This window comes from Triticum aestivum, chromosome 1B (genome assembly GCF_018294505.1).
Source record: "Triticum aestivum cultivar Chinese Spring chromosome 1B, IWGSC CS RefSeq v2.1, whole genome shotgun sequence".
Lineage (NCBI taxonomy): Eukaryota > Viridiplantae > Streptophyta > Magnoliopsida > Poales > Poaceae > Triticum > Triticum aestivum.
The window spans coordinates 259,072,740-259,144,828 of record NC_057795.1 but is presented as its reverse complement, the minus strand read 5'-3'; the positions used below and the strand labels follow the sequence as shown (position 1 = coordinate 259,144,828).

At 46.9% G+C, this 72,089-nt stretch overlaps 1 protein-coding gene and 1 long non-coding RNA gene across 2 annotated transcripts; one reads left to right on the top strand and one right to left on the bottom strand.

The window, feature by feature from the left end:
- Positions 1 to 13,050: 13,050 nt before the first annotated feature.
- Positions 13,051 to 18,832, bottom strand: LOC123118443 (uncharacterized). The gene is made up of 7 exons (XR_006457989.1): positions 17,740 to 18,832; positions 17,339 to 17,489; positions 17,218 to 17,266; positions 16,215 to 16,336; positions 14,229 to 14,329; positions 13,486 to 13,647; positions 13,051 to 13,374 (listed from the first exon to the last, which is right to left on the bottom strand). It is a non-coding gene; the product is annotated as an uncharacterized lncRNA (long non-coding RNA).
- Positions 18,833 to 18,872: 40 nt separating this feature from the next.
- On the top strand, positions 18,873 to 65,935 carry LOC123118427 (uncharacterized). The gene is made up of 6 exons (XM_044538607.1): positions 18,873 to 19,431; positions 19,727 to 19,779; positions 21,369 to 21,406; positions 57,104 to 57,422; positions 57,551 to 57,855; positions 64,880 to 65,935. The coding sequence occupies exons 1-6, from the start codon at positions 19,089 to 19,091 to the stop codon at positions 65,478 to 65,480; spliced, it is 1,659 nt and encodes a 552-aa protein (XP_044394542.1). The 5' UTR covers positions 18,873 to 19,088; the 3' UTR covers positions 65,481 to 65,935.
- Positions 65,936 to 72,089: the final 6,154 nt, after the last annotated feature.

The window sequence follows — 72,089 nt, the reverse complement described above, 5'->3', positions numbered from 1 at the left end:
GGAAAGTGATGTGGAGACGGGTTGACCTGGAAGGTGCCCGTGAGATAATTACGAGGCGTGGCCGGGCATTCTTAGCCCTTGCCGCAAGTCCTCGAGACGGGGCAACGGGGTCACCTCTTTCGTGAGTCTCTGCTTGTTACCGCGCGTTCCTAATCCACTACGATTTGGATATTTGATCCGAGGGGCCTCTGGCCTGATAGCACTAACCATCACGTGGGCATAGTATGGGCGTTCTGCGTCGTATACATCAGCCGAAGCTTAATAGACGTCAGCGACTGAGTGGCGCGCGCCGGGTTGGACTGCGCAAGCGCCTGCCTTGTTGAAGGAGGTAGCTAGGTCTGCTCACCGGCCGCGTACGCAACGTGCAGGAGTTTCCGGGGAGATGGCCCATGACCCCTGGGGGCATAGGTTTAGTCCGGCGTGCTGACCTCTCTATTAAGTCTAGGTCGGGTTGCGGCGTATTGTTTGGCCGAGGCCGGGCATGACCCAGGAAAGTGTGTCCGGCCGGAGTCAATCGAGCGTGGTGGGTAAGTTGGTGCACCCCTGCAGGGAAGAACTAATCTATGCATAGCCTGTCCTACGGTAACGGACACTTGGAGTTGTATCCCGATCGATACAACTAGAACTGGATACTTGTGATGAGAACTGGATGGTGATGAGGATTTGATTGTGATGATAACTGGATAGTATGGCTCTGGGATTGCTTTCTCGCAGGGAGTCGAGAAAGGATCTCTGGCCGAGGTTGATAACACTACTACCGCTTTACTTTATGCTACTCTACTCCCTCTTGTTTGCTGCAAGATGGTGGTTTCCAGAAGATGCTAGTCTTCGATAGGACTAGACCTTCTCTCTATTCTGGCATTTCTGCAGCCCAGTCCACATATACAGCCTTCCTTTGATAATGTTGCATATGTAGTGTAGATCCTTGCTTGCGAGTACTTTGGATGAGTACTCACGGTTGCTTTGCTCCCCCTTTTCCCCCTTCTTTCTTCTTTCTGGTTGTTGCAACCAGATGGTGGAGTCCAGGAGCCAGATGCCACCTTTGACGACTGCTGCTACCCCGAGGGTGCCTACTACCACGTGACGGACGCCGACGACCAAGAGTAGTTAGGAGGCTCCCAGGCAGGAGGCCTTGCCTTTTCGATCGTAGATGCTTTTGTGCTAGCCTTCTTAAGGCAAACTTGTTTAACTCATGTCTGTACTCAGATATTGTTGCTTCCGCTGACTCGTTTGTATTCAAGCTGATGTATTCGAGCCCTCGAGGCCCCTGGCTTGTAATATAAAGCTTGTATTATTTTAATTTGTGTCTAGAGTTGTGTTGTGATATCTTCCCGTGAGTCCTTGATCTTGATCGTACACATTTGCGTGTATGATTAGTGTACGATTGAATCGAGGGCGTCACAAGTTGGTATCAGAGCCGACTGCCTGTAGGTAGCCCCCTTTCCAACTCCTTGGCCGAAGTCGAGTCTAGTCACTACAAAACTTTTACTAACATGGCTGTGTGTCTTACGGGCCCACGTCGCCATTTGGGTGGTATTAGGATCTTTTATTCCTCGTCTATACTCTGGGACTCTAATCTCTCGTCTATTCGGGTTAAACATTTTACTGACTCTGACATTAGGTTCTCGTACCCACTTCCTCCCGGAGAGCCCCGACATTACCGATGATCGCTTGCTTCGCCAGAAGATTCTGCAGATATTCCTCGAGGTTTCTCGAGACCCTGTGCCCACTGCCTTGCAGTTCCTGACCACAGATAATCCCCGTAAATAACATCCTTGCCGCTTGTACCTTCATACCCAGTTGCCCCTATTATTACAAGATGTACTCTCCGTTGTTTCGAGAATCCTTTATGCCTTCTGCTTTGCGGCTTCTTTTTGCACTACGGATGATTCACTGAACCCGTTTATCCCCAGTTGTTCATGTGTTTCACAAATTCTTTGGAATACTATTCGATCTACCGATAATCCTTAGTAGCCTATTGCTCCTGTTCTTCCTTATCGTCTTACATTATGGTTAATTCCATATGTCTAGCAATATTCTTTAAAATTCTTTGTGATTGTCATTCTATTCCTATGGATTCAACGTGTGAGCGAATACTCGCAATCATCAATTAATCCTTGGAAATTTCCTTTCCGGCTCCGACATCGCTCCGGATATGAGCTGGTTCTTTCCCAATCAAGGTTTGGTCGGGTGCACCTCTAAGTCTATTCAACTTACTCATCTTTTGATCAGAGCCTCTGCTTCTGATCCTTCGTCTTGAAATCATAATTCCTTTGTACCCAAGCATCGAATCATTCAGACGTTTCTATAAGCCAATGCCTTTGCATCCCCTTCTTCATCTGATTGATTACCGATAATCACATCAACTCTGTCGAGAATCGCCAGATCCATTGCTGGGTTGTTATCCGACTGTGTCCTTCACATCCAAATTCTTGTGAGTTTTTCCATGATACATAATATCTTCGGTATATTGTATCATCTGCTTTGACTTCGATACTCTGCTTTCGAACTTGTATCTTTTGCTTGGTTGATGGTTGTATAGATTCAAAAAAATAATGCCCCGATGGGTTGAACTTATGCCTTCCGTAATCCGAGGAACCCGAGAGTTCTCACGAGTCTTACTCTTCTGGTACTTCGCCAGATAAATCCTCTGCACTACATTTTCTTTGAAAAACGAGGAGTGAATGAAAGGTTATGCATTGAAGAAGTGGGAGTCGACCTTGAACTCTTGTGTTCATGCCCATGGACCCGATGTAGAACTTATCGTGGAAGCTACTCGTAAAAATGATTACCCCTTGTTATAAGTTCATCTTGTATCGGTGGTTTGATCATTCTTAACCGTGGTTCCGACCATAGTTTCTTCTTAATTCCATTTCCCGGACAAGTTAAAATACTTGTCTCCTGCAAGTCATTTCACCTGTCCAACCTCTAATTTGATCTACCTTCAAGTATTGCCTCATGTTATGTCGAGAATAACAAAGAACTATGTTCCTTCCTATGAGTCTTCTTCTAGTATTGCTACTCATCGATTTCAAATTTCCCTCTGGTTCTGAGTTGTTAGTCACTCGAGAACACCGATAAGTGAATCGCTTCTGCACTCCGATTCAATAACTCGAAGTAATTTTCATTGCTTACGAGTTTAATAATCCTTCAAGTCATTCCTAGCCTGACCGGCAATATCATTAGCATGCTAAATTTTAACTGTGCTACCTGGTCCTTCTTCCTGGAGCACAATTTTCGACGATGAGCTAAGCCTACGTCGATTTTCCTCATCATATCGTTTCGCCTCAAGGATGATTCGAGTTGATTTCGAATCCTTGGTTCTAGTAGCCTTTCACTTCATCCTTCCTTTTCTGCTCGATGACATCTTCATAGAGTCTCTCGACAAAATTTGTCGTGATCACCGTCAACACTTTGTTTTCTTCAGAGATGACAATTGAATTCATGGTGAGAAATACCATCCGTGACCTTCGATGATTTGAGTTATCATTGACAACCCCCCTTGTCTTCTTTCCAACACATGTTTGATCACGCCTTGGTTAAACCTTGGACTCCTTGCTATTCCTGCAATTGTTCCTTGTGTATTTCTTGTGATCTTCAACTCCAACCCTTACTTGTAACACCATGTTAATACTACCTCGAAGCATGACCGAGGTATTCCGAATATCAACAGGAACATTGGAAGCACATTGTCAAATGTTTCTTGATCTATTATCCAAACACCGTTGTATGGGTAATATCATGATTCTTCCTTCGCCCCCTTTATCTAAATGCTTTTGAACTTGCTGTCTTATCATGGATATCATGCTCTGCTTGTCCTTGGGAAGGATATACCCCGGAAATATGCGTTTAAACACATTTTCCTTTCCTTTGTCTTGTTTAACCTTCTTGTGATCTATATGATATAAGCAGAAATAATTCTCTGCTTATAGAACACCCCGATGTACAACCTTGTCAGTGAGACCCTGTTACTAATGTTGCTGACATTCCGGTAACCACCGATGGACGAGAACTTTGCCTATTGGTCCGCCTCGTCTTAACGAGCAGGAAAATGGTTCTCTTCGTCCCTCGCCCTTGGTACCAACGTGGTTGCCAACATAACTGACAGGCTATCCCCTGACATGCCTTGCTACCATGACCGTGCAATATGTCAACGCCCTTCCTACTTTAGAACCACAAGGTGGGCCCATAACCCACAGTTCCACAGGATCGAAACCTGACTCTCCTGTACAACCTTCATTCCGAAATATTCTTGGCACCCGGCTTCGTATGTAATACACGAGCTAACCTCCTCACCATGTTTCATTTCGGTATCAGAGGCAGCATTATTCTTCTTTGCTCTGAACCTCTTCATCACCTATTTTAGGCATCAACTGGATGCCTACCTGGTTAAAACTTGTTGAATCTCCGTGTAGCACTCTCGATACGTCCTGGTGCTTCTAAAATCTCCTTCCTTGAGATAACTACCGGATGTTGATCCTTTCAGACATTCGTCCTTATAGCTTCCCCCTTACTCCACCTCTTAAAATCTCGGGACGAGATTTCTTGTAGTGGAGGAGATTTGTAACACCCCTAGTGTCATGCTACAGTAACCCTCTGTGATTAAGCCTAATCTTTTGGCTAAAGAATGCTTAATCACATCTGTTCAATATCTCTTTTCAACTCCCATCTGAATTCAAATTCAAATCATAAGTGAAACTTGAAGTTGCACAAAAGTTGCTGGAAAAATGTTCATCATTTAGCAAATATTCCAATGCAATTTGATGTAATTAAAAACAACATCACTCCTATGCTAAAATGGACACTAACATTTATAACAGTCCATTCCAGCAATTTAAAATGCAAATTCATTTATGAAAATTCCAAATGGATCTAAACCTCTCCCAAAAATAATTGTGGCAGTGCCTAAAAATGCACTGGACTTTTATGATCCAGTTTCACATTTTTCCTGAACCATTAAGGTCCCCAGATAAACTTTTTCCTCCTCTGGTAATTAAAGAAAAGAAAAAGAGAAGTAGAGGGAGAGAGAGAAAGCCCTGCACCACTTGGGCTTCGGCCCACCCGAGCCAACTGGCCCAGCAGGCCGACCGACCCCCCCCCCCACCGGTCGCTCCCTCCCCTTCCTGTTCCTCTGCTCCGTGTCGCTACAGGGGCAAGGTCGACCCCGACCACCTCGCCGGCCTCACCGGGAGAGGATAAGGGCGACGCCTCAGGCTCCCCTCATCTCCCCTCACCCACTCACTCTCCCTGGACGCCCCCTCTCCCCTCTCTCCCTCTGGCCTCGCCCCCTTCTCCAGATCCACCTCGCCCCGACGCACTGTCGCCGCCGCGTTGCTGCGCCACCGCGTCCACCGGGCCCTCCTCGCCGCCCCGATGTGTCCACGAGCCCCGCAGCCGTCTGCTGCTTCGTCTGCACCAACAACCTCAAGGCGGGAGCCACCCCAGCGCCGGATCCGTCTTCCTCCTGGACCGCCGTCGCCGCCGCTTTCGACTCCGGCCACGGCCACTGCGCTCCTGTTACTCGCCGGGCCTTCGTGCGCCCACCCAGTGAGCTCCTCCCCCTCTCCCTTCCCTCACGTAGGCCGCCTCCCTCTCTAGCTCGCTCGCCGCAACCGCCGTAGCTCACCGTCGCCCTGCTCCATCACCGTCGTGGCCACCGCTGCCGTGGCCCCCGTCCGAGCCCTCCATCGTGCTCCTGGTGTTCCCAGGAGCCCGGCCAGCCCTTCCTCTCGCCCTCTCGTGCCCCCTAGCCCATTCCCGACGTGACTCCGAACGCCTCCGCCGCCCGTGCTCGCCGCCGATGGTTATTCCGGCCGTCCCCGGGCGAGCCACCACCACCACCCGACACGGCGTCGTGTGCGCGTTCGAACGGTGCTAACCGCACGCGAAACGGCCGCCCCTAGCGCGTTTCCGACGAGGCCCGAGCGGCTCCGCCGCGTTCTAACGTCGCCGGCGGCGAGACGCCGGCCGCCGCCGACGTGGCTGGGCGGGCCCGACCCCTGGCTCACTGCCAGTGGGCCTTAGGGGCCACGTTGACTGGGTTGACCCAGTCAACACGCTGACATGGCGGTACAGTGCCACTGACGAACCGGCCCCACCGCTTAAATAATAACTAAAATGATTTTTATAATTAAAAGTAATTAGTTTAACTAATTAGCCACTAACATGTGGGGCCCATCCGCTAATTAACCTCAGTTTAGTTTAAAATAAGCTCTGTTAAGTAACAGAGGCTGACAGGTGGGTCCCCCGTGTCAGTTTTGACCAGTCAACCGGACTGTTGAATGCTGACGTCACTCCTACGTCACGCTGACATCATATTCCTTTTCTGTTTTTTTAATAGTTTCTGAAAATGCTTTAATCTTTGAAAATGCATAGAAAATAAACCGTAACTCGGATGAAAATGTTTTCTATATGAAAGTTGCTCAGAAAAATCCAACGAATCCGAAAATGCGGTCCGTTCAGCTGTCACATGCCTCTAGCATGCTGAACATGGAACTTTCCCCTCCGGTCATCTGTGTGACACGGGTCCGGAACCGGGAATACATTCCCGGTTGAATTCCCCCTTCACCTATATCGTGTAGCCATGCGTTAGGTCACACCCAGCACAACATATTGCCATGTTACGCTTTGTGATGCTATGTTTGCTTTGTATTTACTGTTTCTTCCCCCTCTTCTCTCCGGTAGACCCCGAGGCCGCTGATGCCCCGGTGATCGACTACGTCGTCGACGACGACCCCTCCTTGCCAGAGCAACCAGGCAAGCCCCCCCTTTGATCATCCCGATATCGCCCATTCCATTCTCTCATGCTTGCATTAGATTTTGCTACTGTTATTGTTTGCTCCTATTCTGATGCATAGCCTGCTTTTGTATCTACTTATTGTACCTTACCTGCTTATCCTAATCTGCTTAGTATAGGTTGGTTAGTGATCCATCAGTGACCCCCACCTTGTCCTTGTTGCCCCTGCTTCATCATTGAAGACCCGATCAACGGGATTGAAGACCAGGCCCCGGCACCGCACATCACTTTCCCCTTAGTTGCTCGACACTGCTGGGTTACTATCGAGTGCCGAGGGTGAGACCTCTACAGCACTTCTGATGTTAACCTGTAGTGTAGCTATTCGGTCGTGGTCATCGAGGGTGATTTCCTCCTTAACCACTTCCGATACGGCTCTGTCGTGCAACCCCTCAAGTGTGAACCTCGAGGGTGATTCCTCTACGTTCACCTTGATGATTACATTGAGTGGAACCCACCGGGGGTGATTCCTTGGGTTTTCCTCTTGATGTTTGGACACACGGATACTTGGACTTTACAACTGTTACTTGGAAAGTGATGTGGAGACGGGTTGACCTGGAAGGTGCCCGTGAGATAATTACGAGGCGTGGCCGGGCATTCTTAGCCCTTGCCGCAAGTCCTCGAGACGGGGCAACGGGGTCACCTCTTTCGTGAGTCTCTGCTTGTTACCGCGCGTTCCTAATCCACTACGATTTGGATATTTGATCCGAGGGGCCTCTGGCCTGATAGCACTAACCATCACGTGGGCATAGTATGGGCGTTCTGCGTCGTATACATCAGCCGAAGCTTAATAGACGTCAGCGACTGAGCGGCGCGCGCCGGGTTGGACTGGTAAGCTCCTGCCTTTTTAGGGAGGTAGCTAGGTCTGCTCACCGGCCGCGTTCGCAACGTGCATGAGTTTCTGGGGAGATGGCCCATGACCCCTGGGGGCATAGGTTTAGTCCAGCGTGTTTGACCTCTCTATTAAGCCTAGGTCGGGTTGCGGCGTATTGTTTGGCTGAGGCCGGGCATGACCCAGGAAAGTGTGTCCGGCCGGAGTCAATCGAGCGTGGTGGGTAAGTTGGTGCACCCCTGCAGGGAAGAACTAATCTATGCATAGCCTGTCCTACGGTAACGGACACTTGGAGTTGTATCCCGATCAATACAACTAGAACTGGATACTTGTGATGAGAACTGGATGGTGATGAGGATTTGATTGTGATGATAACTGGATAGTATGGCTCTGGGATTGCTTTCTCGCAGGGAGTCGAGAAAGGATCTCTGGCCGAGGTTGATAACACTACTGCTACTTACTTTATGCTACTCTACTCCCTCCTGTTGCTGCAAGATGGTGGGTTCGAGAAGATGCTAGTCTTCGATAGGACTAGGCCTTCTCTCTATTCTGGCATTTCTGCAGCCCAGTCCACATATACAGCCTTCCTTTGATAATGTTGCATATGTAGTGTAGATCCTTGCTTGCGAGTACTTTGGATGAGTACTCACGGTTGCTTTGCTCCCCCTTTTCCCCCTTCTTTCTTCTTTCTGGTTGTTGCAACCAGATGGTGGAGTCCAGGAGCCAGATGCCACCTTTGACGACTGCTGCTACCCCGAGGGTGCCTACTACCACGTGACGGACGCCGACGACCAAGAGTAGTTAGGAGGCTCCCAGGCAGGAGGCCTTGCCTTTTCGATCGTAGATGCTTTTGTGCTAGCCTTCTTAAGGCAAACTTGTTTAACTCATGTCTGTACTCAGATATTGTTGCTTCCGCTGACTCGTTTGTATTCAAGCTGATGTATTCGAGCCCTCGAGGCCCCTGGCTTGTAATATAAAGCTTGTATTATTTTAATTTGTGCCTAGAGTTGTGTTGTGATATCTTCCCGTGAGTCCTTGATCTTGATCGTACACATTTGCGTGTATGATTAGTGTACGATTGAATCGAGGGCATCACACGCATCAAACAAGATCCAGATATAATGTTCATGCTCAACACTGGTACCAAATAACAATTATTTAGGTCTAAAACTAATCCCGATGGTAGATGTAGAGGTAGCGTGCCGACCACGATCACATCGACTTTGGAACCATTTCCCACGCGCATCGTCACCTCGTCCTTAGCCAATCTTCGCTTAATCCGTAGTCCCTGTTTCGAGTTGCAAATATTAGCAACAGAACCAGTATCAAATACCCAGGTACTACTACGAGTATTAGTAAGGTACACATCAATAACATGTATATCACATATACCTTTGTTCACTTTGCCATCCTTCTTATCCGCCAAATACTTGGGGCAGTTCCGCTTCCAGTGTCCAGTCTGCTTGCAGTAGAAGCACTCAGTCTCAGGCTTAGGTCCAGACTTGGGTTTCTTCTCTTGAGCAGCAACTTGTTTGCTGTTCTTCTTGAAGTTCCCCTTCTTCTTCCCTTTGCCCTTTTTCTTGAAACTGGTGGTCTTATTGACCATCAACACTTGATGCTCCTTCTTGATTTCTACCTCCGCAGCCTTTAGCATTGCGAAGAGCTCGAGAATAGTCTTGTCCATCCCTTGCATATTATAGTTCATCACGAAGCTCTTGTAGCTTGGTGGCAGTGATTGAAGAATTCTGTCAATGACACTATCATCAGGAAGATTAACTCCCAGTTGAATCAAGTGATTATTATACCCAGACATTTTGAGTATGTGTTCACTGACAGAACTATTCTCCTCCATCTTACAGCTATAGAAGTTATTGGAGACTACATATCTCTCAATCCGGGCATTTGCTTGAAATATTAACTTCAACTCCTGGAACATCTCATATGCTCCATGACGTTCAAAACGTCGTTGAAGACCCGGTTCCAAGCCGTAAAGCATGGCACACTGAACTATCGAGTAGTCATCAGCTTTGCTCTGCCAGACGTTCTTAACATTGTCAGTTGCATCTGCAGCAGGCCTGGAACCCAGCGGTGCTTCCAGGACGTAATTCTTCTGTGCAACAATGGGGATAATCCTCATGTTACGGACCCAGTCCGTGTAATTGCTACCATCATCTTTCAACTTAGCTTTCTCAAGGAACGCATTAAAATTCAACGGAACAACAGCACGAGCCATCTATTTACAACAAACATGGACAAGCAAAATACTATCAGGTACTAAGTTCATGATAAATTTAAGTTCAATTAATCATAGTACTTAAGAACTCCCACTTAGACAGACATCTCTCTAGTCATCTAAGTGATCACGTGATCCAAATCAACTAAACCATGTCCGATCATCACGTGAGATGGAGTAGTTTCAATGGTGAACATCTCTATGTTGATCATATCTACTATATGATTCACGTTCGACCTTTCGGTCTCCGTGTTCCGAGGCCATATCTGTATATGCTAGGCTCGTCAAGTATAACCTGAGTATTCCGCGTGTGCAACTGTTTTGCACCCGTTGTATTTGAACGTAGAGCCTATCACACCCGATCATCACGTGGTGTCTCAACATGAAGAACTTTCGCAACGGTGCATACTCAGGGAGAACACTTCTTGATAATTTAGTGAGAGATCATCTTAAAATGCTACCGTCAGTCAAAGCAAGATAAGATGCATAAAGGATAAACATCACATGCAATCAATATAAGTGATATGATATGGCCATCATCATCTTGTGCTTGTGATCTCCATCTCCGAAACACCGTCGTGATCACCATCGTCACCGGCGAGACACCTTGATCTCCATCGTAGCATCGTTGTCGTTACGCCATCTATTGCTTCTACGACTATCGCTACCGCTTAGTAATAAAGTAAAGCAATTACAGGGCGTTTGCATTTCATACAATAAAGCGACAACCATATGGCTCCTGCCAGTTGCCGATAACTTCGGTTAAAAAACATGATCATCTCATACAATAAAATATAGCATCACGTCTTGACCATATCACATCACAACATGCCGTGCAAAAACAAGTTAGACGTCCTCTACTTTGTTGTTGCAAATTTTACGTGGCTGCTATGGGCTGAGCAAGAACCGTTCTTACCTACGCATCAAAACCACAACGATAGTTCGTCAAGTTAGTGCTGTTTTAACCTTCACAAGGATCGGGCGTAGCCACACTCGGTTCAACTAAAGTGAGAGAGACAGACACCCGCCAGTCACATTTAAGCACGAGTGCTCGTAACGGTGAAACCAGTCTCGCGTAAGAGTACGCGTAATGTCGGTCCGGGCCGCTTCATCTTACAATACCACTGAACCAAAGTATGACATGCTGGTAAGCAGTATGACTTGTATCGCCCATAATTCACTTGTGTTCTACTCATGCATATGACATCTACGCATAAAACCAGGCTCGGATGCCACTGTTGGGGAACGTAGTAATTTCAAAAAAAATCCTACGCACACGCAAGATCATGGTGATGCATAGCAATGAGAGGGAAGAGTGTTGTCTACGTACCCTCGTAGACCGTAAGCCGAAGCGTTATGACAACGTGGTTGATGTAGTCGTACGTTTTCATGATCCGATCGATCCAAGCACCGAACGTACGGCACCTCCGAGTTCAGCACACGTTCAGCTCGATGACGATCCCCGGACTCCGATCTAGCAGGGTGTCGGGGATGAGTTCCGTCAGCATGATGGCGTGGTGACAATGATGATGTTCTACCGACGCAGGGCTTCGCCTAAGCACCGCAATGATATGCCCGAGGTGGAATATGATGGAGAGGGGCACCGCACACGGCTAAGAAACGATCACGAAGATCAACTTGTGTGTCTAGAGGTGCCCCCCTGCCCCCGTATATAAAGGAGGGAGGGGGAGGTGCGGCCGGCCCCCTAGGGGTGCGCCTGGAGGTGGGAGTAGGACTCCCTCCTCTTGCCTTGGTGGAGAAGGAAAGGGGGGAGGGGAAAGAGGAAAGGCCCCCCCTTCCTTGTCCTATCCGGACTAGGGGGGAGGGGGCGCGCGGCCTGCCCTGGCCGGCCCTCCTCTTCTCCCGGGGGGGGGGGGGTTCCGGTAACCCCCCGGTACTCCGGTAAAATCCCGATTTCACCCGGAACGTTTCCGATATCCAAGTATAGGCTTCCAATATATCAATCTTTATGTCTCGACCATTTAGAGACTCCTCGTCATATCCGTGATCACATCCTGGACTCCGAACAACCTTCGGTACATCAAAACTTATAAACTCATAATAAAACTGTCATCGTAACGCTAAGCGTGCGGACCCTACGTGTTCGAGAACTATGTAGACATGATCTAGAACTGTTTCCGGTCAATAACCAATAGCGGAACCTGGATGCTCATATTGGCTCCTACGTATTCTACGAAGATCTTTATCGGTCAAACTGCATAACAACATACGTTGTTCCCTTTGTCATCGGTATGTTTACTTGCCCGAGATTCGATCGTCGGTATCCAATACCTAGTTCAATATCGTTAGCGGCAAGTCTCTTTACTCGTTACGTAATGCATCATTCCGTAACTAACTCATTAGCTACATTGCTTGCAAGGCTTATAGTGATGTGCATTACCGAGAGGGCCCAGAGATACCTCTCCGACAATCGGAGTGACAAATCCTAATCTCGAAATACGCCAACTCAACATGTACCTTCGGAAACACATGTAGAACTCATTTATAATCACCCAGTTACATTGTGACGTTTGGTAGTACATAAAGTGTTCCTCTGGTAAACGGGAGTTGCATAATCTCATAGTTGTAGGAACTTTGTATAAGTCATGAAGAAAGCAATAGCAACATACTAAACGATCAAGTGCTAGGCTAACGGAATGGGTCATGTCAATCACATCATTCCCCTAATGATGTGATCCCGTTAATCAAATGACAACACATGTCTATGGTTAGGAAACATAACCATCTTTGATTAATGAGCTAGTCAAGTAGAGGCATACTAGTGACGTTATGTTTGTCTATGTATTCACACATGTATCATGTTTCCGGGTAATACAATTCTAGCATGAATAATAAACATTTATCATGATATGAGGAAATAAATAATAACTTTATTATTGCCTCTAGGGCATATTTCCTTCAGTGATGTCCTGGTTCAAGGGAGGAAAATAAGAAAAGAATGCCAACAAAAAAATGTGATCATGTGCATGAAAGATTCCCCATTTTGATGAACCTTTATTATTAGACTTCTACAGTTCTACTTACCTAAGTATATCTAATTACTGATAAACCCTAACTTAGGATTTAGGTAGGGTAAACATTACTAACAAGCAAAATCACTCAAGAGGTAGCTCGAAAAATTTGGTAACTTTTTCGTTTACAGAAAACCATCTAGCAGGCAACAAAGGAATCTAAATATAGTCCATGCTTCTTAAACCAAAAAATGGTATACATATGTACTTGCAAGATAACATGTTTGTTCCTATAAATTCAAACACCTAGGCCAAATACTTTGTAATCGGGTACCAAATGGTAACTACAATAAAGGAAATTATAGGAAAGAAGACAAACATACCCTGCAGCATTGGTACAAACGAGCGCCCTAAGCCGAGTAGGCGACAGCAAAGAGAAACAGGGCAACGGTGTGACGCACTCCCCTCCGTCGTCTCCCTACAACCTCCTCTCTTTTTTGCGGGAACAACAACCTCAACCTCCTATTTTGTCCCTCGTGAGCTTCTGCACACAAACACAAACACTGACATGCATGTCTAGCTGTAGAAAAGCGATCGCAGCACACACACACACACAGAGAGAGAGAGAGAGAGGGGGAGAGAGAGAGAGACTTACATCATAGTCTCTCATTCGAGGAATATACCATTACAAAGGAGCAAGCTTGCCAGCGTACGCAATGCAAGCTCTTCTCAAGTGGCAAGGAAGCTCCAACAGTTCCTTAGCTGAGGCCAAGCTAGTAGCAAATCTGGATAATATGTCTTCAAAATGCTGGGAGGCCTACAAAGTTTGAGTTCAATGGAATATGAGCCATCTCAGTACAACAAACCGGAACTGCAGCAAAAGTAGTTTCTTTTTTCTTATTATAAATTTCCACCTCTCTTAGCAAAAGTCATTTCTATTCGATGCACTTTCCTTCACAGGAAATAGTAACAGAGGAACTAATACAAATAAACTGTCAGCTTTCTAATTTCAGGTCTAAACAACTAAAGGCCCATCCTAAATATATCGTTATCTAACCACATGAGCAATTGCTAGGATATTTCAGACAACTTGAACTAAAATCATACCTACCCTACCATCACTACATGCTATCACTTCACCGGTTCATCTATTGGACACTAAACTATTCAAAGATCTAGCTTAAATATTGACACCCATTAGTATGCAGAACATATTTTCTTGCAAATAATCTTATCTCCCGTCTCTTAACAGATTTTCAACAACGGAGCTTTCTCCTGGCATATGCCTTGAGAAGTAAAAATAAACAAATAATTTTCTAAACACAAACACACTGAGATCAGAAAAAGAGAGCCATCATATACAATATCAATGTGCTTCAATATCACTGGAAAAAATACCTTCCATCGCTTGATTTGCCCAGCAGCGAAAGCCATTCAAGATACTGGATGTCTGAATCAACCAAATTGTAGCAATAATCCAGTCCAATGTGAGAATATACCTGCAGTTTTAGAGAAGAATGAAGTAGCCAAATATAAATGACAATCTCAAATGTATAGATAAATATTCCACCATAGTACCTATATGTAAGATGAAGTTACACAAAACCAGTACATTGCTCAGAGCACAGATAGTAGCAGGTAAAAAATGAAGCGGCTGCCATGGGCTTTCCCCATTTTGTCTATTCTCCACAAAGAAAAATATTAGTCTCAAGTATAGGTTTACGACTGCATTTTATCTCCGAAATAATGGGTTGTTTCACAACTCTAATGGTGTAGAGACAAAAATAGTGATTATGTGCATACCCCCGTAGGATATGTGTGTGATGTGTGTCTCACCATGTAGCTCCTCATGGTTCGGCATCGCTCCAACGACCGCTTCTCCTTCCTCTGTCTAATCGATGTCTACTTTCTGAGGAAGTGATGGCCATGCGTTGCCATGAGGAATTCATGGTGGTGTAAAGAGAAAAGAGAGATTGTTGTCATGTGCCGCCATGAGGATCCACGGCAGTGAGAAGCAAAATAGAGCAGTCTCACATCAAGAGAAAGAAGAGGCGGCAACCACGCGGCGGAGAAGCAACAACGCAGGAGAGGAGGCCATAGATTTCTGAGGGATATAGACAGCCATGGATTGCCTTTTTATCAGGTGGCAATAGATGACACATAATTCAGGAGATCAGGGGAAGGTGTTTCTGGCCCAAAGTTTCGTCAAAACACGTTTGCCATATGATTGCATACCAAACAGGAAATATAAGCCCACCTTAGTGTGTTCATTAGTACAACCTGTAAATCAATCCAAACTCTACATATTTCACCTCACTAATGCTTATGCCCTGAGGAGGCTCCATTTAATCCACGGTTCTAACAATGAGATATACTGAAAATAGACATGCAAGGATTCAACACTACAACGAGATCAGGCTATAAACAATCAGTATTTTAGGCTCGTTTTGTTTCTTGCACTGTAGGCGTGCATAGACTTTAACTACAGTTTCTTGCGACTTACACTCTAGGTGTGTATACGCTTTAACTACAATTTCTTGTGACCAAAAAATTAGGAATGCAAAGCATAAAAATATGGTGGATAAAATAGTAATTAAATGACTGGAGCTAGCAAGAAGGGTTGTGGAATATCTCTAACAGAAGATATTACTGATGTGAAAGTAGTTGTCTTTTGTAAGACCACCCGACAGTGTTCTGGCATGCATGTGCGACCTGAACATTTATGCCACTAAAGATTGGTTAATTGCATCTTCATTTATAATTTCTTGTTCAAAAGATAAGAGTGATTTCTTTTCATACAACTCTTGTATATTTATTTGAGTGGATGTCAATAATTTAGATAGTCACTATCTAGGAATAAGGCATCTCAAATCAATAGTAAAATGTAGTAGCATAACCAATTTCAAATGGTCTGATGGAGCAAAAACTTCAGCTATATGTCGAACTATTTTCTACCGTGTCACTGTAGTTTGAGAAAAAAATAGAATTACATTCCACTACCTGAAGCCGGACCTGCTGGATGATAAAATGATGAAAAAAATGCTCTTGATATAGAGAAAAATGGAAACAAAATACTGTAGATTGCACAGGCAGAACATGTTTCACATGGAAGGTAGAACTACATGACCAGGCCATGGGCAGAGCAGAGCATAAAGCATAGATAATCAATACCATATATTTAATGTATAAATAGAGAGGCCATCAGATGTATAATGCCTAAGCTGATCACAGAGATATGCAACTAAAGAAACAATAGTTACGGATAAGGAATTACTAAAAGTGAAGTAAAGAACATGAAAAGTAAAGCATTTTATTCTATAGTCAAGCCTAACTAAAGTAAAAAACATGTCATTATTTAGTGTTCTAGGATGATGAGAGACTTACACAACCACAGTTCTTCAGTACATAAATGCCATTTATCCTGCTGCCTTTTATGGTTGCCTCTTAGGCCCCATCTTGTTCTCACTCTATTGGTAGTTTTCCTAATTGTGCAATAACTGCCATCTCTGCATATCAAGAATCAAGTCAGAGCTATTGCAACTCAGGTCCAAGAAATGGATAACGAAAGTGAAGATTCTACTATCTTGTATGAGTAGCTTCAGTTTCTGATTCCGGGGTACATATGCCTTTGTTATTGTAATAAATTTAATATAAATATGCATATATCGTGTGCTCCAAATCCATGGCGCCACACTATAAAAAAATGGCACCAGAAAAGGGCTATCCTATATGGAATAAAGAAAAAATAATTACATATGTACCATGTTCGTACATACAACTCAAGAAAAACTCTGCGTAAATTAATTACCATGCTCAACATAACCTTCTTAAGCTTGATGGACAAATCCAAATTCATGTAGTTGCATTTTGCAGGACCCAGGTTGTTAGTTCAAATACAAGATAAAGTGGGAGGCCTCACAAATAAGTTATATATGAAGAGCAAGAGGCAGTGAAAACCACCGCGTAGAGAGCATTTAATCTATATATCCAGAAAAATGCATTTAATCTGTATAGCTTGCAGACCGAAAAGATAAACCGCAAACCAGCGGGATGTGCGGCAGGAGGACGACCACACATAATTCTTTTGGCATGAGAATTAACAACACCAATAACCATGGGACCTTATTTCTAGAAATGTATAGAACGCTACATCTCAGTAGCAACAATGCAATATATACTTCCATATCAGAGACCCAATTTGCTAATTCTAAATGAACGCACTTTTAAAGGATATAGTCTACATACAACAAAATGCATGATGCGGAATAATGTCATGAAAGCTCTTATTCATGCATAGGCAGCCAATTGAGCTATTCCCTTTCCACTCCGTAAAAGTACTAAACTTGGTGATAAACAAAGAGGATAGATGGATTAGCCAATTGGTAACCTTCTCATCTGTAGAAAAACTGTTCGTGCCGTTCAACAGCTCTAGCAACCTGTGATATGCCAATCAGGATACCTCACAAAATATTCTCATAATGCATTGATCAATATTTATGCAAACCAACCGCCGTCGTGTCATCTTCTCACATGCAGCCTGGGAGCAGGCCACAACCGTTGACGCAATAGGGCATGAGCGAGGAAAAAGAGGAGTCTGATTGGGAGGGCGTCGTGGAGCGTGGTCACTGTAGGTCAGCTTCCCTTGACGACCTCTTCTTGCTGGGCACGGTGTAGGAGAATCAAACACTAATTTCAGTCTATCAAAAATCAATCTTGTTCGAAACAGGGGAATAACATCTGTAGCTAACAAGATCAACCATCAATGATTTATTCTAACTAAACCCAACCAAATAATCAAACAAATAATTATGATCCCACCTCAGTTAGCAATACAAACAATACCCGACAATCTGAATCTCACCTCATCCAGTCACGACACAAGAAGAGGACGAATCTAGAAGAAATATACCTGCTCATTGTCGCCTGTGCCGCTGGGTTGCGATGGCAAAGAGGTTCACCTTGTTCTCGACTCTTCCTCAAGATCCTTCCTCTCTTCTTCACCTGATCTACAAACATCTTGCTAAAAAACATAAATCAAAAAATCAAAATCAAATTGTCAACGAACCTATGAAATAAAGAGGAAAAAACCGAGAGGAGCAAGATGGCAAGGCCAAAGACGTCCAATCTAGATGGTGGATGAGGGACGACGACCGACGAGCAGTGGTCGACAGTGATGGCCAGCTCCACTCTACTGCGACGCGAGGGCCGGCTTGTTGCACCTTCCCCACATCCGTCCTCCTCACGCACATCACCACAGCGACGCCAATGCTGCCTTGTTGCGCCTTTCCCATGTCCGTCCTCCTCACGCACAGCAACACCGGATCCGGTGGATGCCGTCATGGTGGAGCTTTCCACTGATAGAATGGCAAGGACGATCGTGTGTGAGGACGGCAACTCGGCGGGGAGAGCGGTAGCGGCCAGCTCGGCAGGGAGAGCGGTGGCGGCCGGCTGGGCGGCAGGAGAAGAATGACGAGGTGGGGAGGACAGGAGCACGGAGGGGAGGGGACGAAGGAGAGGGGCGTGAGATCGAGGGGGACTGGCAGCTAGGGTTCTGACCAATCGGTCGCCCTCCCCACTCCTATCCATCACTGGCCACCAACGATACACCACACAAGCAAAAATATGTGGAAACCCAGAACTGCCCTCGTCGGCCATCCAAATTCACATGCGGGGGCACGCCCCTGCGCACACAGAAACCCGCACCGGTCACACCTATGCTCCGCGGTCACTGACAGCCGAGGCCCACCTCACCTGGGACCCACATGTCATTGAGAGCTAGCGCGCTAGCACGGGTGTAAAAGGGCAGTCTGTGCCGGTCACGATCGGACGACCAGAACGAGTTCATCTGGAGATCGACGGATGGGATGCGTTCGGGAAGAGGATCGGACGGCCTAGAATCCAAATGCATGGGGAGGCTTCATTTTGGTCCGGACTCTAACAATGGGATGGGATGGGATGACTAGCCTTAGTTGCCCTTGTGCAGCCAGCCAACCAAACACGTCCTTGGTTTCGTGCAGCTCTTATCCCTGCTCCACTCCACGTTCTCCGCATAGGACGCCAATTCGCTCGACTATCTCTCCCTCGCCGCCGCCGAACCAAAATCCTTCCATCAGCCGCGGCCGAGCCAATCCTTCCCTCAGCCGCCCTCCATTCCATCCGCCACCGGCAGCGGCGGGGCTCCTCGCATCACATCTCCACGCGCTACGTTGGCGGCATTCTGCTAGGCCAACCATCCGCCGTGAAGAACACAGACATCTAATGGCGCCGCAGCTCCTGGGCTACTACTGGGTCTCCTCCTGGCCCCGGCTCCCGCAGGTTCCCCCGTGGCCCTGCGCATCCCACGCCCAGCGCCGGGTGATATGCTTTGGGCCGCCCCGCTGCCGCGCCGGCGCAGTCAGGGTGTTAGCGGAGGTGGACCCTGCGCTGGCCCTGGACCGCGGTGCGAAGGCGGTGGAAATCCAGTTTCCGACTGAGGAGGACGGTGTGGGGAATGAGGAAGACGGCGAGGCAGTGGACGAGAGGGAGATGATGAGGCGGATGCGGATATCGCAGGCGAACAAGGGGAATACGCCGTGGAACAAGGGCAGGAAGCACAGCCCAGGTAGGATTGTACCCTAGTTTAATCCTTCAGTGGTAACTTTTGTGGAAATATTTGATTAAAATGGAAGAAAAAGAGAGATTGGTACTGGTAGGTGGAAACTGTGTGATAGCAACGTGAGAACTCAACATGCCAACGGCCACCTTTTAGGAAATTCACGTAGATGTTCTGTTCCAGAAAAACATGGAATAACTGCAACGATGTAGGTTTAAATGGATCTAGTAAATGGCTGAGATAAGAGTTGCATCTTGATTTGAGGAGACGGTAATGCCTTATTAAATTTAACTTGCATGTGCAGAGACGCTCCAGCGGATTCGGGAGAGGACACGGCTTGCTATGCAGAACCCCAAGGTGAAGTCATGTAAGAATTGTTGTTGCTATTTATATGTTAATCCCTTGGTATTTGAGTAGTGTTACTTGAGCTAACTACTCCCTTCGTTCCTAAATATTTGTCTTTCTAAGGATTTCAACAAGTGACTACATACGGAGCAAAATGAGTGAATCTACACTCTAAAATATGTCTAAATACATTTGTATGTGGTAGTCCATTTAAAATGTCTAGAAAGACAAATATTTAGGAACGGAGGGAGTATTTCATAATGTAGGATTGTAGATAGCTAATTGAATACATTTAATTAATATCAATACTGCTACAATCTAAAATTGTTATCTTATATTGGATCGATTGAATGCCTGGGCACAATTGCATTTGGGTAACGCATGGTCTGTGGTCTCTACCTCTTAAGTTTGCATCATCTGAGGAGATCAACCATCTCTAACTAAACTGGACAATACAAGCACCCTTATGTCTTGGGGTGCTACAACGTTCTGGAGTTGCTTTATTTCATGGTGTAACAGATTGTCACCATACAGCTTCTATGTAGCTGTTTGTTTGGCAATGCAAAGGAAGGATAAAAAATTTCAGGACAGTGAGTTGGATAGATTATTGAAAAAATGTACGTTTTCGTATGCTTGGTTCCACATTTCTGGCTGTGGATACATACAAATGCAGACATCATAGCCTAGAAATCAGGCATGTTTGCAATTAAATGTTTATGCAACCACATTTTATGTTGAGACACTTTCTAATTTATTGAATCATATGCTGATCAGAAGTACTCCCTCCGTCCCATAATGTAAGACGTTTTTTGACACTATGCTAGTGTCAAAAAACATCTTACATTATGGGACGGAGGGAGTAGTTAACTTGGAATGTTCATACCATCATTTCTTTCTGCTTTCTACTGGGTATGTTTTGCAACCTTGCCAGGTAAAGCATGCTGAATAGTATCCATAAATGGTTCCAGGGCATCTAAATTTACTTATCACCAAAGAACTAGCCATGTACAGGAGTGCCTGGAAGCTTGCTATCCATGTGACAGAACCATGAGTTGGTCGCGAGATCTTATGGGTTTCACCTCTAGCCTACCCCAACTTGTTTGGGACTAAGGCTTTGCTGCTGCTGCTGCTGCTGCTGCTGCTGCTGCTGTTGTTATGTTTTGAAGTATGTATTAAGATGTAATTTTCCTGAATTCGTTTGCTATAGTTCTCTTTAAAATTGGGATCTTACATGAAATATGCAGTAATATGTCGATATGTTGCAGCAACACGGGTACTGCATGGCTGGTAATACAGATACTTCTACATATATAATGGGAAATAATAATTGTTATTATTATTGGTTTAATTACTTACAAACTATAATTGTGTGGTATTACAAACTAACCACACATGCCATAGCAGGCACAAATGTAACACTTGGTCCAACCGCAAAGGACCAGTGGGTGCACTAGTGTAAGGTACTAGGTGTGATCCCCATCGAAGCCTATATTTTTCTTGCATTATTTACTTGGCGCATTAATACTGTGTCAGTATGTTCAAGTTTTTGTCAGAAACAAGTTAATGCATTGTTTAGCTTGGCTAAAGAGATTGCTGTGCAGGTTAAGAAAAAGCTGATGAATCTCGGACATGCTCAGAGGTAGGCCCTTACTTATTCTTAAGATTTATGTAGTACATTGATAAAACATTAACTATTATCGACAAGGTATTTTTCTATTTTCTTGTGCAACCTCTTACTAAGGGCATCTCCAACAGAAGAAGCTTTTATGAGCACCTAAAAAAAAGGCAACCCGGTGCATGTTGCTCCCGCTTGCCCAGGGTCCGGGGAAGGGTCCGACCGCCTTGGGTCTATTGCACTGGGCTGCCCCCTTGTTTTTTTAGGTGCTCATATAAGCTTCTTCTGTTGGAGATGCCCTCAGTAAGACGTTGCACAAGAAAATAGAAAAATACCAAGATGAAGCACTCACTTAAGAGCCGCAGCCTCCAACGCACATAATAAATCCATGGGCACTTGGACCATTTAATTTGAACCAAAAGCCCACCTAAGTGTCGCCTCTAAATCAGGCACTCAACACCAACTATGTGACCGGGATTGGAGGCATTATCCTCCATAAGTATAACACCCTGCTGTGTGCTGTGCTTTGTAATGGTGGGTTTAGTCCCACATGGTTTACTTTAAGATGTATTAGAGTTGCTAATAATACCAGCTGGTTGACGCCCTTAGAGTTGCGAACCATACCAGCTGGTTGACGCCCTTAGAGTTGCGAACCATACCAGCTGGATTGACGCCCTTAGAGTTTCTAACCATACCAGCTGGATTGACACCCTTAAGAGTTGCGAACCTTACCAGCTGGATTGACGCCCTTAGAGTTGTGAACCATACCAACTGGATTGACGCCCTTAGAGTTGCGAACCATACCAGCTGGATTGACGCCCTTAGAGTTGCGAACCATACCAGCTGGATTGACGCTCTTAGAGCTGCGAACCATGCATGACTTGATGAAGTAATTGTTGTTGTTTTCCGGCACATTTAGAGAGACTCTTAAGATATATGATTGTGTTCATGGAAAATAATATTTTTGTAAGTAAATATCTCCTTTTGTGTCCTTGCTTGCATTGTAAAAGATGTGTTAGCAATTTTGGCCTTTTGGTGATATTTTTTTTTCTGTAAACATTTTTAATATGAGTATCAAAGCACTTCTACATCAACATGTTCTCTATATTTTATTGAATATGTTCTTAAATGCCGACCACACCTATTAAACTAAGGAACAATGTATCTATCAGTGGTGTGTGATGGAAGCCTACTAGATTTCTTCGCATATGTGTGCTTCCATTTCACCTCAATTATTGATAGCCGTCCGATAAAATTGTGTGACATCAGTGACGGTGCCATGGCCCAGGGTTGCCTTTGGCCACCAAAACTCGACCCATCAGGTTGGCACATGACCCCTAGGCCGGTATACGGCCCCGGACTCCAAATGTAGCTCTCCAGAGCTCGTTTTGTCAACTCATGAGTTTGGAAGTTGATAAGCAAGCATGATGACCTACACAATATAGACACAAATGAAAGAATGTGGGCGCGTGGTATATGTACACATCATCCATCATGATGTGTATGTGCATGTGGGAGTTAACACAAGATATGCAAGTAAATTTGATACGATACAAGAATACGTCATCCATGATGCAATGATACTTGTTATGCTCAACACATGGGGGACACAAGGTGTAACAAGTATATGATGCATCAATATTAATATGCATAGCATTCATATCAATGTAAGCATATTACGCACACAATTATGGAAGCATGCAAAGTAGAATGTAGAGCAACCTAACATGTATGAGGAAACTATGGGGGTGTCCTCATGGGCAATAGTATAAGCATGGTTGCAAGCAAGACAAAGACTTGAAGTAATACAAGGAGAAATTGAACATCTAAACAATGCATGTACAAAGCAAGTTGTTCATGGCATGGCATATGAAGGGAATTGCTCAAATGATGCAAAGGGAGCACGCCTATATCATCACAAGATATGCAAATACCATAGAGCAAAAGCTTGTCATCTATGCCATATTCACAACTCAAGTTGAATTTAATGGGGATGGCATAGTCACTACGATAAGATTGCAAAGATTTGAATTTCGAAATCTCATTCATAGCATATGACCAAGCAAGAGGGTTATCAAACATGATAGGATATATGAAGTTATGACAAGATATCCTATGTAGCATGGTATCACAACTACTCAACATAACATACTCATCATCACACACATCATAGACGGGTGACAAATCAAAGCATGTAGAAGGCCTAATAGCATGCGACATAGTAATAGGAGCGTCAGTATCATGCAAGCAATCCATATCCACTACGGGGACATGCACATCACCATCACCTATTTTGTTACCTTGGGAGTCCCACTCATGTGAAGTAGGTGTGGTGGAGAAGACCATCTTGTGGCCAACGTCGTCATCTTGATGGAACCATGTGCGGGGTGCATCTTCTTCCACCATGGCCATTGTCTTGTCCAAAGGAGGGCCGAAGTTGTTGAGGATCGAGGTGTTATCATCCATGAGACCTAGCACCAAAGGAGAGGACACAATAGAGGTAGAGGTTAAGTTGTTAGCATTGCAAATGGCCTACATGACCTATCAACTACCTCACTCAACTCTTGTGGTTCATTCTTTCCCTCAAGGTGGATGGACCGCACTCAAACTCACATATGATGGAGTCACTCAAGTGATGGTGGTGGTTGTGTCTCTCACATAGGAATTGGGGCATCGACATATGTGGGGCTAGTGGTGAACTCTCACTCTCAATATGCGAGCACATATCTCTCAAGTCGCACTATACGCCGCCATAGTTGAAGGGAAATTCCCATCCTCAAGCATCTCGTCACCGTTGCCAAGGATGAAGGTCCTAGAAGGTGGCACATCATCACTCGCCTCCATGATTGAAGGGAATATCCCATGCTCGACCATCTCACTATCGCCTCCAAAAGTGGAAGCTCGTTCCTCGCTCGCCACCAAGTCACTTGCCTCCAAAGTATGGTCCTCGAATGGGTCCGTAGTCATAGTTGCCGTTCTGCTGTCTTGAAAAAGGGTCATGATGACAAAGCGGGATGGCGGTGAAGTCGAACTTTGGAGCATCATCACGGAGCATTGTGGCGTCGGGCTTGGCCCTCTTAGTGGAACTATCCTAAGGGCATCTCCAGCTGTTGGAGCCCCCCAGGACAATCGCCGGACCAAAAATAGCACGTCCTGGGGGGCAAAGCGCTTCCGCCGGCGCCCCCAAGAACTCGTTTTCCCAGCCGTTGGTGTCCTCAGAAGAATCGCCGGGCAAAAAGTGATTGGGTGGGCCAGGAAAAAGAATGCGTGGGGGAGTAGGATGGGCCGTTGCTTCCGTCGGCGCCCCCAGGGCGGCGCTATTATGAGGTCTTGCCCTTTTTACAGTGCCGACGCAAAGAAAGTGGTCCTGGGGGTGGCAAGGGGGGGAGGGGGGGGGGGGGCGGCGGCTGGAGATGCTCTAATACTTGCCGTCTTGGAGCTTGGTCGTTGAAGTGTGCATGGGTCGAGTAGCCTTGGCCTTCTTGATTTCTCCTTCTGCCTTGAGAGCAACATTGTAAAGGTTGTCGATAGACTTGTAGTTATTGAGCGCGGTAGTTTTGGCAATCTCGTCATTCAATCCCGCTTTGAAGTCCCACTTCATCATTGGGGTCGTCCTCACCGACTCGTCGCAAGGCTTGCTGAGATAAGTACTCGTCGAGGGACTTGGATCTTGTGTGGTGTTCTCCAATTTGTGACGAAGATGTTTCGAGTATTTGGATGGCACAAACTCTCGCCCTATAACCTTCTTCATCTTGGACCAATCCGTGTGGTATGCCTTCGAAGGTAGGTGAAGCCGCTTAAAGCGTAGTAGTGGAAGTGTCTTGTGGCGCTCATCACTTGATCTTCGGAGGGGACTTGATGGAGCTTGAGGTAGTTGTCCATTCTTTGCTCCCACACGAGGTACTCTTCGAGGTCATGAGTCCCATAAAATAGTATCTCGTACTTGGTGTCGAAGTCGAGGTAGCTCGTGGGAGTAGTGGATTTCAGATTGGGAAGCTTCTCTTGTCCATAGTCTTGAGGTGCTTGTCGATGTCCTAGGATGCGTTTGGTTACCTGCATCGTTTTTTGCCCTTTGCATACTTGTCCCAGTTGGGCCTGGTTGAGCAAATGCAGGCAAAAAACCAACATCTGCATGTTGATTGGTTGCCTGCATCCCCTCTAGCCTGCATGGGCCGAAGCGGAAGGCATGCTTTTTGGTTGCCGACCTGTTTTAGTGGAAACACAAGTCCGGTTGTTTGGTTACATCTAAGACAATTGTGTGGTAGCCTCCTCGATGTGGTGAGGTTACCAGAGGCACACATTGGAAGGTAAGAACAAAACTATAGCAACCAGAACAAACGTAGGCACGCATCAAAGTCTTACCCGCGCATAGAAGTTTGACAAAGTTCTTAAACAAAACTGCAGCCCACATCAAAGTCTAAGCCACACATAGAAGTTTAACATAGTACTTAAACGAACGGGCAACATGAGCTCATTTAGGCGGTCACGGCGAAGGCGTCTGAAGCAGCACAAAGGTTGTGGAGGAGCAACTCCACCTTGCTGCTACAATGTGTACATCACAAGTGTTGAAGGAACAGCTTCAACGTGCTGCGCTAGATATCGCTCTAGAGGCGAATGTAGGCTGATAGGGCAGCAAGAGTTCAATCCAGAACTCCTAGGGCACAAGATCTATTCCAAGATCTTAGATAAGAACAAGTTCTATTATAGGTAGGGATACATAGTCTGCGTCCAAAGTAGAGGTGAGGACCTCTATTTATACGGCTTTGGGAAGCCTTCACATACTTCTACTTATAGCTGGAATACTCTAGAAAACATTATGTAAGTTTCACCATTCTACTCATAGCTACTCACAACTAGAAGACTCTAGAAAACAGTAGGTAGGATAGAAAAGAAAAGGAAAGAAATACTACACTAGAGTGGAAGCATCTAGAAGTAGCCAAACAGATCTGGCATGTGTTTTCTTTCTTCTCATCTAGTGTTCCTCATCATTCTCCCCTGGTTGTTTGGAACTCGCCCTCGAGTTATCTTGATAGAGCGCTTCTTCTGGATGGTAGAGAGTCAAGTCCGCAACATTGAAAGTGTTGGAGATACCCATGTCACTTGGAAGATCTATCACATAAGCATTATCATTTATCTTCCTCACGATAGAGAAGGGCCCATACCTTCGCTGCCTAAGTTTCCCTTTAACACCTAAAGGCAGCCTCTCTTTTCGGAGGTAGACCATCACCTTATCACCGACTTGGAATGATTTTGGCCTCTTTTTGCAATCAGCAAGTTGTTTATATTTCTGATTTTGTGCTTCCAAAGCGCCGCGAATCTCTTCAAATAACTCGGTGTAATTATCAGCAAAGGACAATGCTGATTTTGAGTTTCCCCTTGATGGCAGCTTCACCAGGTCCACCACATGTGTTGGAACTTTAGTGTAGACAATGGAAAAAGGGCTCCTTCCTGTGGATCTATGCTTGGAGTTATTGTAGGAGAACTCTGCAAGAGATAAAGCCAAATCCCATTGCCCCTTTCTTTCTCCACAAATGCAACGGATCAGATTACCCAAAAACTTGTTCACCACTTCCGTTTGTCCATCTGTTTGTGGATGAGCAGTGCTAGAAAATTTCAATTCAGTGTTGAATTGCTTCCACAAAGTGAGCCAAAATGCAGCAAGAAACTTGCTATCACGGTCTGAGACAATGGACCTTGGAACTCCATGAAGTGGTCACACTTCTCGAAAGAATAGGTTTGCCAGATGATGAGCATCCGTTGTCTTGCGGCATGGGATGAAATGAGCCATCTTAGAGAATCTATCCACGACCACAAATACAACATCACTTCCTCGTCTTGTTCTTGGCAAGCCCAAGATGAAGTCCATAGAAATGTCCTCCCATGGAGCAACAGGAACAGGCAAAGGCATGTATAACCCTGTGTTCTGGACTTGGCCTTTGCAGGTCTGACATACGGGGCACCATTGAACGAACTTTCCAGCATCTCTCTTTAGTTGTGGCCAAAAGTAGCGAGCTTCGAGGTTAGCGATAGTCTTGTCCCGTCCAACATGGCCACTAAGATAACTTGAATGGAGCTCTCTAACCAGCTTGTCACGTAGAGAACTTCTTGGAATGCACAAACAATCATTTTTGAAGAGATATCCATCTTGCATCAAATAGTCATCACCTAATGGTTGGCCCCTTGCGTGCTTTACCCAAACATGGCCAAAGTCTTCGTCACCCTCATACAACTCCTTTATTTGATCCATGCCCGGAAGTTCAGCTTCAAAAGAAGTCAAGAGGCATGCACGACGACTCAAAGCATCGGCCACTCTGTTAGTTATTCCAGATTTATGCACGATGAGATAGTTAAACCTCTCCAGATATGCTGCCCATCTTGCTAGCATGCGGTCAACATGCTTTTGATTTCTAAAATGCTTCAAGGATTGATGGTCGCTATAAACAATGAACTCTTTAGGCAGCAAATAGACTTCCCAAGTTTTCAACGCTCTGAAAACGGCGTATAATTCTTGCTGATAGGTACTCCATTTCTGTCTAGCTTCACTTAACTTCTCACTAAAGAAAGCAATGGGCTTCCTTTCTTGAGATAGGACAGCTCCAATGCCTACTCCACTTGCATCACACTCCAACTCAAAAGTCTTGTTGAAATCAGGTAGTACCAAGACAGGAGCTTGTGATAGCTTTTGTTTAATCTCATTGAAGCTAGCTTCAGCTGCTTCTGCCCATTGGAACTTTCCTTTCTTCAAACACTCGGTAATTGGTGCCATGATAGTGCTGAAATTCTTAACAAATCGCCTATAGAAAGTTGCAAGGCCATGAAAGCTTCTTACCTCAGAAATGGTCTTAGGAGTTGGCCATTCTCGGATTGCTTCAACCTTAGAATCATCAACACGAATGCCGTCACATGTTATGACGAATCCTAGGAAAAGAAGTTGTGTTTGCAGGAAAACACATTTCTTCAAGTTGACGTAGAGCTCATTTTCCCTTAGTACTTCTAGCACCTTCCGAATGTGATCAAAGTGTTCATCCTCATCCTTGCTATAGATCAAGATGTCATCGAAATAGACCACAACAAAGTGGGATAAGAAGGGTCTAAGGACTTGATTCATTAAGTGCATAAAGGTACTTGGTGCATTTGAGAGTCCAAATGGCATGACTAGCCATTCAAACAACCCTTCCTTTGTCTTGAAGGCGGTCTTCCATTCATCCCCGGGTCTTATACGGATTTGATGATATCCACTTCTTAAATCTAGCTTTGTGAACACTCTTGCTCCACTAAGCTGATCCAACATATCATCCAGACGGGGAATAGGGAATCTATACCTTACGGTGATCTTGTTAACGGCTCTACTGTCCGTACACATGCGCCAAGATCCATCTTTCTTTGGCGCGAGTAGGGCTGGTACAGCACATGGGCTAATACTTTCTCGAATGTGCCCCTTTTGCAACAATTCCTCCACTTTCTCCTTCAATATATCATGCTCCTTTGGGCTCATTCGATAGTGTGGAAGATTAGGAAGACTTGCTCCCGGAATTAAGTCAATTCTATGTTGAATTCCTCTCATCGGTGGCAAGCCATGTGGCTCCCCAAGTATGTTCTGAAATTCTGCCAATAAACCACGTACCTTTGCTGGAATTTCAACAGTCAGGTGCTCTTCTCCCTTTACAACAAGTGCAGCACACAAATCTGCCTCCTTCAAGTCTTCCATAAACTCATGAGAGGTATGGGAGATAGTTAACATAGTTTTCCCCTCCTCCTTAGAGGTATTACCTTCGGTTTGTTTGGTAAGATAATGATCTTTCTCTTGTTCCAAATGAAAGAGTAAGAATTTTCCTTGCCCTTGTGTGTAGTATCCACATCAAATTGCCAAGGCCTCCCAAGAAGAACATGGCTGGCATCCATGTCAACCACATCACACAACACATTTGAGCGATAATGCTTACCCAAAGAAAGTGGCAGGTTGCATTGTTTGGTGATCCTCATATTCACTCCTTTCTTGATCCATCCAATAGTGTAGGGATTTGGATGATCATGGGTTTCAAGCTTTAAATGGTCCACCAACTTCTGGGAGATAAGATTCTCGCAGCTGCAACTATCAATCACTAGTTTGCATACCTTGCCATTCACCGTGCATTTGCTCTCAAATATTTTCTTCCGTTGTGTGTCATCGAGTTGTGGTGTGGAACATAGGACACGCTGGATCACACATACCACCTCTTCACCTTCTTCTTGACAAACCTCTTGTCCGTCTACATCTTCAGATTCGTATTCTTCCTCATCGCTTTCACCATCATGGATAGTCGTGTTAACAAATTTCCTTAGTGGGCAACCGCTGGATATGTGTCCCTCTTTACCACATTTATAGCACTTTGGGCCTTCATTTGCCTTACCCTTGCCTCTAGTTTGCTTCGGGATGGGCTGTTTTGTCTTTGGTGGAGTGGTCTTTTCTTCCACTCTATTAGGTTGGCTCCTAGATGAGCCTTCGGTATGAGGATATGGAGGATATGGAGCCTTAGTTGTCTTTCTCATCCTCACAAACCTCTCGGCCTTTAAGGCTAGAGCTTGTGCTTGATCAACGGACCAGATTTGTTGCATCATCAATCGATCTTGAATAGCATCATTGAGACCATTGATGTACCTTGCAACTTGTTGCTCTTCAGTTTCAGCAAGGTTGCACCTCACTTGTAGCCTTAGAAACTCCTCCGTGTAATCTGAAACAGTCCTATTTCCTTGAGCACAATTTTGAAATTGGATAAATAGGATCTGGTCATAATCAGCGGGCAAAAATCTCCCTTTCAAGAGGCCTTTCATTTGTCGCCAAGTTCTAACACGAGGTTCTCCTCTCAGCCTGCGCTCCTCTTGAACGCGATGCCACCATGCACCGGCTCCTCCTTTCAGCTTGTATGCGACCAAAGGAACTCTACGATCTTCCGGAACCTCCATGACCTCAAAGAAAGTCTCCACTTCATATAACCAATCCAGGCACCCTTCAATGTCAACATTTCCATTAAAACTTGGGATCTCAGCTTTCACCTTGTATGTATCTCTTGCATATGTAGGGTTGGGTGCTCTCCGATATGCGTAGAGATTTGGTTCTTCAAGGGCATCATCATATTCTTCACCTTCAGAAGCCTCAACATAAATTGGCCTTCTTGAAGCACGTTGAACAACATGTTGTCGTGGCGGTGTTGCTCCAAGATTACCTCTCCTTCTTCCTTGATGAACATCTTCCTCTTCTTTAGATGAATCTCCTTCATTGGTAGCAGGGGGGACACCCTTTCTTATCATCTCAACCAGCTGGTCAAATCTCCTATTAAGATCTTCACGCAGCCCTTTGATTTGTTGTTCAGCAGCATCCATCCTCTTCTTCAATTGCTCCATTGCTTGCTGCAACTTGCTCTCGAAGAGGACATCAAGAACGATTATGGGTCAACGAGGCTCTGATACCACCTGAAGCAGCACAAAGGTTGTGGAGGAGCAACTCCACCTTGCTGCTACAATGTGTACAACACAAGTGTTGAAGGAACAACTTCAACGTGCTGCGCTAGATATTGCTCTAGAGGCGAATGTAGGCTGATAGGGCAGCAAGAGTTCAATCCAGAACTCCTAGGGCACAAGATCTACTCCAAGATCTTAGATAAGAACAACAAGTTCTATTATAGGTAGGGGTACATAGTCTGCGTCCAAAGTAGAGGTGAGGACCTCTATTTATAGGGCTTTGGGAAGCCTTCACATACTTCTACTTATAGCTGGAATACTCTAGAAAACATTATGTAAGTTTCACCATTCTACTCATAGCTACTCACAACTAGAAGACTCTAGAAAACAGTAGGTAGGATAGAAAAGAAAAGGAAAGAAATACTACACTAGAGTGGAAGCATCTAAAAGTAGCCAAACAGATCTGGCATGTGTTTTCTTTCTTCTCATCTAGTGTTCCTCATCAGCGTTGTCGTGCTTCTTGCACTTGGTGACCACCTCCACGCCCTTGTCGTTGAAGATGATCACCTTCATGGTGTCGGGGGTCAGCAACTTGAACGTCACCATGTACCCGATCATGATCTGGTGAATGGCGGCGAAGGTGGCCCAACCCTGATCAAGGGTGACCCTGCCGTCGACCACCCTCATTGTGACCCTCCATGCGCACCAGGTGTTCGTCTTGAGCTTGAACTCTGTAGGGACGGCAGGGAAGTGCTTCGTGAACTCCAAAGGCATTGGCAGACTCTCCAGCTTCGGAGCAAGGATAACCTTGTAGAAGTGGCTTGGTCCTGACTCCTCATGGTAGTGCCCATAGTTACTCCGCTTGGCTGTTGGGTGCTCTTGCACCGGCACCTCGACCAATGGCGGCACAACCTCTTTGCCCTTCTCCAACGGTGGCACAACCTCTTTGCCTTCTCAATCCGCATTATGAACAACACACAATTTTTTTTTGAGCTTAACAACACGTAGTTCAAATGTTAGCATTCATTCGTATCGGCCTAACGCTCCTATATTTACCCACATTACTTACCCAACATCGCACTCAAACCCTCTCTGTTTCACCACCTCTCCTCTTCCATCTCTCTGTTTCACCACCTCTCCCTCGACATGAACTCCAACTCCAACTCTAACCCCAACCCTTTCCCTTGGGGCATTGGATGGAGGGCCTTCTTCCTCAGGTGCTTGCTGGGTGACCGCGCGAAGTTCGAGAACATCATGGAAGTGTGCTCGAACTTCAGCAGCATCGAAGATATGCACAAGGAGGCCGTCGCTGTGATTTAGAAGGCTACGACGGATGAGCTGAAGACATTGATTCCTGACACAGACAAGGGCGCAATGTCAGTGGACATCCTGTGCTGGGCCATGAATCAGCAGACTCTGGCGACACTTGGTAGAGGGCAAGATTGGCCAAGTAAAGGGAGTACAAGGCGCCTCAAGACCAGCGTGCCGCAACGTACTGGACTAGGACGTTGGTGTCGCCAGAAGAGGACTACGATGCGGTGCAGATGGTGGCCAGGGCGCCAGCGGCAGGCGACCGTGCAAGACCCATCGTTCTTGACGAAGACGATGAGGACGAGACTGCGGGTGTTGGTGTGATGGAAGAAAAGAAGATGGCTACCCCCTGGCCCCTCGACGCAACTCCAAGGTCTTCGCAGCTAGTTTGTACCCCAATCCCCACCCTTGATGTAATAAAGAATGACCGTATGAACCCTAGAAGCCGTCGGTGCAGAATCGATGGATTCGAGTGTTCATCGACAGTGTTGCCCCTAATCCAATCCCACACCCCCGATGTGTTCAATCCCCTCCCTAAATCTTCAATCCTGTGCACAAATCAAATCTACCCCAAGTCGAAAGCAGTAAATCTAGAGACAGGGCAAGGACTTACCGCCATGGCTGATGCGCTCCGGTGGAGTTCTACAGTCGATCCAGTGGTCGCCACCATCTTGGATCGTTCTGTAGTTGCTCCGGTTGTCGCCGTCGTCTTGGATCGTCCTGCAGTTGCTCCGGTGGTCGCCGGCGCCGTTGTGAGTGGGGAAGAGGGGAGAGAGCGGTGAGGAAGGGGGGGGGGTGAGGGTAATTTATGACGCGGCTTCGGGAAACAACGTGATGCCTCGAGACCGCATCCACGCATGCAACCGCTTACGCCCACGTGCCTAAGGTAGCACCGCTCGGGCCTGGTTCCACAAAAACGGCCGATTTGAGCATTCCCCGGGATGCAGCCCAGAGGTGCTTTTAGTTTTGTGGGGCCAACTTTTAGATGTGACCCGATCAACCAAACAGGCTGAAAACTGCCCGCGCGGGCTTGGCTAGGCCTAATGCAGGTAACCAAACGCATCCTTACTTGTGGATGAGTTCGGTGATGGCCTTGTCGTTGCACCGTCTTGATGTAGAGGTACTTGACTTATTGTTCTTCTTAGTGGAGTCGCCATGGCCACCATCATTTTTATTGCTTGTGTGGTACTCTCTCCTAGAGTGATAGTGATGAAGCTTTTGAGGCTTCGCCGCAAGTTCATCCATGTTTGCCCCACTCTCCCTATACATGATGGCACTAGCGCAAATAGTAAGTGGCTAAGGAAAGAACAATAGCATGTTATGTTCTCCACTCCTTGGATGAAAAGGATCGAAGATCGTCCAATGTGTACCAATAGAGCAAAATGCTGTTGATAAGTGTTCTCGGACGCACACCTACAAACTCACAACAAGGCTATATGTGGAGCTCGGTAAGGTTAGTGCACCAAATTCAAGCAATAAGTGGATCAATATATTGAAATGATTGGGTAAGATCCAAATGAACTCAAAGCAAGTTGATCTCAAGATGTGGAAGGAAAACAATAGGAACACACATGCAAAGATAATGGGCTTGTGCAATTGAAGGAATGAGCATACAAGATAAGACTAAGCTCGTGTTGCACAAACACAATGAGAGACACTAGCTTGATTGTATGCAGAGGCCAACAGATTCGTCACTTGGCACCACTCTACCGATTCACAAACTTGACGTTTTCCTATATGATGAATACTTGCACATCAATAGCTACAAGATGAGCCCATGAACACTCAAATCGGAGTCTGGATCTAAGAGTTATGGCCAAAACGGTGAAACAACCGCAACAGATTTCCAGTGGGTTGGACAGTCCGGGTTGGAAGCCAGACAGTCGGGCTTGAAGGTGAAAACCTTTAGTTGGTACGAGGTAGCCAGACAGTCCGGGGGAAGGCTGGATGTCCGGGTAGAAGGCCAGACAGTCCAGGGATCGCAATTCAGGGCTGTGAAACTTGATTTTTGGTGGAAAAACTTGATTTATTGCTCGAGATTGATGGGGAAAAAGAAAAGAATTGGGTAATGGTAATGCAAAGGAAGGTAGATCAACTAATATAGCAACTAGCTAGAGATTCATGGATCAAAACTAACCAATTCTCACGAAATCAAACAAATCACAAGAAATTGGGTATGACTAAATTTTGTGGAAATTTTCGAAATATGGAGGGGAGGGGGTTCCAATTCGTGGCAACCTTGCTCGTGATACCAAATGATATGGGACCAAGTCCTAATGTGCCCAATCTTCATGAATTGGAGGTGGATTTGAGGAAGAACGCGAAGAACACAGAGGAAACATAGGGAAAACTAATTAAAGATACACATAGATAGATCCTTGATCCAAATCATCCAAAGAGAGAGATGGAACAAGATAAAGTTGTTCCCCAAGTCCTAGGACAAGGAGGGCTTGAATTCCATGGAGGAATTTTCTCCACAAGTGGAGGTCTCGGTACTCCTATGGAGTCATCCCCTCAAGAGGTCTTCATCTCCATGAGAGGAGCCATCTCCATGAAGGGGTAATCCCACAAGGGGAGGTACATGACTTAAGTTCTACTGTCTTTTGTTCTTAGCTAACCCTAAATCTAAGGTGGAGAAAGGCTATATATAGTTCTAGGCACGAAGGGCAAGTGAGGAGGGGATACATGGCCAATGGGCCAGATCCGCGCGCAGGCACGGGTCGAACAGTCCGGCAGATGCCTGGACAGTTCGGGGACTGAGTTTCTCGGGGCGTCGGGCTGGTGTAGTCGTCGAACGGCTGGCGCATTCTAGGGGCCAGATAGTCTGGCTTGGATGCCAGACAAAATGCCGGACAAAAGGTCAGAGGACCCTTTCATCCGGCTTAACGTTTTGGGGACTGATGCCAGGAGGCATCAAGCCGGACTTTCGGGATGATGTCCAGACAGTTCGGCATCTGATCTTCAGCAGCTCTTCTCCTTCTTCTCTACTTGTCGTTGCTTCCAAGCTTCCCTTGCGGATGGTGTAGGCATACTCTCGTGCTTGCACTCCTCCTCGACATGTGTGAAGTTCCACTCTGGCTTGGATGCCGGACAGTCCGGCTGATGGCCAGACAAAACGGCGGACAGAAAGTTAGAGACCCTTCATCCGGCTTAACGTTTTGGGTACTGATGCCTGGAGGCATCAAGTCGGACTTCTAAGATGATGTCCAGACAGTTCGACAGCCATAGTTCAAAAAAGCGCTAGGCGTTAATTGTGCGTTTTGCCACCGCCTTGCGCTAAAGCGCATGCTTATGCGCAGTTATGCACAGATTAAGCGTAGTTATGCGCAATGCGTTTTGCCAACGCCTAGAGCCTAGGCGCGCTTAAGCGCTTGCTTAGGCGTGCCTTTTTTAACTATGCCGACAGCTGATCTTCAGCAGCTCTTCTCCTTCTCAATTCGTTGCTGCTTCCAAGCTTCCCTTGTGGATGGTGTAGGCGTACTCTCGTGCTTGCACTCCTTGACATGTGTGAAGTTCCTCTCAAACCTATGTATGCATGAGGGAGGAGGGTCAAGCAGTATACCGTCCTTGAAGGGGTCAAGTAAACACAATCCCCCGCAAAAAAAAGTGAACACAAGAAAAAGAGAAGATTCACCTTTATATGTATGATGTGGGAGATATGCGTGTCTTTGATGATGGGGCATACGACATGGTGATATCCGAAGGCACCCTCTGCACCAAGGAGGTTTATGTGTCGCAACCACTTGGTTTCTTTGTCACTTGAGAAGAAGGAAAGGTGTTGCGACTATGAGGGGGCACTATGTACTATGCCAAGCCCTGCACGCATGTAAGGCATGCCTCATGCCTCACTGAAGTGGCTTGGCTTCGAGCAGAGCGCCCATGAGCACGACGCACGAACGCGTCCATGGCAGGGTGTTCTTGCTCATTGGCATAAATGTCTACCATCTGGTGATCACCAGATCAGACACCCGATTAGATCATGATGAGATCACCGATTCAAGGAAGAAATGAAGACGGAATTTCTTATAGGTGATCTTGAGCTCATCTCCTTCTACCTGGGATTGAGTTACACCGAAGGCAAAGATGGGGCACTTTGAATCAGTGGAAGTCGTCAGGCGCATCCTTGACATAGCTGGGCTGAGGAACTGCGATCCCTTGTCCACACCCATGGAGGAGTGACTCAAATTGAGTTGTGAGAGCACCGCAGAGGAGATTGATGCCACAACATACCGGCAGAACATGGGAAGTCTGCAGTACCTCGTCCACACACAGCCTGATCTCACCTTCTTGTTGGGTTGCATGAGCAGACTCATGGAGCGCTCCATGGTGGAACACATGAGCGCCGTGAAGCAGCTGCTACGCTACAGCCGGCGTGATTGACTATGGTCTCTCCTATCCATGTAGTTCAAAGGACGCAAAACTGGTTGGCTTCTCGGACAACAATCAGATCGGCGACATCGACATGAGGAAGAGCATGTCCGAAGCTCTATTATTCCTCGGTGCAGCGAGTTTTGCTGCGTCTTCCTGTGAAGTAGAGTACGTTGCTGCAACAACAGCGGCAAGCCAAACCATCTGGCTGGCACGGTTGCTTGGTGATATGAAGGGGAAGAGGGACACCATGTCCGTGCTGGCACTCAGCAAGAACCCAGTTTCCATGAGCAGATCAAGCATACCAACATTCGGTATCTTTTCATCCACGAATGCTTGGAGAATGGGAGCAACTCTGCTGATTTCATTGGCACCAAGGACCCGCTCGCAGACATCCTAAGAGCATCTCTAGGAGATCCGCTATAATCTGGTACTGCAAAATCGGATCGTTTTAGAGTTCCCCCTATATCATGGGAATGTGAAGGTCCCGACAGAACAGATCCGGTGTATATTTCATACTGCAAATTTTAAAACGAGTTCGCGGTACAAAGTTCATCACACATCCGGAGTCATGCATAGCTAATACAAACTTCATACTACAAATTAAACCCAGCGGGGGCCCGCTCAATCGTCGATGTCGAGGTAGAACTTCTCCGCTGACTTGTGGCACGTGTGGGCATACGCCTTATCCTCCTTTGCGGCGATGAGCCTGTTGGCGGCGCCTTCTTCTCTGGCCGCCATCGCGCGCTCTGTGGCGAGGAGCTTCGCATCTGCCTCCCGGCACCTCAGGGTGTGCGGGAAAAGGCGTTGTGGAGGTCTTTGAAGCCGGCCCACGCGTTTTCTCCGCCGCCGTGGGAAAGGCGGCTGGGGTCGCGCGCCTGCTTGGACCGCCATGGCTTGCCGGCAGGCCAGCTGGAGCTTCCGGCCTTCGTGTTGCGTCGAGCGAGCTTGCGCGCGGTGACTCGCCACGGCTACCATGCCCGTGAGCAGCATCGGCCATGGATCATCGGTCGAAGGCGAGAAATTAAAGGAGATGGGCGGCAGCATCGGCCATGGATCATCGGTCGAAGGCGAGAAATGGAAGGAGATGGGCGGCTAATTGCTCGCCGTAGTACTCTCGCTAGCGGTGGATTGCGGCGGAGCTTATCTGATACGCTAACCCTAAAAAGTCCCCGACCCCATACATATTCCCCATACATATTCTGATGGGCGATTTGCGGGCCGCCTGTAAATTTTACAGGCCGCGGACTTTTAGCAGGCCTGTTTGGGCGAGAAAAAGCGAAAAACTGTAAAACGGTGTTATTTTACGAGTTGGCAAGGATATAGCGGATCTGCTAGAGTTGCTCTAACAAAGGCATTAGGGCAAGTTTGTTTCCATGAGCTCAACACAAGGATTCAAATGGTCAAGATCAGTGCCAAGTAGACACATAAGGATTAGGGGGTGTAGATTTCACAGCAGTAATACGAGCTACAACTTCAGAAATAAAACTATCCTGTGTTCAACACCAACTCTTCTCTGCCTCTCTACCTCAAGTCTGTTCTAAAACCCCTCATAACAGTGGGGAATATCACATGCTATACAAAGGACTAGTGTCACACCTGCTACTACATAGATGTGGACTGATAAGGGAGAAGGGTAGTACCGGCTGAGCCCAGTGAGTCCATGGGCCGGCTGTGGCCCATTGTAACCAGTGGTAGGGTGTGTGTGGGTACTTAGCCAAACCTCTCCAGTGTAATGCGTATCGAATGAAAGAACAAGTCAATTCGGTCTCTCCCCTTCTCCTACCTACCTCTGCTCCACCCCAAATTCCCCTCTCGTGCGACTGATTCTCCCCTATCGGTCGTCACAATTGGTAATCAGAGCCAACAATCCCCCCCCCCCCCCCAAATTTTTGCGCCGCGGCATCCTCAACTCCCTTGACCGATCTGTAACATCCATCGCTGTCGGTGGGAGTTCACTCCGGTGAGATCCCACGGAATCCACATCGGGGTTCGATTTGTTCGGGGCGGGTACCACGGCGCCGTCCAAGCCTTCCGTCCAGACCCGACAACTCCTCATTGCCAAGGGGGAACAAACAACGAATCTCACCGCCATGATGGAGAAGCTCTTGTCCAGATTCGATGAAGAGCAAGCTCTGGCGACCAAACAAGCAGAGGCACAGGCCATGTTCAACACGCACGTCTCACGTCTCCACCGAGCTGCAGAGCCCGTCGAAGCAGATCGGGCTCACGCAGGCCGACGTGGATGACATGCGCAAGGTGACTTCTCTGACGGCTTCTTCCGCTACAACATCGGCGTCGCAGGTGGACAACCTCTCCGCGGCAGGTCCCTGCACGCCGGCGCCCACCAACGACCTCCAGCAACCCGCACCTTCCCTAGAGCAGCGCGCCGCACCTCATCCAAGTGCTTTGCCTATTCCACAGGCCATCACGGGCCACGGCCCCATTGTGCGAAATGAAGGCCCACCCCTGCTTGCTCTCCCCGAACAGCCGGCTGCGGTGGAGCGGCTTCAGCATCCACTACAGCGCCACGAGCACGCTCCCCAGCCACGAGAGAAGTACGCCACCAAGCCGCCGAAGCACAACTTCCCCCGCTTCGACGGTGAACTACCACGGGTTTGGCTGGACCGCTGCCTTGCGTACTTCGAGCTGTATCAGGTGCCACTGCACAATTGGGTGGCGGCGGCGGCTCTACGTCGACGGACACGTCGCGCTTTGGCTTCGGGCCTTCCGTCAGACACATGTGGATATCACCTGGGAACAATTTCATCGAGCCGTCGTGCAAGAACTTGGCCCAGAGGAATTTGAGTCCACCATTCACAATCTCCTGCAACTTCGTCAGACCGGCATGGTGGCCGAGTACCGGCAACAATTTGAGTTTCATATGTACAATCTGCTGGCTCTGGATCCCTCTTTGAGCACCAAATTTTTTGCACTCAGTTTCTATTAGGCCTGAAGGATGAGTTGCGCGCAAAAGTACGTTTGCAGGCACCCAACAGCATCACACGGGCAACAGTTTTTGCTCGCATTTATGAAGAGGAGCTGGACATTCAGCGTCCTCGTCTTCGATCAGCTTCGGCGGGACGACCACCGCCCCTGTCAGGAGCGTTTCCATCGATGGCTCGTCCGCCTCTAGCACCAGTACTACCGCAAGTGCCTGCTCCTGGTGTGACGCCCTTGATTCAATCGTACACTAATCATACCCGCAAATGTGTACGACCAAGATCAAAGACTCACGGGAAGATATCACAACACAACTCTAGACACAATTTAAAATAATACAAGCTTTATATTACAAGCCAGGGGCCTCGAGGGCTCGAATACATCAGCTTGATTACAAACGAGCCAGCGGAAGCAATAATATCTGAGTACAGACATGAGTTAAACAAGTTTGCCTTAAGAAGGCTAGCACAAAAGCAACATCGATCGAAAAGGCAAGGCCTCCTGCCTGGGAGCCTCCTAACTACTCTTGGTCGTCGGCGTCCGTCACGTGGTAGTAGGCACCCTCGGGGTAGCAGCAGTCGTCAAAGGCGGCATCTGGCTCCTGGACTCCACCATCTGGTTGCAACAACCAGAAAGAAGAAAGAAGGGGGAAAAGGGGGAGCAAAGCAACCGTGAGTACTCATCCAAAGTACTCGCAAGCAAGGATCTACACCACATATGCAACATTATCAAAGGAAGGCTATATATGTGGACTGGGCTGCAGAAATGCCAGAATAGAGAGAAGGCCTAGTCCTATCGAAGACTAGCATCTTCTCGAACCCACCATCTTGCAGCAACAGGAGGGAGTAGAGTAGCATAAAGTAAGTAGCAGTGGTGTTATCAACCTCGGCCGGAGATCCTTTCTCGACTCCCTGCGAGAAAGAAATCCCAGAGGCATACTATCCAGTTATCATCACAATCAAATCCTCATCTCCATTCAGTTCTCATCACAAGTATCCAGTTCTAGTCAAGTGTCCGTTACCGTTGGATAGGCTATCGATAGATGTTTTCTTCCCTGCAGGGGTGCACCAACTTACCCACCACGCTCGATTGACTCCGGCCGGACACACTTTCCAGGGTCATGCCCGGCCTCGGCCAAACAATACGCCGCAACCCGACCTAGACTTAACAGAGAGGTCAGCACGCCGGACTAAACCTATGCCCCCAGGGGTCATGGGCCATCTCCCCGGAAACTCCTGCACGTTGCGTACGCGGCCGGTGAGCAGACCTAGCTACCTCCTTCAACAAGGCAGGCGCTTGCGCAGTCCAACCCGGCGCGCGCCACTCAGTCGCTGACGTCTATTAAGCTTTGGCTGATGTATACGACGCAGAACGCCCATACTATGCCCACGTGATGGTTAGTGCTATCAGGCCAGAGGCCCCTCGGATCAAATATCCAAATCGTAGTGGATTAGGAACGCGCGGGTAACAAGCAGAGACTCACGAAAGAGGTGACCCCGTTGCCCCGTCTCGAGGACTTGCGGCAAGGGCTAAGAATGCCCGGCCACGCCTCGTAATTATCTCACGGGCACCTTCCAGGTCAACCCGTCTCCACATCACTTTCCAAGTAACAGTTGTAAAGTCCAAGTATCCGTGTGTCCAAACATCAAGAGGAAAACCCAAGGAATCACCCTCGGTGGGTTCCACTCAATGTAATCATCAAGGTGAACGTAGAGGAATCACCCTCGAGGTTCACACTTGAGGGGTTGCACGACAGAGTCGTATCGGAAGTGGTTAAAGAGGAAATCACCCTCGATGACCACGACCGAATAGCTACACTACAGGGTTAACATCAGAAGTGTTGTAGAGGTCTCACCCTCGGCACTCGATAGTATCCCAGTAGTGTCGAGCAACTAAGGGGAAAGTGATGTGCGGTGCCGGGGCCTGGTCTTCGATCCCGTTGATCGGGTCTTCAATGATGAAGCAGGGGCAACAAGGACAAGGTGGGGGTCACTGATGGATCACTAACCAACCTATACTAAGCAGTTTAGGATAAGCCGGTAAGGTAACAATAAGCAGGTTACAAAAGGAGGCTATGCATCAGAATAGGAGCAAACAATAACAATAGCAAAATCTAATGCAAGCATGAGAGAATGGAATGGGCGATATCGGGATGATCAAAGGGGGGGCTTGCCTGGTTGATCTGGCAAGAAGGGGTCGTTGTCGACGACGTAGTCGATCACCGGGGCATCAGCGGCCTCGGGGTCTACCGGAGAGAAGAGGGGGAAGAAACAGTAAATACATAGCAAACAGAGGTAACACTAAGCATGACATGACGATACGTAGCGCTAAGCGTGCTCTAACGCGGTCCTAGACGTTATAGGTGAAGGGGGAAAACAACCGGGAAGGTGTTCCCGGTTCCGGACCTGTGTCAGACAGATGACCGGAGGGGGAAAGTTCCATGTTCAGCATGCTAGGGGCATGTGACAGATGAACGGACTGCATATTCGGATTCGTTGGATTTTTCTGAGCAACTTTCATATAGAAAACATTTTCATCCGAGTTATAGATTATTTTATATGAATTTTCTAAGTTTTAAACATATTCTGGAATTATTTATATTAACAGAAAAGGAATATGATGTCAGCATGACATAGGAGTGACGTCAGCAGTCAACAGTCCGGTTGACTGGTCAAAACTGACACGGGGGACCCACCTGTCAGCCTCTGTTACTTAACAGAGCTTATTTTAACTAAACTAAGGTTAATTAGCTGATGGGCCCCACATGTTAGTGGCTAAAAAGCTAAACTAATTACTTTTAATTATAAAAACCATTTTATTTATTAATTAAGCGGTGGGGCCGGTTCGTCAGTGGCACTGTACCGCCATGTCAGCGTGTTGACTGGGCCCAGTCAACCCAGTCAACAGGGCCCCTATGGCCCACTGGCAGTGAGCCAGGGTCGGGCCCGCCCAGCCACGTCGGTGGCGTCCGGCGTCTCACCGCCGGCGATGCTAGAACGCGGCGGAGCCGCTCGGGCCTCGTCGGAAACGCGCTAGGGGCGGCCGTTTCGCGTGCGGTTGGCACCGTTCAAACGCGCACACGACGCCGTGTCGGGTGGTGGTGGTGGCTCGCCCGGGGACGGCCGGAATAACCAACGGCGGCGAGCACGGGCGGCGGAGGCGTTCGGAGTCACGTCGGGAATGGGCTAGGGGGCACGAGAGGGCGAGAGGAAGGGCTGGTCGGGCTCCTGGGAACACCAGGAGCACGATGGAGGGCTCGGACGGGGGCCACGGCAGCGGTGGCCACGACGGTGATGGAGCAGGGCGACGGTGAGCTACGGCGGTTGCGGCGAGCGAGCTAGAGAAGGGGGCGGCCTACGTGAGAGAAGGGAGAGGGGGAGGAGCTCACCGAGTGGCTAAGGAAAGCCGGTGACAGATTAGGAGCAGCAGAGGGTGGCCGGAGTTGGAGGAGATCAACGGCGGCCGAGGCGGAAGGGGGTGGCTCGATCCGCGCATTGTGGAGCTCCCCGACTCCCGTTCGTGGATGGAGACGAAGCAGACGACGTTGACGGAGACGAGGGACACGGCGGTGAGGCGAACGGGGTTCGGTGGCCGCGGGGACGGGCGAGGCACGGCGGCGACCGCGTCGTGGAGGTGGAGGAAAGGGGATCTGGGGAGAACCCAGAGGGGAGTGGGCGACAGAGGAGAGCAGGGGAGTGAGTGGGGCGCAGGGGAGAGGACCGAGGCGTCGGGGGCGTGGAGGCCTTATCCTCCCCCTCGTCGTCGACGGCGAGGCGGTTCGGGGCGACCGCGCCCCTGTAGCGACGGGGTCGGTCGAACAGGGAAGGCGACCCGGGGTAAGGTAGGCCGGCCAGTGTAATGGGCTAAAGCCCAGGGAGGCAGGGGGCTCTGGGCTGGCTCGGGTAGGTTAGGTGGGCCGGTCCAGGCGGGTTGGGTCCAGGGGGGGGGGTTGTTCTCTCTCTCTCTCTCTTTTCTTGGCTTTCCTTTTTTTTAACTTCAGAAAGCAAAATAGTTTTATAAAAAAACCAATCTTGCACCTAAAATACCATTTTAACTTAGGCCATTGCTACAATTAACTTGGCACCAAAATAAAGTAGTTTTTTTTTATTTTTGTAACTTAACAAGCATTTAATTTATTTGCTTTAGCTACTGTTTTAAAGTGGTTTAGGGCATTTGGACATTCTGGAAAAATGTTAGTTCACCTCCTATATTAACAAGTGATTATTGGACACAAGATGAACATTTTAGTTTTCATGTTTGAGAAGTTTTGTATTTCGACATTAACTTGGATTTGAATTTGAATTGGTTTGAATGCAAATGAGGACTAGCAACAGTAAGAGTGATGTCATGGCACCATCAGCAGGGGATTACTGTAGCATGATCCTCGGGGTGTTACAAATCTCCTCCTCTACAAGAAATCTCGTCCCGAGATTTAAGGGGTGGAGTAAGGGGAAAAGACTCGGGAAGGACGGAGCTCATCACAATATAGTTACCTGGGGGCTATCTCAGTGAACGTGGCAAGGAGGCATCTCTCGAGTTGAGATTCAAGAGATTCATCGATAGCAAGGTAAGAAGGTGTAATAAGAAGCTTCAATCGGGTAGGCAATCATTCGTTGCCTGAAACAGAGTGCGAAAGGAGTTTCAGAGCGACGGGGATAAGTATTTTGTCTGATACCAGAATAGACCACTAGGAAGGTGGCTCGTGATTTGCTTACGAAGCCAAGTGCAAGGAACAATTTTTGGAGAACAGGAATTACAGGAGAGTCAGGTTTCGATCCTGTGGAACTGTGGGTTATGGGCCCACCATGTGGGTTAACAGCAGGAGGGCACTAATCATTTTGCACGATCATGATATCAAGGCAGGTCAGAGTATAGCCTGTCAGTTATGTTGGCAACAACACTGGTACCAAGGGTGAGGGACGAAGAGAACCATTTTCCTGCTCGTTGGACGAGGCGGACCAATAGGCAAAGTTCTCGTCCATCGGTGGTTACCGGAATGTCATCAACAATAGTAACAGGGTCTTAGTGACAGAGTTGTGCACTGAGGTGCTTACTTAAGTAGGGATTTATCTCTGCTCAGACAAGTTAGATTACAAGAAAGGTGAAACAAAACAATGAAAAGGAAAATGTGATTATTATAATAATCAGACCAATGGAAAGAAAAGGTGTTTATACCCAAGAATTGGGAGTATATCCTTCCCAAGGGGAAGCGGAGCAGGAAATACATGATATGACAGCAAGTTCAAAAGCATTTAGATAAAGGGGGCAAGGGAAGAATCATGATATTACCCATACAACGGTGTTTGGATAATAGATCAAGAAACATTCGGCAATGTGCTTCCAAGGTTCTTGTTGATATTCGGAATACCTCAGTCATGCTTCGAGGTAGCATTAACATGGTGCTACAAGTAGGGGTTGTAGTTGAAAATCACAAGAAATACCCAAGGAAGAGTTGCGGGATTAGCAAGGAGTCCAAGGTATAACCAAGACATGATCAAACATGCGTTGGAAAGAAGACAAAGGGGTTGTCGATGATAACTCAAATCATCGAAGGTCAAGGATGGTATTCCTCACCATGAATTCAATTGTCATTTCAATGAAAGTCAAAATGTTGATGCTGATCACGACGCATTTGTCGAGAGGCTCTATGAAGATGCCATCGAGGAGCGATGCCATCAAGCAACAGGAAGGATGAAGCGAAAGGTTATTGAAACCACGAGTACGACACAAACTCGATAGCAAGCTTGTTGTTCATGGCAAAATGGTATAATGAGGAAGATCGACATAAGCTTAGCTCGTCGTCGAAGATTGTGCTCCGGAAAGGACCTGGTAGCACAGTTGAAATTTAGCACGGTAACAATACAGCTGATCAGGCTAGGAATGACTTGAAGGATTATTAAACTCTTAAGCAACAAAATTTACTTAAGAGTTATAGAATCGGAGTGTGGAATCGATTCACTTATCGGCGTTCTCGAGTGACTAACAACTCAAAACCCGGGGAAATATGAAATCGATGAGAAGCAATACCAAATGAAGACTCGTAGGAAGCAACACGGTTCTTTGTTATTCTCGAGGTACCGAAGGGTAATACTCGAAGGAAAATCAAAATAGAGGTTGCGGAGATGCATTGGTCTGTAGAAGACAAGTGCTTTAACTTGTCCGAGAAATGGAATCAAAGGGGAACAACCATGTTCAGAACCACGGTTGCAAAGGACCAAACATAGATACCATATGAACTTATAACAAGGGGATTATTATTATCACAAGAAGCTTTCATGATAAGTTTCACATCGGGTCCATGGGCATGAACACAAAGTTCAAGGTCGACTCCCACTTCTTCAATGCATAACCTTTCATTCACTCCTCGTTTTTTTGAAGAAATTGTAGTGCAGAGGATTTATCTGCCGAAGTACCAGTAGAGTAAGACTCGTGAGAACTCTCGGGTTCACACGGATTATGGAAGGCATAAGTTCAACCCATCGGGGCATTTTTATGAATCTATAGAACCATCAACCAAGCAAAGATACGAGTTCAAAAGAAGAGTATCGGAGTCAAAGCAGATGACACAATTTACCGAAGGTGTTATGTATCAGGGAAAAACTCACAAGACTTTGGATGTGAAGGACACAGTCGGATAACAACCCAGCAATGGATCTGGCGATTCACGACAGAGTTGATGTGATTATCGGTAATCAATCAGATGAAGAAGGGGATGCAAAGGCATTGGCTTATAGAAACGTCTGAATGATTCGATGCTTGGGTACAAAGGAATTATGATTTCAAGACGAAGGATCGGAAGCAGAGGCTCTGATCAAAAGATGATAAGTTGAATAGACTTAGAGGTGCACCTGATCAAAACTTGATTGGGCAAGAACCAGCTCATAACCGGAGCGATGTCGGAGACGGAAAGAAAATTTCCAAGGATTAATTGGTGATTGCCAGTATTCGCTCACACGTTGAATCCATAGGAACAGAAGTACAACCACAAAGAATTTTAAAGGATATTGCTCGACATACGGAACTAATCGTAGTGCAAGCAGGCAAGGAGAATCAAGAGCAATAGGCTGCAGAGGATTTTCGGAAGATCACATAGTATTTCGAAGAATTTTGTGAATCACACGAACAACTGAGGATGAACGGATCCTCGGTGAGTGCGAGGAATTATCCGAAGGGGGGTGTATTCATGGGGCAAAGAACTGCAAGGCAGTAAGCTCAACGGATTCTTGAAGCAATAGAGAATTTCGGGGCATCTTGTAATAACAAGAGCATCGAGGAATGATTGTATGGACGGCAAGTGTATGTAGCTATCCATGGGGATTTATCGGTGGTAGAGAAATGCAATGGCAAAGGGCACAAGGGTCTCGGGAAAACATCGAGGAGTATCTGCAGAATCTTCTGGCGAAGCAAGCGATCATCTGCAGTGAAGGGGCTCTCCGGGAGGAAGTGGTTACGAGATCCTAGAGTCAGAGTTAGTAAAATCTTTAACCCGAATAGAAGAGAGTTCAGAGTCCCAGAGTATAGACGAGGAATAAAAGATCCTAATACCACCCAATGGCGACGTGGGCCCGTAAGCCACACAGCCAATGTTAGTAAAAGTTTTTCAGTGACTAGACTCAACTTCGGCCAAGGAGTTGGAAAGGGGGCTACCTACAGGCAGTCGGCTCTGATACCAACTTGTGACGCCCTCGATTCAATCGTACACTAATCATACACGCAAATGTGTACGACCAAGATCAAGGACTCACGGGAAGATATCACAACACAACTCTAGACACAATTTAAAATAATACAAGCTTTATATTACAAGCCAGGGGCCTCGAGGGCTCGAATACATCAGCTTGAATACAAACGAGTCAGCGGAAGCAATAATATCTGAGTACAGACATGAGTTAAACAAGTTTGCCTTAAGAAGGCTAGCACAAAAGCAACATCGATCGAAAAGGCAAGGCCTCCTGCCTGGGAGCCTCCTAACTACTCTTGGTCGTCGGCGTCCGTCACGTGGTAGTAGGCACCCTCGGGGTAGCAGCAGTCGTCAAAGGCGGCATCTGGCTCCTGGACTCCACCATCTGGTTGCAACAACCAGAAAGAAGAAAGAAGGGGGAAAAGGGGGAGCAAAGCAACCGTGAGTACTCATCCAAAGTACTCGCAAGCAAGGATCTACACTACATATGCAACATTATCAAAGGAAGGCTATATATGTGGACTGGGCTGCAGAAATGCCAGAATAGAGAGAAGGCCTAGTCCTATCGAAGACTAGCATCTTCTCGAACCCACCATCTTGCAGCAACAGGAGGGAGTAGAGTAGCATAAAGTAAGTAGCAGTGGTGTTATCAACCTCGGCCGGAGATCCTTTCTCGACTCCCTGCGAGAAAGAAATCCCAGAGCCATACTATCCAGTTATCATCACAATCAAATCCTCATCTCCATCCAGTTCTCATCACAAGTATCCAGTTCTAGTTGTATCGATCGGGATACAACTCCAAGTGTCCGTTACCGTAGGACAGGCTATCGATAGATGTTTTCTTCCCTGCAGGGGTGCACCAACTTACCCACCACGCTCGATTGACTCCGGCCGGACACACTTTCCAGGGTCATGCCCGGCCTCGGCCAAACAATACGCCGCAACCCGACCTAGACTTAACAGAGAGGTCAGCACGCCGGACTAAACCTATGCCCCCAGGGGTCATGGGCCATCTCCCCGGAAACTCCTGCACGTTGCGTACGCGGCCGGTGAGCAGACCTAGCTACCTCCTTCAACAAGGCAGGCGCTTGCGCAGTCCAACCCGGCGCGCGCCACTCAGTCGCTGACGTCTATTAAGCTTTGGCTGATGTATACGACGCAGAACGCCCATACTATGCCCACGTGATGGTTAGTGCTATCAGGCCAGAGGCCCCTCGGATCAAATATCCAAATCGTAGTGGATTAGGAACGCGCGGTAACAAGCAGAGACTCACGAAAGAGGTGACCCCGTTGCCCCGTCTCGAGGACTTGCGGCAAGGGCTAAGAATGCCCGGCCACGCCTCGTAATTATCTCACGGGCACCTTCCAGGTCAACCCGTCTCCACATCACTTTCCAAGTAACAGTTGTAAAGTCCAAGTATCCGTGTGTCCAAACATCAAGAGGAAAACCCAAGGAATCACCCTCGGTGGGTTCCACTCAATGTAATCATCAAGGTGAACGTAGAGGAATCACCCTCGAGGTTCACACTTGAGGGGTTGCACGACAGAGTCGTATCGGAAGTGGTTAAAGAGGAAATCACCCTCGATGACCACGACCGAATAGCTACACTACAGGGTTAACATCAGAAGTGTTGTAGAGGTCTCACCCTCGGCACTCGATAGTATCCCAGTAGTGTCGAGCAACTAAGGGGAAAGTGATGTGCGGTGCCGGGGCCTGGTCTTCGATCCCGTTGATCGGGTCTTCAATGATGAAGCAGGGGCAACAAGGACAAGGTGGGGGTCACTGATGGATCACTAACCAACCTATACTAAGCAGTTTAGGATAAGCCGGTAAGGTAACAATAAGCAGGTTACAAAAGGAGGCTATGCATCAGAATAGGAGCAAACAATAACAATAGCAAAATCTAATGCAAGCATGAGAGAATGGAATGGGCGATATCGGGATGATCAAAGGGGGGGCTTGCCTGGTTGATCTGGCAAGAAGGGGTCGTTGTCGACGACGTAGTCGATCACCGGGGCATCAGCGGCCTCGGGGTCTACCGGAGAGAAGAGGGGGAAGAAACAGTAAATACATAGCAAACAGAGGTAACACTAAGCATGACATGACGATACGTAGCGCTAAGCGTGCTCTAACGCGGTCCTAGACGTTATAGGTGAAGGGGGAAAACAACCGGGAAGGTGTTCCCGGTTCCGGACCTGTGTCAGACAGATGACCGGAGGGGGAAAGTTCCATGTTCAGCATGCTAGGGGCATGTGACAGATGAACGGACCGCATATTCGGATTCGTTGGATTTTTCTGAGCAACTTTCATATAGAAAACATTTTCATCCGAGTTATAGATTATTTTATATGAATTTTCTAAGTTTTAAACATATTCTGGAATTATTTATATTAACAGAAAAGGAATATGATGTCAGCATGACGTAGGAGTGACGTCAGCAGTCAACAGTCCGGTTGACTGGTCAAAACTGACACGGGGGACCCACCTGTCAGCCTCTGTTACTTAACAGAGCTTATTTTAACTAAACTAAGGTTAATTAGCTGATGGGCCCCACATGTTAGTGGCTAAAAAGCTAAACTAATTACTTTTAATTATAAAAACCATTTTATTTATTAATTAAGCGGTGGGGCCGGTTCGTCAGTGGCACTGTACCGCCATGTCAGCGTGTTGACTGGGTCAACCCAGTCAACAGGGCCCCTATGGCCCACTGGCAGTGAGCCAGGGTCGGGCCCGCCCAGCCACGTCGGTGGCGTCCGGCGTCTCACCGCCGGCGATGCTAGAACGCGGCGGAGCCGCTCGGGCCTCGTCGGAAACGCGCTAGGGGCGGCCGTTTCGCGTGCGGTTGGCACCGTTCAAACGCGCACACGACGCCGTGTCGGGTGGTGGTGGTGGCTCGCCCGGGGACGGCCGGAATAACCAACGGCGGCGAGCACGGGCGGCGGAGGCGTTCGGAGTCACGTCGGGAATGGGCTAGGGGGCACGAGAGGGCGAGAGGAAGGGCTGGTCGGGCTCCTGGGAACACCAGGAGCACGATGGAGGGCTCGGACGGGGGCCACGGCAGCGGTGGCCACGACGGTGATGGAGCAGGGCGACGGTGAGCTACGGCGGTTGCGGCGAGCGAGCTAGAGAAGGGGGCGGCCTACGTGAGAGAAGGGAGAGGGGGAGGAGCTCACCGAGTGGCTAAGGAAAGCCGGTGACAGATTAGGAGCAGCAGAGGGTGGCCGGAGTTGGAGGAGATCAACGGCGGCCGAGGCGGAAGGGGGTGGCTCGATCCGCGCATTGTGGAGCTCCCCGACTCCCGTTCGTGGATGGAGACGAAGCAGACGACGTTGACGGAGACGAGGGACACGGCGGTGAGGCGAACGGGGTTCGGTGGCCGCGGGGACGGGCGAGGCACGGCGGCGACCGCGTCGTGGAGGTGGAGGAAAGGGGATCTGGGGAGAACCCAGAGGGGAGTGGGCGACAGAGGAGAGCAGGGGAGTGAGTGGGGCGTAGGGGAGAGGACCAAGGCGTCGGGGGCGTGGAGGCCTTATCCTCCCCCTCGTCGTCGACGGCGAGGCGGTCCGGGGCGACCGCGCCCCTGTAGCGACGGGGTCGGTCGAACAGGGAAGGCGACCCGGGGTAAGGTGGGCCGGCCAGTGTAATGGGCTAAAGCCCAGGGAGGCAGGGGGCTCTGGGCTGGCTCGGGTAGGTTAGGTGGGCCGGTCCAGGCGGGTTGGGTCCAGGGGGGGTTGTTCTCTCTCTCTCTCTCTTTTCTTGGCTTTCCCTTTTTTTTTAACTTCAGAAAGCAAAATAGTTTTATAAAAAACCAATCTTGCACCTAAAATACCATTTTAACTTAGGCCATTGCTACAATTAACTTGGCACCAAAATAAAGTAGTTTTTTTTTATTTTTATAACTTAACAAGCATTTAATTTATTTGCTTTAGCTACTGTTTTAAAGTGGTTTAGGGCATTTGGACATTCTGGAAAAATGTTAGTTCACCTCCTATATTAACAAGTGATTATTGGACACAAGATGAACATTTTAGTTTTCATGTTTGAGAAGTTTTGTATTTCGACATTAACTTGGATTTGAATTTGAATTGGTTTGAATGCAAATGAGGACTAGCAACAGTAAGAGTGATGACATGGCACCATCAGCAGGGGATTACTGTAGCATGATCCTCGGGGTGTTACACCTGGCCAACGCGCAGCTCTGACACCCAAGCCAGCTGCGGATGACTTTGGGCGCGAGTGACAGCTGCGGGATTACCGGCGCCAGAATGGCCTCTGCTTCAGATATGGAGACAAGTACTCGCGCGATAATCAGTGCAAACGATCGGCGCAGCTGCTAACAATTGAAGTGGGCGATCATGGAGAAGTATTATCTGACGAAGCTGTCCGCGCTTTGCAGCTGTTGGACGAACCTGTCCGCGCTTTGCAGCTGTTGGACGAACCAGAGGGGTCGGCCGACGCAGCCTGCTGCTTGCTCTCAGCTCATGCCGTGGAGGGAACGGAATCTGCTGAAACTATCCGTTTGCGAGCAACAGTCGGGAACCAAACCTTTCTCCTCCTTGTTGATTCTGGAAGCACTCACAGCTTCATCAACTCCTCATTTGCAGCAAGGATAGGCGCGCCAACCACCAGCATTGCTCCCATAGCAGTGCGTGTCGCCAATGGGCAGAAGTTAAGTTGCACTGTCATGGTGCAACAACTACAGTGGAGTGTTCAGGATCATCAGTTCACAACGGATATGCAGGTGTTAAACCTTGGGGTCTATGACGCCTTGCTGGGCGTTGACTGGTTGGCTAAGAACAGTCCAATGAAGTGTGATTGGCAGCAAAAGACCATCGAGTTCAACCAGGAGGGCAAGGCGGTGCACTTAACAGGAGTACGGTCTGACGAGCAAGCAACACTCACCGCTCTGGATGCAGCTGCACATTGGGAAATGCATGAGGCCAATGAAATTTGGGGCGCGGCACTACTGGAAATGCAGTTGACACCAACCAATACAGATTCAGAGGCACCAGTTTCACCAACAATTAAGCCAACAATTAAGCGTCTGCTCACGGAGTTTAGTGACATTTTTGAGAACCAACTGAACTTCCCCCGCATCGGCAATATGATCATGCTATCACGTTGGAACCAGGTGCTGCACCGGCGAACTGTCGGCCATATTGGTACTCACCGCTGCAAAAAGATGAAATAGAGTGGCAAGTCAGTGAAATGTTAAAAACTGGAGTAATTACTCACAGTATGAGACCATTTGCAGCTCCGGTTTTGCTGGTCAAGAAGAAAGATGGGACGTTGCGTTTTGTGTGGATTACAGACGTCTCAATCAAGTCACCAAGAACAAGTTTCCTCTTCCTATAATCGATGAGCTGCTGGATGAATTGGCTGGGGCTGCGTTCTTCTCCAAGATCGATTTGCGCTCCGGTTATCACCAGATTAGAATGAGGGAAGGCGATGAGGAAAAGACGGCACTCAAAACACATCATGGCCATTTTCAATTCCGTGTCATGCCGTTCGGAGTCACAAATGGACCGCCCACCTTCCAGTGTGTGATGAATTCGGTCTTCCCCGGTCCGAACCGCAAGTATGTCTGTCACCTTCTTGGATGATATTATGGTCTTCAGTCACTTCCAGAGCATGAAGAACATCTGCGCACGGTCTTCTCGATTCTGCGCCAGAACCAATTATACACGAAGCAATCCAACTGCTCGTTCGCGCAGCCCTGCGTCGAGTATCTCGAACACGTCATCTCCAGCGAGGGCTTGGCGACAGATGCCACCAAGACGAGCGCCATGCGAGCTTGGCTGACTCCAACGAATGCCTCCGAGCTGCGCGGATTTCTTGGTCTTACTGGCTACTACCGAAAATTTGTACCACGGTATGGAATTCTGGCTAAGCCTCTTACTCAGCTTCTCACCAAAAAGGGCTTCCCCTGGTCAAACCAGGCTTAGTCAGCATTCGAACTGCTCAAAGTGGCAATGGTGAACACGCCGGTTTTGGCTCTGCCGGATTTCAGTCGCCCTTTTTCCATCGAGACGGACGCCTGTGACACCGGTGTGGGCGCTGTCCTGGTACAGGACGGACACCTGGTTGCATACCTTAGCAAGGCTTTGGGAGTAAAGAATCAATGGCTATCGATTTACGAGAAGGAATTCCTCATGGTGATGATGGCGGTGGACAAGTGGCGTGCTTATCTTCAGAGAGCTCCGTTCGTAATTGTCACTGACCACAAGTGTTTGTCTCACCTCGGTGACCAACAGCTCGAGACGGAGCTCCAACACAAAGCTATGTCGAAGATGGTGGGACTGCAATTTTCTTTCAAGTACCGGCGTGGAACCGACAATGGCGCAGCAGACGTCTTGTCCCGCGTCGGGCATTTGCTCCCTGTCAGTGTGCCAACCACAGTGGCTACAGGAGGTTGCTAATTCATATGAAACTGATGCCGACAGCCAAGATTTGTTGCAACAGCTCGCTCTGTGCGGTCCAGATGAGCAAGGCTATGAGTTACGACAAGGAGTGATTCGCTTCCATGACAGACTTTGGATCGGTGCTAACACAACACTACAGACCAAGCTGATCAGTGCTTTCCATGCCAGCGCCGTGGGTGGCCACTCTGGAGTAACAACAACTTATCAATGGATCAAGAAGCTCTTTGCTTGGCGTGGCATGAAGCAGGTGGTGGAGGATTTTGTGCGTCAATGTGCAACCTGCCAACATGCAAAGCACGAGCATCTCAAGACACCAGGCTTGTTGCAACCGCTGCCCATACCAACTGAACCTTGGCGTGATCTCACTATGGATTTTGTCGAGGGACTGCTAGCATCTGAGGGCTACGAAGTCATCATGGTTGTGGTGGATCGTTTTACGAAGTATGCCCACTTTGTCCCCCTTCGACATCCCTTTTCTGCAGCAACAGTGGCTCGAGCATTTTGGGATAACATTATCAAACTACATGGAGTGCCTCACTCAATCGTATCAGATCGAGATCGCGTCTTCACCAGTGCTATGTGGCGAGGGCTACTCGAGGCTGCAGGTACCAAGCTCAGCTATTCCACGGTGTACCACCCACAGACGGATGGCCAGAGTGAGCGGGTTAATTAGTGTCTGGAGATGTACTTGCGATGTGCTGTACATGACAGCCCCAAACAATGGCGCCAGTGGCTTCCAACTGCAGAATTCTGGTATAGTACTACTCATCACTCCTCGCTCGATACTTCACCGTTCAAAGCTCTTTATGGTCAAGAACCCAATTTGGGTGGTTTGCCCAACATCTCAGCCAATCTGCCTGACAGCAAAGACAAAGAATTGGAATGGGCACAACACAATGACAGACTGCATACTCAATTGGCACGTGCTCAGAACCGATGCAAGCAAAAAGCAGATCGTCATCGCACAGAGAGAATGTTCAACGTGGGAGAACAAGTGCTGCTCAAACTGCAACCCTATGCTCAGTCAACAGTGGCCAATCGTCCCTGTCCAAAATTGGCCTACAAATTCTTTGGCCCCTTTCCAGTGGAGCAACGCATTGGCACCATGGCGTACAGGTTAACTCTGCCACTTGACAGTCGCATTCACAACGTTTTTCATGTGTCCCAGCTGAAGCCGTTCACTCCAGACTAAACACCAGTATTCTCTGAACTGCCCAAGACACCAGATCTCACAGCTGCAACACTCGTACCAGAAGCTATCCTGGAGCGCCGCATGGTCAAGAAAGGGAACGCCTCCATCGTGCAAGTCCGAGTACAATGGTCATCCCTCTCGGACGCGTCTGCAACTTGGGAAGAACAGTTCTGAGGCAACGCTACCCTACGGCACCGATCTGGGAGGACGACGCTTCCGCTCAAGAGGGGGCAATTGTCACACCTGCTACTGCGGAGCGGTGGACTGATTAGGGAGAAGGGTAGTACGGGCTGAGCCCAGTGAGTCCATGGGCCGGCTGTGGCCCATTGTAACCAGTGGTAGCGTTTGTGTGGGTACTTAGCCAAACCTCTCCAGTGTACTGCAGTGGCGGATCTAGGGGTGGGGTGGTGGGGGCCACGGACCCCACAAAAAAATTGCAAATTTACTTTTACTACTAGTGCATATTTATATACATTATGCTCATTTTTGTGCCGTTCAACCACCATGTCCCATGCTTGCCCCCACATTGGTAAGATTTTAGATCCGCCACTGGTGTACTGGGTATCGAATGAAAGAACAAGTCAATTCGGTCTCTCCCCTTCTCCTACCTACTCTCGTCCCCTACCTCTGCTCCTCCCCAAATTCCCCTCTTGTGCGATTGATTCTCCCCTATTGGTCGTCACAACTAGTATATCTCGATGCGCAAAAAAAGAAGGGACTAGTATATCTCCAACATCGTTGAGCAGACTAATGGCACCACTGCCTGGCTCAATGAGTGCATGTGCAGATGGCGGCAGTGAGTCCATAGGCTGCCTGATTTTTGTGCCGGTGCAGATGCAATGACGAGTGCAGCAGCGGATTGCAATGATGGTGCCTGCACACATGCAATGGCACCACTATTTGTGTTAGTGGCAACACCCATGGAGAGTGCCGTTGAGGGCATCGGCGGGACTGGTTTTGACGTCTTAAGATAACACAACCTGGTTGCTAGCTCGGGAATTGCAAGCTGATATTCAGCAAGGATGGCAGTTGGCCCATAGTTGAAAGTATGCCAGGGAGACAGGGTGCTTAGATCCATGGGCAAGGTCATGGCAACCGGCGGAATGGAGATCGTTGACTCTGATACCAAAAATGTTTCGTACTAGGGTGTAATGAGGTATGGGGGCTTTCGCCCCTGGGTCATGATAAAAGAGTTACTCCTCTGAACTCTTGCTTGCTTTGTTCCTCATAGGGAATCTTCTTTATTTAGAGGCCAGACAATCCAACATAGGTAATAAGCTAAGTTCGCTGTTTTCCAGTTTGAACAAGTTGGGTTCTCTTCTTGGTGGGAGAATCAACTACAGAACTTGGAAGGGATGAGTTTATGTTGTGCTAGTAATACTAGTCTTAATTTTTCTAACTTGTCTTGGAACTCACTGCATATATGGTGGCAATGGTGCTCAAGAGCCATATCCAATCAAGGCTAGGTACTCACAGTTCACGCTGTTAACTATGACATATGATGCCCGTCTTTGGAATCTGAAGATGTTTGTGGAGCATTACTCCAAATGTGCATCAGTGAGGGAGATTGTGGTTATCTGGAATAAAGGCCGCCCCCCAGTGCAAAATGAATTCAAGTCAGCTGTTCCTGTCAGGGTCAGAGTTGAAGATAAGAACTCTCTGAACAATAGATTCAACATAGATGAAAAAATAAAGACGAGAGCTGTTATGGAGCTTGATGATGATATCATGATGGCATGTGACGACTTAGAACATATCATAGATCTTATCTTAATTGGCTCACGGCCTATGCTAAAACATATCTCCCTAATTCCGAAAGTAGACTGCCTAGCATGGAGATTGGAGATCTCATCCCATGATTGGGAAGTGCCATGGTGGGGCCATGTACTTCTGTGCATACGTCTTGTACTGATTCTTGATCTGACTTATTATTCTGTTGGCAAGTTTGTTCCTCAAACATAGGGATGTTCAAATAGCTTGAGCTCGACAAGCTACTCGAGCTTGTCTCAGTTTCGGCATGATTCAAGTGTTTGCACATACACTTCAAGAGATGGAGCGTGGCCTACACAAGCTCATGCACTATAACGAGCTGATCCGAAGAGCTCGTTCGCTTGATTTCGCAATGTTTGCACATGCCACTTCATACTCCCCTTGGCCATATCCAAACCTGCAACTGTGCCACAACCCACAAGTCTAAACTCTGTAATAAGTTAACTGCAGTTCTTTAAAAAAAAGTTAACTGCAGTTCTTTAAAAAAAAGTTAACTGCAGTTCCTTAGTTTCATGATTTCTAGAACTACCCACATCGATTTAATTGTAGATGCTTTTGTAGTAATTGCTATTTTTTTTGTTTGTACTTGATACAGTGAAGAGACCAAAATTAAGATATCATTGGGAGTGAGGCGTGGGTGGCGCTTGCGTCTACAGAAGCTAATGGTTCAGGATGGCTGCTTTGTGCAGTGGCGGGAAATGATAGCAAATGCAGCTAGGAAGGGCTTTGCTGGTGGAGTTGCCTTCCAATGGAATTCACATAAAATGTTGACTGAGCAACTGCGGCAGGAATGGTTGGAGAAAGTCCAGCAAAGAAGATCAATGCCTAGGCCGACAGGTAATAGAAGAGCGCCAAAAACCCCAGAGCAGAGGAGAAAAATTGCAGAAGCCATTGCTGCGAAGTGGTTGGATCGAGTAAGATTATCTATGCCTTGCTGAACATATTTCATGGTTCTCATCCTCTCATTCCAATGTCTTCGGGGCAATATATGGCTTATTCATATTGCATAAACTAATGGTAGAAACATTTGATTTTCTTGCAGGAATACCGTGAACGTGTTTGCAGTGCAATTAATAGCTATCATGGAACATCTTCTGGATCTAAAGTACCGCGTAAACAAAGAACTCCGAGAGAACCAGGTGCAAAGCGTGAAAAAAAGAAATCTATTCAACACAGAGCTGTCAGCTTGGACGATGCACATGCAAAAACTGCTCCAGTTAAGAGAAAGAAAAGTGCAACTCCTTACAAAGATCCTATGGCAGGTGAGAAACTAGAGATGATAACGAAGATTAGAGCCCAAAGGACAGCACTGGAAATAGAGAAGAAAGAGGCTATTGAAAGAGCCAGGTATGTTGTCTTATTTGCAATTAGAAAAGGGTAAACTGCATGAGGCACATCTTTGCTAACAAATATCAGCTATTGATTTTCCGTGCTTCAAATTTTGTTACTGCACTTTGATGTGTTCTTTCAACTAGACTTTGACTAGTTTTGACAAATATGGAAATAAGACAAAATAACCCAGCAATGCTGGCCAAGCTCCCCCTTATAATTTCTGTTTGATTGTTGCACTATCCAATGTGTTTAATTTATGAAAAGTAGTCAAAGCTTAATAACAGCCACATTGTCGGACCCCGGATTCGGTACTATTCCAAGTTTAGTGCAATTGCCTACAAGGTGTAGAATAGAAGCCATATCCTACCCGCAAAGTGTACTTTCGTACATACACGCACTATGACACGCTATGGGTTGAAACGTAATAAGTATCATCATAGAACTCGAACGATAACATATATAAGGTATGGAGTTCACATGAGCTACTAAGTTATTGTTACAACTAGAGATCAACATGATCCAACATTACATCATTCAACGAAGTAAATAGTCTGGTTATAGGCAAAAATATCAAATGCGCCCAAGAGGTTGGAGATAAACGAAAGGCCCTCCCAAGGCTCAGACTGCCACCTGGGACCTTCTATCTAACTCGTCGTCAGTAAGTTTTCCGAAGTAGCCACCTTCAATGTCGGTGAAGTCCTCTGCAGCAACTTGGTTTGAATAGCAAGGGTGAGTACATGACGTACTCTGCAAGACTTACATTAGATCTACACTGAGTATGCATCGTCTCAAAGTAAAGGGTATGTGGTTTGCTCCTATAGATACACTACAACTTGCGTCTAATAGAGATAAGGAAAGAGGGTGCACTGCCTTTCATTCCACCTTGTATCTCCCACAAGGAAGAATCCGCAAGGCACTCACACCGTATGTTTTTAAAGCGGTAAAGGGAAGCGAGGCGCTGAGGGGGCGCCTCACTGCTTAAGCGCTAAAGCGTAAAGTGAGGTGACACTTTAGACAGACTCTGAACCTGATGGGCAGTAGAATAGAGTACCATTTAGTGAGACATACGTACCTTGCTTCTAATCCACCAGTGAGCACATATGCATTAGTAGCCATTATTCTAATCCATCCACTAAGCAGTAAGCAACTAGCCAACTACTATAAGAGAGGTAGCAGCAGCACCTAACAGCAGAGGAGCTGTGTATAGCATAACACATAACAGAGCAGGAAAGGCATGACAAGCTGGTGCAGATCTGAGCATGTAAGAAAGAGCAAAGGGAGGGGAAGGGGGAGAAGAGAGGGCAGGAGCCATGCAATTGTGGTTGCGCAAGAGGAGGGGGGGAGCTGCTGCAGCCGGAGAAGAGGAGCGAGAGGAGGAAGCTGGTGCAGATCTGAGGCGGAAGCTGCTGCCAGAGGAGAGGAGAGAGCTGAAAGCCTGGAGATTTGCACGCCCTGGTTTTGGTTCTCTCTCTCTTTCCTCTCCTGTAACTGTTTCACATGTGAGCCCAGTTTTCCTGCCCTTGTGTTCCCGCCCAGCCCTTTTTCCCCGCCAGAAATCTCTGTTCCCTGCTTGGCAAGTCTATGGCGTCCTCTCTGTACTAAAGCGCCAATCAGGACGCCTAAGCGGGCGCTTCAGACGCTTTAATGTCTAAGGCACGCCTTAGACACATGTCTAAAGTGAGCTGGATGCTTTTGAGCCTGGAGGGCGCTCTGAGGGACGCTTTACAAACAATGCTCACACGGCGGCAAGTTTATTAAATATTTGTTGAAGTTGTTCTATGATTAAGTACAAAATGTTGAAGTCGTCCATAACCGTGGACAGGGCTATTCGAATAGATTTAACCCTGCAGGGGCGTACCAATTTACCCTAACAAACGCCAAACGCTCTTAGGGGCTGTTTGGATTACAACCCTCACCTGCCGATCCAAAATTTTGGTCGTTGATCAGGCTTGGCGTCCCGTTGGGATGGGCACCAATTTTTTGGTGCGCCCAGCCCACCCAGGCTCCTCCAGTTCACTTTGACGCCAAATCATTGACAAATTTTGGCCCCCAGATCCTGCACCAAGTATTTGGCTCGCCAACATTGGCATGGCCGACACTGGCGAGAACCAAACAACCCCTTGATGCCCTCGAGAATAGCACACACGGGGTGTGTCGGCGGAGGGAGAGTGGCCACGACACTTCCCATATGTTGCAAACAAGTCCAAGGAGCCACCCAACTGAGTTGTGCCTGAATTGTGAGTCTAGCCGATGCTCCGAAACAGACTCAACCATTGTGAGCGGCTAGAGCAGCAAGATAAACGGTTGCCGCGCCACACTCCTATATGCAAGGTTGTCAGAATCATGATTCTATTGTACGATTCTACCACTTTACGATCCAAATGAACCCCTATGGTTCTATGATTTTGATTATTAGTATCTACGTTTCTATGATTCTGATAGTGAAGATTCTATGATTTGCGATCCTACCATCAAAGCTTCGATCCAGTTCAGAATCACGGTTCTGACAACCTTGCCTATATGTATGCAACGGCTAGCTATAACATTAACAACATCATCATCATAAACATATCTCATTCGCAACTCAACTGGACGTAACGGAAAGCCCGAACTATGTGGCCCATGGAGAGGTTAGAGGTTTAGGTCTAGGTCGCAATGGGTCCCATAAATTCCCCAGCGAGAGGTTGAGTAAGCTCGGTCTTGGATCAAGATAAAACTCGGGTCCTAGTGTCGGCTCAAGTGGAACAAAACACCGATTGCATAAAACATGGCCTCCCACCTTTGCCTTCATTACATAGTAACATAAGTATATCCATAGCACAACATAAATGTATCAGAGCCAGGTTCAACTACCCATAGCAGCATCAAGTAGATATTGTTAGGAAATATGCAACTTGTATTTCCAGGTGGACCTAGGCCGATATATATACATGTAGAGGTGGTAAATATGCATGAAACCCCTCATACCTTAGGGAAAATAAATCAGGCTATAAATGGAAAATAATATAACTCTTAACACCACCCCTCAAACTCATGGTGGATCCACAACACTTAGTTTGGAGAGATAAAATCCATGCTCGGCTCTAGTTTGGGCCTTCGTAAAGAAATCCGCCAACTGTAACTTGGAAGGCACATACTGAAGAGCAATAACCTGATCCTGCACACGAGGGCGCACAAAAGAAGCATCAACACCAATATGCTTGGCGAGCTCATGTTTCATAGGATCGCGCACAATACTTCTAGCACGTGTATTATCAGACAAGAGTGTAGTAGGTGTAATAACAGACACACCAAACTCCTGAAGTAATCACCATAACTAAGTCATCTCTGCCGTTAAAAGAGCCATAGCTCGCAACTCAGCCTCTGCACTCGAGCAGGAAACTGCAATTTGTTGCTCCGTCTTCTAGGCAAATGAGAGAACCAGCAAGAAAAACACTGTAAGCAAAAAGTGAACGGCGATCTGAGCATGGCTAGCCCATGTAGCATTCGAATAGTCTTGAAGCTGTAACAAACTGGAGAGCGGAAAGAAAAGACGGCGAGAGAGCGCGTCACGAAGATATTGAAGAACACGAAGAAAGTGACTATAGTGAGCCGAAGTGGGAGCAAAAACAAACTGACTCAAAATATGAACAATATATGAGATACGTAGACGAGTGACAACTAGATTGACTAGACTCCCAACAAGATGACAATACAACGCCAGATCAGACAAGGGGTCACCACGGTGAGGTGAATATTGAGCTCCATGGGAGTCTCAATGGTGTGCTTATCAGTAAGAGCAACATGGACAAGATCATGGATATACTTCTCATGGGAAATAAAAAAGCCATCAGAGGTAGTAGAAACCTCACTCCCAAGAAAACAGTGAAGAGGGCCAAGATCAGACTTAATAGACTACTCACTAAGACATGCGTTCACAAAGGCAATGTACTTAGGGTCGTCGCCAGTGATGATCATGTCATCAACATATAGGAGAAGAGTCCAACCATGAGAAGAAAGGTGGACAAACAACTCAGGATCATGAGTGCTTGTCGAAAAACCAGCAACAATCACCACAGAGGCGAAACGCTCAAACCAAGCACGAGGGGCTTGCTTAAGGCCATAGAGAGAGCGACGGAGATGACATACCATACCATCAGGAACAAAATGCCCATGTGGTGGCTGCATGTAAACCTCCTCACGCAACTCACCATTAAGGAAGGCATTCTTGACATCGAGCTGAGACAGACCAATGGCTAATAGAGGCCACGCCAAGAAGTGTGCGAACAATGATCATATGGGGCATAGGAGCAGAAGTCATCATAATCACGACCATGCTCCTGTTGAAAGACATGAGCTACAAGACGAGCTTTGTAGCGCTCAAGAGAACCATTCGTGTGAGTTATAGACCCAGCTACAAGTGACGAGACGAGCACATGGAGGAATAGAAACAAGTTCCTACGTGTCGGTGAGCTCAAGAGCAACAATCTCCTCTGCTATGGTAAGCTGCCATTTGGAATGAACATCACGATAAGAAGTTGCAGCGCCAGCGCTAGAAAAACCATAGCAGTCAAGGGGTGAGTACGTAAGGCATAAGTAGGCTGTCACAAGGAAGATGACACATTAGTAGACGCATCCACAACACGTGAACGACGTGTATAATACTGAGGAAAAGATGGAAGAATACGAGGAATCATCGGGATAGGCTCAGGTGATGGAGACGGAGAAACCACTGGCAATGAAGGTGCAGATCCCGTGACAAGTGAGGTGAGGAAACCATAGGAGATGACGGTGTCGTATCTACAACAGTCGAATTAGCAGAAGAGTGGGATGGCTGGACAAGGACTCAACATTAGTGATAGAAGTGTCGGGGAAAAGTGAGGAAAGAGGTATCCTTCACAGAAAAGGTCGAGAAAGATGGACCCGGGTAGTAAGGACGAGACTGGATACACGCTAAGGGTCCTAGAGCTACCAACATTGCAGAAAATAGGGGGCTTCATTATAGGAGCTCACCATGAACACAACGGTGTGCTTGGATCGGTCAAAGGACGTGCGAAAAATAGGGGCCTCTGTAGGTGGAGGAGGAGAGCGGCAACGTCGAGGGAGGGTAGAGGGTGGCTAGGGCTAGGTCGGGGGCAGCTATATAGGCCAAGGCGACGCTGTTCAGCCCGTGAAATTGACATTGCCGTCAATGTGATCGTGGGATCGTGCTGCCATAGAGGTAGGGAATAACCAGTGCGAAGGGGTATTTGGGCCGTGGGCTGTGTGACTTAAAAGAATTCCTTTTTCTTTTTCTTTTACAAAAAATGGAATATCTTCTGTTTAAAAATGTTTTGGAGGTTCAAATTAGATCCAATCTTTATGCAATTTTTTGTGAACCTTCTCTGGAATATATATCAAGGCCTCACAAAAAGATTCATAATTTTTGGAATCATGTTTATATTTTCTGGAATGTTAATCCATTTAAAATCAATTTTGGGTTTGAACTAAATGTAGGTGATAGGTTAGGGATAAAATCATGAAACAAATTGGGTAGCCTCTAAGCTAAAAAGCACGGACACGGGGACAGAAAGACGGGGATACGCATACTGGGACGTGGGATACGGCATTTTTTAGAAACAGCCATTCGGGGATACGGCGGGGTATATAAATATATAGAAAAAAATACCGGCATGTAATAAAGATTTAATGATAATTTTTAGTTCAGAGATTTTCTACTGGATATATGTTTTTTGTAAAGGAATTACTGGATATATGTTGCCTCATTTCTATTGAGAAAAGACTTTGGGGCAGCCTATGTCCATACGAACCCTCCACTCAGGCCATGTAGCTCTCCACTCAGATCCCATATAAGGTCCAGTTCCTGAAACCCTAGACTAGTCAGCTCCTCTAGCCGTTCTCTTCTCGTTTCCTCCACCGCCTGAGAGCTGCAGAGAGCAGAAGAAAAGACTGCGCCGCCGTTTATATCTTCTTCCTCTCTGCTGGCTGCAGTCCCCATCTTTCTCCCCGCCTGGTCCTTCTTCCTTGTCCTCGAACACCTTGCCATCTTCCTCTCTGCTTGATGGGTGTTCTTCGTCGGGGGAAGAGCTGGGCTTGGGGGAAACGGCGTCGGCGAGCCGGCGACCAGAGAAGCGAGTCCAGGCAGCTGCAGCCTCGAGTCCCCACCGTGTCCACACTGTATCTGCCGTATCCCGATTTCTTTCCCCTTTTTTTAATTCGGAAAAGATGGGATACTGCGGGATACGTGTATCCTGGCGTATCCGCGCGTGTCCCCGTATACCCCCGTACTAGGACGGCAATTCGGCTGTTTCTGCCGTATCCATGCTTTGTAGCCTCTAAGTATTGTAGAAAGGCCATGTGCAAAGTTTGAAAGGCTATCATGCAAAACACCAAAAAGGGAAATGGTTTTGTAATTCCCTAATAAAATAAAATGATAAAAGTAATTATGGTTTGGGTTTGGTTTAATGTATTGAGGGTTTTAGCTACCTCATTTCAAGTTTAAGCATGACGACATGATGATGCCAAAATAAATAAATTAACAAGCAAAATTTAATGAGGGTATTACTCTCGGCTGTTACACACATGACGCATCTAGTCCGTTTGTTACTATTGGGAAAAATCAAGACCACATATCTGTGAAAAAGTCTTTGGAAAATCCAAACAATATACATGTCAGTACAAGGTTTGCCCGTCAACGGTGAGGGAGGGGCGATGATGGCGGCGCGTCTTCGGCTCGCTCCAGTGCTTGTAGTCGTCGCTAGGTGGTCTACGGGCATAGATGTAATTTTTATTATTTCTTGTGTTCTTTGTACTGCCATGATGTTTGATGAATGGATCGGAAGTTTTTTCCGGAAAAACAAAGAATGGAAAGAAAAACATACGAATATATCGCATTAGTGCACTGCAATCACACTTGCAGTTGAATTTTCCGGGGTGCTTTTACTTCATACCTAGTTTACACTATTTCCTGTCAGAAAACTAACATGCCATCTATACATGCAAGACATTTTAAAATTTAACTGTCTCATTGTAAGTTGTTTTCTTATTCTTTTACCATCAGGTCACTCATTGTAGAAGCCGAGAAAGCTGCAAATGCTCTTGAGCCTGTTGCAGCGAAAATTCCATTTGCTCAAGCATCACTTATAGAAGCTAGAAAGCTTGTTACAGAGGCAAGAATGTCACTCGAAGGTGTTGATGATAATGATGGGCCAGCAGAAAGTTCTTCTGATGATACCTCGGATGACTCAGGTGTCTCGGAACTGCACAAGTTGGAGAACCAAAATGACCTTATTAAACAAGAGAACAAATCTGTAAATGGAATGAAGCTACCTCCAAGGACTGTTAATGGCATGGATTTCTATTTTGATGTGTCTGCACTAGGTGAAAAGGAACAACTCAGTATGTTTCAGAGGATAGAGAACTCCATGGAAAGAGCTTATTTGCTTCCTTCAGCTTTTTCAACAGCTCAAGATGTGAACGGAAATCTTGGAACAAATGATCTATGTATCAGTGAGCAAGTGGTCAATAACGACCAGATCGACCGGATTGCAGCAGATACAACAGAATTTATTTCAGCAGAGCCACTAGAGAATGTGTCCTCACCTGCTAATAAGTCTAAGATGAGATGGGTACGTGGAAGACTAGTTGAAGGAGAAGAATAAACTTGGTCTAAGGAGTCAAATCCTCGGGAGACTCATCATCCGAAAATGCTTAGATTTGCTTCCATTCTGCCAGGATCTGCAATTTGCAACAGGGAAATGCAATACTTGGAAGCAGATGCTCGTTGTTATCTAACTGGTGTGGACGGGATTGAGTGGGATTCATTTATTGTTGGTATGTTCCTCCCTGGAAGAAATTGACGAGCATTCCAGGGAACGGCCTTCTGATGAGCATTGTAATTAGTAGTTGGGACTTTAGAAATTGCCCTCGGGTGTAGTCAGTTTTAGGAGAAAACTGACTATAAATCATGATTAAGACGATATATTTATGGAATGCAATTCCCCTCTGGCCGTGTTTGTTAGGCCCCTCACACTTTGAGCCAAAGTTCGACCATACAGCGTAACAAAATATTTGTTATATGTAACAAAACTATATAAATGAAAACTTCTTTCCAATACGAATCCAACAGTATAAATTTTATGACATTCTCTCCGCCCATAATGTAAGATGTTACTTACAATTAATAATATATGAGTACATTGGTTGTGATAACATCTTATATCGTAGGAAAGAGTAAGTATTATACTTCCTCCGTTTCAAAATAAGTGACTCAGACTTTGTACTCTGAGTCACTTATTTTGGGACGGAGGGAGTACTTTGCAAATCAAATCTATGGTTAAGGTTAAAGTTTGACCTAAAGTACAAGGGGGTGTAATAAACCCCTTATAGGGACCCAAAGTACAATTGTTATGTTGATAACTTTAGCATTGGTAGTCTGATAATGATAGCCTAGTATCCTGATAACTTTAGTAGTCAAGTGATAACTTTAACATGAGCAGCCTCATAATTATATGATTAGCAGTCTGGTAAGTGGTAATAAATCCATAACAGTCATGACCGAAAGTACAATTGTTATGTTGATAACTTTAGCATTGGTAGTCTGATAATGATAGCTTAGTGTCCTGATAACTTTAGTAGTCAAGTTGTAACTTTAACATGAGCAGCCCCGTAACCCCTCCGTCCCATAATGTATGACGTTTTTTCACATTAGTGTAGTGTAAAAAACGTCTTACATTATGGGACGGAGGGAGTATTTGATTAGCACTACATAACAGTCATGTTGGTAACTATAACACGTGCAGCCCGGTAACTTACATAATAGTCATGTTGGTAACTATAACACATTGCATAACTGCTACAATTGGTAACTGTAGTATGAATACCCTGGTAGCTATGTCATTAGTATGGTAATTATATCACTAGTAGTCTAGTAACTACTTCCTCCGTTTCTTTATGTAAGGTGTATTATTTTGGGCACGGTGATCAAGGCACACAATTATAGAGATATGATGACAAAATTACCCTTGGATAATTTGTTTCTTATTGGCAAGTAAATCCGTTAGACTGGGAAAGAAAGAGATATAGTGATGCGGAGCATCCTACAGTCATCCCTATGGACCTACCATCGTCTCCCACGACACCACGTGGACCAATGATTAGAGCTCGAGTAAGGGCTATCGAAGCTAAGGTGAACTCGCTCCTCTTCGAACTTACACACTCCCTCCTTCCCAAAATCTTGGGCGTATTAGGTATTAGCATGAAAGTTAACACATTGATGGTTACGTGAGCTATCACATGAGGTAATTGAAAAAAAAAGAACGGAGCATGCACGATCTCCTTTGACCCACTCTTTGTTGACCGATCCAATCTCAAACGATGAGAGGTAACTCCACGAGATGCTCGTTCGTGTTTTCTTCCCCCCCACAAAATTAGCTATCGTTAGTGGGGTTGTAACTGCGCGCCTTGTATTATGGGATTGCATAATATGCCCAAGATTTTGGGAAGGAGGATTTCACATGTGAGACATGGCTACTACCTCAAGTGGAGACCTTATGTGTGATCAGGTACATGGAGGAAGGCCATGAAGCTACTACCACAACAAACAAGATGGCGATGGCACCAAGTGCGAGCACCAAGAGGAAGGGTTGACAAGATGTCACAGCCACCGGACGACCGTCCCTTATCGGATGTCCGATGCCTGGAGGGTCAGCCAGCCAGAAAGCCAACACGACAGACGGTACAACACACTAACGACCGACAGATACTGGACATCTAACACCCTCCAGCGTCTGGACATTCGACAGACTCTGGATATACGGCATCACCAGTCTAGTGCGAAATTAACAGAAGTCTGAAGCCTTTCGGACGACCCAGACACCAGACGTCCGACGTCCACCGGACATCCGACGACACCTGTCCAGAGCCAAATCACCGGACATCCGGCGCCCTCTGGATGACCGGACGCTCGCGAGCCACGGGATGACCGGTAACTATCGGACGTCCGACGCCTGCATGTGCACAGTGACTCAGGCCAAGGCCCACCCCTTCGCCTCCTAGACTATATATAATCCTCCTCCTACGTTTTAGGGTTATCATTGTGATAGCTCAAGATAGAGTTAGCGCTTTGCTCATCCACTTATCCTTACTCCCATGGAGATCAAGGCCTCAATGTGAGAAGATCCCCCAAGTGGATTCAAGACCCCCTTGTGGGAAGATCCTCCAAAGATTCAAGTCCTCTTTCCTTCAAGGATTGGGATGAAGTAGTTCCTCTTTGTATCTCCCTTTGTTGACTTTGGATCTTGTATCTTCCCTTCATGTATGTGGATTTAGGACATGTGTGATTGGATTTTTTCTATTTGAGTGTTCTTCCTCTTGTATTCTTCGTGTTCTTCTAGGGACCCCCTCCAAATCATGAAAGATCGGCCATTAGGGTTCCACCCTACATCATCTTGGTATTATGAGCCAAGGTTGATCACGAATTTGGAGTCCCTACCCCCACTTTCTAGCTTGATTTTATGTGTTTTTGTCCAATTTCAAAAATCCCCACAAAAATAGCCATCCATTTTTTTGGTGATTTGTTGGTTTGATGATGTTTTGTTGATTTTGATCCATGAATTTGATGCATTTCAGTCGGATCTAGCTTTCCCCATCCTTCTCATCCTTCTCATCACATCCATCCACAATTTTCGTCCAATTTGGGCACCAAATTTTGCCTTTTCCATGAAATCCTCGAGTTCATCACTAACAGATTTTCCCCAGTCACAGGACATCTGAACGATATTGGACGCCCGACAGACACGGGTCGTCTGACAACCTCTGGGCGTCCGACGAACCTTGACGAAACTGATTTTTTCAACGGAGTTTTTCAGCCACCGCCCACACTTCCACAATGCCACCTCCAAAATCCATCATTTCCATTCCACAACCTCAGAGAACCTCTGCAACACCACCACACTTTCCGCTACTAACATTTTTCATTTGCCATTCGAGATTTTGAGTCGCAGTTCTCCGTGTCCTCATGTGTTTCGGCTACTTAGGGACGGTTCGTCATCGACATCACCGCCGCTCAAATTCGCCACGGCCTCGACATCGACAATGACCACTTCACCATTTTGACATCATCAATCGCAAGCAAGGAAGGTAACCTCGACGACATCATTATATATCTCCCTTGCCATTGCATTGTTAACCCCGAGCCCATTTTGCTTCACTTTCCTATCGAGACTAGCCATTGAGTATTGCCGGGCAACTTTACCTGTGCACTTTAGTGATACACGTTCCGCATAACTATCATAGCATGCATATATCATCGTATCATCTCTTGTGTCATAATCCCCCCCCCCCCTCATATACACCATTGCTAGCTTGGTTTGAGCATTTTGCATAAGTGGCCAAAGGAAAGAAAATCTTTTAAGCAAAGAGAAAACAAAGAGCTTGTAAGCAATAGCCATAGCATCGCCACATTGCATATCAATTTATACTCGGTCATCTTGGATCATCGTGAGAGCATCACGGAAGCCATACATACATAGCATAAATGGGATAAAAGTCGTTACGCTTTGCCTCTTATAGGTTGTGCACAAGTTACGTATCCGCTTATTGAGCAATCGTGCTAGCGTCTCTCTAGAGTTCTACAACAAGAGCATTTTTCGTGGAACCCATATTTTCAGCTCATTTCTTGGTTGCACGACCCCATTTATCTATCTCTCTGTGTGTGTGTGTTTCCGTGTGCCACTCATTGCTATTGGTCTACTTGTCTCACTTGCAAATTTGTGAATCTCTTTCAACATTATTGAATCTTTCTAGTAATTGCATAAATTTTGTGCAACCATCCTCACCAAGCTACTCCAAAAGCTTTATTTGTGTAGGTGTGAGAATAGACAAGATCCGGTACCAATTGTGCTATTTCCATAATACCAACTTGGATGATCATTGATCCATCTTCAACATCAGATAAGGTACATTTGATCTAGTTCTTCCCTTTCCCCCGCTCACATATTTGCTTGATATGATGGATAGGCCAAGTACTTCTACCAACCCACTCTTCATCGAGCAAGAAGAGGAACCGAACAACTACGTCACCAAAAACCAACTTTTCGGCGCGCATCGAGCTTTACATCAAGAGAATGAAGCATTGGGCGACCACATGTCATCAAGGAATGTATCTCTAGATCATCTCTATCCTTACAAGCAAGAATATCTCTAGTTGCCTCCTCACTCATAGTATAACTCTGTTGGGGAACGTAGTAATTTCAAAAAAATTCCTACGCACACGCAAGATCATGGTGATGCATAGCAACAGAGGGGAGAGTTTTGTCCACGTACCCTCGTAGACTGAAAGTGAAAGCGTTAGAACAACGCGGTTGATGTAGTCGTACGTCTTCACGGCCCGACCGATCAAGCACCAAAACTACGACACCTCCGAGTTCTAGCACACGTTCAGCTCGATGACGTTCCCCGTACTCCAATCCAGCAGAATGTCGGGGAAGAGTTCCATCAGCACGACGGCGTGGTGACGATCTTGATGTTCTACCGTCGCAGGGCTTCGCCTAAGCACCGCAACAATATTATCGAGGAGGACTATGGTGGAGGGGGGCACCGCACACGGCTAAGAGATCAAGAGATCAATTGTTGTGTCTAGAGGTGCCCCCTGCCCCCGTATATAAAGGAGCAAGGGGGGAGGGGGCGGCCGGCCTAGGAGGGGCGCGCCAAGGGGAGTCCTACTCCCACCGGGAGTAGGACTCCCTCCTTCCTTGTTGGAGTAGGAGAAGGGGGGAAAGAGGAAGGAAGGGGGGGGGGGGGCGCCGCCCCCTCTCCTTGTCCATCCCTTCCCTCCTCTCCTCTTCTCCACTAAGGCCCATGTAGGCCCATCAAGCCCCTGGGGGGTTCCGGTAACCTCCCGGTACTCCGGTAAAATCCCGATTTCACCGGGAACACTTCCGACATCTAAATATAGGCTTCCAATATATCAATCTTCATGTCTCGACCATTTCAAGACTCCTCGTCATGTCCGTAATCACATTCGGGACTCCAAACAAACTTCGGTACATCAAAACTCAAACTCGTAATATAACTGTCATCAAAACCTTAAGCGTGCGGACCCTACGGGTTCAAGAACTATGTAGACATGACCGAGAACCGTTTCCGGTCAATAACCAATAGCGGAACCTGGATGCTCATATTGGCTCCTACAAATTCTACGAAGATCTTTATCAGTCAAACCGCATAACAACATACATTGTTCCCTTTGTCATCGGTATGTTACTTGCCCGAGATTCGATCGTCGGTATCCTAATACCTAGTTCAATCTCGTTACCGGCAAGTCTCTTTACTCGTTACGTAATGCATCATTCTGTAACTAACTCATTAGCTACATTGCTTGCAAGGCTTATAGTGATGTGCATTACCGAGAGGGCCCAGAGATACCTCTCGGAGAATCGGAGTGACAAAACCTAATCTCGAAATACGCCAACTCAACATCTACCTTTGGAGACACCTGTAGAGCTCCTTTATAATCATCCAGTTATGTTGTGACGTTTGGTAGCACACAAAGTGTTCCTCCGGTAAACGGGAGTTGCATAATCTCATAGTTGTAGGAACTTGTATAAGTCATGAAGAAAGCAATAGCAACATACTAAACGATCAAGTGCTAAGCTAACGGAATGGGTCAAGTCAATCACATCATTCTCCTAATGATGTGATCCTGTTAATCAAATGACAACACATGTCTATGGTTAGGAAACATAACCATATTTGATTAATGAGCTAGTCAAGTAGAGGCATACTAGTGACATTAAGTTTGTCTATGTATTCACACATGTATCATGTTTCCGGTTAATACAATTCTACCATGAATAATAAACATTTATCATGATATGAGGAAATAAATAATAACTTTATTATTGCCGCTAGGGCATATTTCCTTCAGTCTCCCACTTGCACTAGAGTCAATAATCTATATTACACAGTAATGATTCTAACACCCATGGAGTCTTGGTGCTGATCATGTTTTGCTCGTGGAAGAGGCTTAGTCAAAGGGTCTGCAACATTCATATCCGTATGTATCTTGCAAATCTCTATGTCTCCCACCTGGACTTGGTCCCGGATGGAATTGAAGCGTCTCTTGATGTGCTTGGTCCTCTTGTGAAATCTGGATTCCTTTGCCAAGGCAATTGCACCAGTATTGTCACAGAAGATCTTCATTGGTCCCGATGCACTAGGTATGACACCTAGATCGAAAATGAACTCCTTCATTTGCTGCTTCCAAAGCA

What these genes read in the sequence shown, in the direction of transcription:
- LOC123118427 (XM_044538607.1), top strand. Translation starts at nt 19,089, where the DNA reads ATGGCGCCGCAGCTCCTGGGCTACTACTGGGTCTCCTCCTGGCCCCGG. An exon ending in GGGCAGGAAGCACAGCCCAG is followed by an intron (nt 19,432 to 19,726) that starts GTAGGATTGTAC and finishes TTGCATGTGCAG; the next exon opens with AGACGCTCCAGCGGATTCGG. An exon ending in TTGCTATGCAGAACCCCAAG is followed by an intron (nt 19,780 to 21,368) that starts GTGAAGTCATGT and finishes ATTGCTGTGCAG; the next exon opens with GTTAAGAAAAAGCTGATGAA.